General features: G+C 43.1%; 3 protein-coding genes and 1 non-coding gene across 13 annotated transcripts; 2 read left to right on the plus strand and 2 right to left on the minus strand.

Annotated features, from left to right (window-relative positions):
* Positions 1-7027: 7027 nt before the first annotated feature.
* Positions 7028-8766, minus strand: RPP21 (ribonuclease P/MRP subunit p21). 3 transcript variants are annotated; one of them, XM_043450121.1, is made up of 5 exons: positions 8594-8766; positions 8423-8523; positions 8245-8327; positions 7314-7439; positions 7028-7154 (listed from the first exon to the last, which is right to left on the minus strand). In XM_043450121.1, exons 1-5 carry the CDS (start codon positions 8648-8650, stop codon positions 7111-7113), a joined length of 411 nt encoding a protein of 136 aa, XP_043306056.1. In that variant the 5' UTR covers positions 8651-8766; the 3' UTR covers positions 7028-7110. The 3 variants fall into 3 exon arrangements, with proteins under 3 accessions (XP_043306056.1, XP_043306055.1, XP_043306054.1); XM_043450120.1 differs by having other exon boundaries at positions 7028-7171; positions 8423-8499; positions 8594-8740; XM_043450119.1 differs by having other exon boundaries at positions 7028-7171; positions 8594-8722.
* Positions 8767-9876: 1110 nt separating this feature from the next.
* Positions 9877-21309, minus strand: LOC122429623 (E3 ubiquitin-protein ligase TRIM39). Of its 4 annotated transcripts, XM_043450108.1 has the most exons (8): positions 21088-21212; positions 20633-20715; positions 18608-19067; positions 17387-17482; positions 14540-14770; positions 13334-13356; positions 12650-12765; positions 9877-11874 (listed from the first exon to the last, which is right to left on the minus strand). In XM_043450108.1, the coding sequence occupies exons 3-8, from the start codon at positions 19058-19060 to the stop codon at positions 11327-11329; spliced, it is 1467 nt and encodes a 488-aa protein (XP_043306043.1). In that variant the 5' UTR covers positions 19061-19067; positions 20633-20715; positions 21088-21212; the 3' UTR covers positions 9877-11326. The 4 variants fall into 4 exon arrangements, with proteins under 4 accessions (XP_043306043.1, XP_043306045.1, XP_043306042.1 ...); XM_043450110.1 differs by lacking the exon at positions 20633-20715 and having other exon boundaries at positions 21196-21309; XM_043450107.1 differs by lacking the exon at positions 20633-20715 and having other exon boundaries at positions 21088-21184.
* A 611-nt stretch (positions 21310-21920) lies between these two features.
* Positions 21921-59851, plus strand: LOC122429624 (BOLA class I histocompatibility antigen, alpha chain BL3-7-like). Of its 5 annotated transcripts, XR_006266072.1 has the most exons (9): positions 21921-22062; positions 50946-51242; positions 53205-53480; positions 54304-54579; positions 54696-54791; positions 55191-55241; positions 55601-55639; positions 56274-56425; positions 59197-59329. XR_006266072.1 is itself a non-coding variant. In XM_043450111.1 (8 exons), the coding sequence occupies exons 1-7, from the start codon at positions 21921-21923 to the stop codon at positions 55603-55605; spliced, it is 1143 nt and encodes a 380-aa protein (XP_043306046.1). In that variant the 3' UTR covers positions 55606-55639; positions 59197-59333. The 5 variants fall into 5 exon arrangements, 4 of the variants coding, with proteins under 4 accessions (XP_043306046.1, XP_043306047.1, XP_043306048.1 ...); XM_043450111.1 differs by lacking the exon at positions 56274-56425 and having other exon boundaries at positions 59197-59333; XM_043450113.1 differs by lacking the exons at positions 21921-22062; positions 56274-56425 and adding an exon at positions 46045-46515 and having other exon boundaries at positions 59197-59333.
* LOC122430213 lies at positions 22286-22400 on the plus strand. Its single transcript, XR_006266291.1, has one exon. It is a non-coding gene; the product is annotated as a small nucleolar RNA SNORA8 (small nucleolar RNA).
* Positions 59852-70179: the final 10328 nt, after the last annotated feature.

Consider the following 70179-nt stretch of genomic DNA (forward strand, 5'->3'; position numbering starts at 1 on the left):
TTATAAGAGGAAGGATCAAATGACATTTTGCTTTACAAATATCTCTGTTTGTTGGCAGTGCCTTTGGAGGAGAGTAAGACTGGAAGCAAAGAAATGTGTTAGGAAAATTTGGCAGAAATCTCAGGGACAGATAATGACGGTTTCAGCTAGGGCAGTGGCCACACACTGTGCCTGGCATCTCTGCCAGGGTCAAATGCCTGAGACAAAGCAGCCACAAAAGGTGGCAGGGAAGGCTGAACCAGAGACCAGGGCGGCACTGGGTAGAAGCCTGCCCACTCTGAGTCGGAGGTTTCAAGGGACGTGGATCTCCTGAGTTGAGGCACTGTTAGGTATATTGGGTTTGAGTGCTAAGTATTTGTGGACTTGGAATGAGTGGTGCTAGGTGGAATGAGGGCAGGGATGCAACATCAGTTGAGAATAAGAGCATAATCGGGGGGATGGAGCTGCCACAAGGTGGCGCTAAAGGAGCGGACTCTAGGCGAGGGACGCCGACAATCTGTGACCAGAGCAACTGCAGAGGAACTTCAGGAAAGCCACTTTTCCTTGTTTTTATTTTTCTTTTTTCAATTGTATTAGGTTTCTTGTGAACCATTTTCTAGCATCAGAGCCCATTATCCTCTCTTCTTCCTCCTGGTTCTTTCTACAATTTGACTTTTCCTCTTAAATTGAGGAAAAATCTTCCTATTGAGATATTGCAAATTTCCAATAAGGGACAATTGTTCAGTCGTTAAGTCGTGTCCGATTCTTTGCAACCCCATGGACCGCAGCACGCCAGGATCCTCTGTCCTCCACCATCTCCTGGAGTTAAGGGACAATAAGGGCAGTGAACCCTGTCCCTTGAATCTCCACGTTTCTCACTAACCCACACTTCCCAGACACAAGAAGCTCAAAGGATAAAGTGGAATTTCTTCTTTTACACCTACATCTCTGGGAAGCAAAGGGCACACCCAAGTTTGGGGAACACATCTGAGCTGGGAGAACTAAGAAACCTGCAAGACACGGGATCCCAAATCCGTGCATGTGGCGGGGATGGTACAGGGGTCTATGAAGTATGACAATAGGGAGAGACCTGTGGAAGCTCTCAAGTGGGAGTCAGCCAGACCCCAAGCGAAAGTGAAGTGAAATGGAAAGTAAGAATCTCAGCAGCCGGGCAAAAGCCAGACCCTGACATGGTCTGGGAGTGTTTGCGGCTTCCCAACTGTGCAGCTCAGACGCATTGCTGCATCACTTATTCCTTAAATCAATGGTTATTTTACATCCTCTACCTACCAGCCACAATGCTGGACTGGGCAGGTACAGAACTCCAGGAACTCTTGCAGAGACATGGCTCTGGTGACACAGATTTGGCACCACAGCCAGCTGCAAGCAGACCCATGTGCCTCGGGGCTCTGTTGCGACTTGCCCAGGGGGAGTCACTCCCAGTTTCCACTCCCAGTCCCTAGCCCTGGCCTGCTTTGGCAAGGTTCTGCCAAGTGGAAGCCCCAACAATGCCAGAAGAAGAAAGACAAGTTCAGGCCGCCGCCCAAGACAGAAACCTGTAAATGCCTAAGTCATAGCTCCTGGTGATTTTTCGTGCAAGAATATTAAGAGATCAGGATTCCTGCAGTCAGTATGGAATCGATGTTGGCTATATGCTTATCAGAACTCAAAACAGTTCAGGCAAAAACAGTTTCTGGCAAAACCACATCTCTGGAATGGATGTTATCAGCTCCTCCTGCACACTGGAGGAAATTGGACACTGTGGTTTAGATAACCTTGGAGAGCTTGCAAGTTTCAGAAGCTTGGTTGCACAACACCCAAGATGTTAACAGCAATTCATATTCAATCATGATGACAGAAAATTCTTGTATTCAGGGAATGCTTCCTAATTCTTGTATAATACCACAGAAAGGGCAGAACCCAAATGTAGCAGCTGAGACAGAAATTCAAGGATCAATGACATGCTTACTAAACTAGATGCAATGAGATAAGTGCTGGAACGCATCTGGAAAACAGCAGTGATGCAAGAAATGACAAACAAAACTCAAGGCAGAATTTTGAGATCTTGGGTGCTTCTTACATGAGCAACTGGGTTTTTAAAAATATTTTATTTATTTACTTGGCTGTGTCAGGTCTTAGTTACAGCGGCATGCCAACTCTCAGTTGCAGCATGTGGCATTTAGTACCCTCACCAGGGAAATCCAGGCCCCCTGCATTGCGAGCGTGGTGTCTTAGCCACTGGGCGACCAGGGAAGTCCCAGCAATTATTTTCAGAGGCCAGAACACGGATTGATTGTGAGGAACTGAAATCGTGCAACTCAGCCTGGGACCTGAAACCATGATCTTTTGACGAAGATCACACACCTGGCCTGAGGATGTAATGAAGCTCAGGTTCTTGATGTCTCATCGCAGAAAGAATTCAGCAATTGACCAAGTGGTAGTGAAGAAGTGGATTTATTTAGAGAAAAACACACTCCCCTGAGTGTGGGCCATCTTGGAAGGCAAGAGGCCTTGAGAGAAACAAGTGGAAATGAAACAGGAGGGAAGAGGGCAGGGCACAACCTTTTAAAAAATGACACAGCAATAGGACATGACAAAAACTGGTTAGAACCAACTAGGTCCAAGATGGCAGACAAGTTAACCTCCAGTAGACCTTAAGCCTCAGTATACAGTCACTGTAACATACTAGCATGCTAAATGACATACCCATCAGCGTTATGACAGATCCTGCAAGCCGTGTAGTTGTGGCGCACAGGCCTAGTTGCCCTGTGGCATGATCAGCAGGGACCAACCCGTGTCCCTTGCATTGGCAGGCAGATTCTTAACCACTGGACCATCAGGGAAGTCCTCCCCTGTCCTTGAAGTGTGAGTTCTGCCTACCGTTCCCACAGTGGGAGCTGTTCTGAGGACACAGCTTTGAGAGAGCGAAGTGTGGTTGAGATCATCTGGACTAAAGGCATGACTGAAGCCTGTCAAGGCCTCTATATAATAAAGATTCTTGTGGGTGAGTAGGGAGACCTACTCATCTTGCTGCTGTCCAGAATAAGCTTCATTTGTTATAAGTTCCCTTGCTTATTTTAAACCTGTCACCTACCAATCTGGAGAGGTGTACCTCTTTCTTTCATCTCTCCCTGCCCTCTGTGAATGGGGGCTGCTTTCAGAGTTTACCTAGGAAGCCCCAGAGGTTTTGAACCAAGAACTAGAACCTTTACCTCCCTCAAGTCTTTTTTCTTCTTTTCTTTTGGCCGCAGCTGGTGGCATGTGGGATCTTCATTCCCCAACCAGAGATTGAACTCTGGCCCCCTGCAGTGGAAGCATGGAGTCTTAACCACTGGACCACTTGGGAAGTCCCAAATCTTTTTTTCAAATGGCACTCTTAGTTGGGATTCCTTCAAAGCAAACCCAATGACGAAGACCTGGGTGCAGGTAGTTTACCTGGAAGATGATCCCAGGAACTATGGTGAGGGAATGGGGAGTAAAACAAGGAGAGAGAGAGGAGAGTATACAGAGGGCACGTCTAAATAATAGTGCCACCAGGGCCCCACTCTGCTGGAGGCCCTGAGACCATGTGGAGCACTTACCCACCGATACTCATCCCTCACTGTTTGGAGTTGCTCCCAGGAATATTACTCCCTGGCAGTTTGGGCCTACCCTGCATGGCTTGTTTCCAGATAATAGTCTCAGGCAGAGACAGAAACTGCTGCCTTAGGTGGGAAGGATCTGCCGGAGGTAACCTTGTCTGAGGTTGTCTGAGCGGGTGTGGAAGAGGCACCCTGAGTCTGCTGGACACCTTCTCAGTGCTGCCTGCCTCGGCTGCTCTAATTGAACCTGGAGCCTGTATTCCACAGTTTCTTTGCTTTCCTGGCCTTTTCTGTTGCACATATCCTTTTAGAATACATAATTTATTGTCATACGTTGCTTTTTTTTTCTTGTCTTACTTCCGACTCTTGTTCATTGATGTATATCCTAATTCCTAACCAAATGGCCTGGCATAGAGTAGGCCTTCACAAAGTAGTTATTAAATAAATGCATGAAATCCTTTTTGATGCCTCGTGGGAAAACTGGATAACTTCATTTGTTGGTCTTCAGTGTTGGAAGCTTTGGGAAAAGAACAGTCAAGCTGCCTCATGTACAAATGTGTACTGTGGGGACAATAACTCAGATTCACTGATGTCCAGGACCTGTCTTTTCTAAAATACTTTATTACTTGTTATTACAACTATAGTATAATTTTGATTACTAATTAAACTCTACTGCAGTCCCCTTAATACTCAGTTTTCAAGGTATCACCACATATCTCATTTGATTGTTAGAGCAACTTTGTCACATAAAGCTAAAATTATTTACTATTCCCTTTGTTGAGAATCTAAGTAATTTCTGACTTCCTTTCTGAATTCAGAACAGTCTCTCAACTCCTCTCTGTCCCCTGACAATAACTATACTCTTTTTTTTTTAAACCAGTTTTAAAAAGTGCTAAGCATATCTAAGGTTCAGGAATAATTAAGTCTCAGTTTCTATGGCTTTTGGAAGACCTTGTTTACTTATTTATTTTTTGCCTGTGCTGCATAGCATATGGGGATCTTAGTTTCTGACTAGGGATCAAACCCATGCCCCCTGCAGTGGAAGCGCTGAGGCCTAACCACTGGATTGCCAAGGAATTTTCAGACCTTGTTTGCTTGAATCAATTGTGATGACATAAGTTTCTTCTCCTCTAATTTTATCTAACGAGTCCTAAAAGAGCACAGATTTTGGACTACTAAATTGCTTAGAAACATTAAAGAAAGCTGACTACTGCACACTAGGGCTTTGATTTCCTCTTTGTTACAGGAAATCCATTTTTGCACATATTGACTATTGTGTCATAATTAGTAAACATGAAAAAGAACAGAGTTTTGGGAAGAGGAAGAGGCTATGATCTCTAGTGAGAGGAACCCCACTGCTATCTCACTGTGGACATGTTCAGTCATGTGTCCTCATAAATCATGCTTGAAACCACTTGGCCAAGAGTCAGACTGAGTGTGCGAGAAATAACCAGCTCAGAAATGACAAGGAGGGAGCCAAGGAAGGTGAGCCGAGGCCACAAAGGGTCCAGGCCTGTACAGAGTGTATCTTCAGGCTACACATTTGTGTTGGCTGCTACAGTTGACCAGGTGGGCACTATCTTCAGAAACAAATGTTAAAGAATAACTTAGAAACATTTAGTTACTTGCACGGAGATTAGTATTTTCCAAGCAAATAATGTATTCCACATGTGAGGGAATCAGTGCAGAGAATGAGTTAGGCACAAAGGCAAAATGAAGATGTGGTAGATTGCTACACTGGTGGTCCTTAGGGAATCAGTGAACCTCCCAGTATTCACACCCCAGCATAGCCCCTTCCACACTGAACCTGAACTTGGCCATGTGATTTATTCTCATCTAGGGCACATCAGCAAGCGTGATGAGAACAGAGGCTTGACAAGCACTCATACCTTGGAGCTTGTCTTCTTGGATTACTCTCTGTGGAAGCCAGAGCCATGTAACAAGTCCAACCACCCAGAGACAGCCATGCTGTGAGGATGTCAAAGCCAGCTACATAGCAAGGCCACACGGAGAAACAATGAGGTATCATATATGCAAATAAAGCTTCTTGAGTCTTCCAGACCAGGTACCAGCCACCAGCTAAATGCAGCTGAGTGATTTCAGCTGATGCCATACAGAATGGAATAACCACCCAGCCAAGCCCTCAGTCATTCTAGCCTACAGAATCAGGGGAAATAACATACTGTTTTAAGCTACAACATCATGCAGTGATTTTTATGCAGCAATGAATAACTGCAACCAAGACTTATAAGAAAAAGGAAAGAAAGAAAACTGCATTCTGGGAATAGTGAATTTTATTTGTCTAGTTTTGGAGTAAGCTGAGTAGCTGGCACCCAGCAAAGAAGTCAGTCTGATATTCTGTCCTCAAGTAAACTGTCCAGGAATATCAAATAAAACAATTTTTGTTGTTTACTGATTCTCAAGAAAACCTTGAAGGTTTACCTACAGAACTTATTGTATAATATCTGCCAGTGTCCTTCTGTTAATACTTTTGACTTTAATTAGTTCAGGTTGAACAGTGTCTCTTGGTAGAATTCTATAGAAGAAACAGAGATTGGGAAAAGACCCAACACAAAGCGGCCTGCAGAATCTGAACCCTCCCTCCGCCAACCCCACCCTAACTTCTTTTCTTCTGTTAAAAACAACATCAATGACATATATACACTCCCATGTGTAAAATAGCTAGCTAGCAGGAAGCTGCTATATAGCACAGGACGCTCACCTCGGTACTCTATGATAACCTACAGGGATGGGATAAGGGGGTGGGAGGGAGGTTCCAGAAGGAGGGGATATATGTATACACACGGCTGATTCATTTTGTTGTACAGCAGAAACAAACACAACACTGTAAAGTAATTATACTCCAATAATAAAATTTAAAAAAGAATAAAATAAAAACAGCATCAGGGACTTCCCTGGTAGCCAGTGGTTAACAATATGACTAGCAATGCAGAGGATGCAGGTTCTATCCCTGGTCGGGGAACTAAGATCCCACATGCCACGAAGAAACCATGCCTGCGTGCCACTACCGAGCCTTGCATGCCACAACTAGAGAGTTCAAGTGCTGCTACTAAGACCCAACACAGCCAAATAAATAAATATTAAACAAAATAAAAACAGCATCAGTGGCATCAGCAGTTTGTCTGTCCAGCCCTTTAGTCAACAGTCAGAGCTACCTACAAATGGACTATCTTAAGGCTCAGGGCCTTGCAAACATTCTTGGAGCCTGAGTTCCAACCACGGTACTGCACCAAGGAGGCAAGGGTGGAGGGGCACTTGGGAGGCAGGGTCCTGGAAATGAGAGCTACTTCCCAGGGCCAAGTGGTTAACTGGGATCTCCCTGAATGGTGGGACTAAGGATGACAACAACAAAAGACAAAAAGGACAAAGAAGAGGTTAACTGGTGACAGAGAAATGCAGACAGAAACAGAGGAAAGAGCTGAAACACTCACAGAACAGAATTACACAAAGTTAAGTAGAATTAAAATTTATTTGGAAGACAGGGTGAGTCCATCACTGGTGACTGGAGCTCTGAGGCTGCACTTTCTCCTCAGGAAGCTGGGCTGGAATGGGGTGGGCTGTGTTTGGCAAGGGCTGTGGTGGTTTGGGATCTAAGTAGATGAGCAGAATCAGTTTTTGAAGACTGGCACTTTTCACACCAACCCAAAACTCACCCATTTGTCCTCTGCAGCTCTCCATTACCCATTGTCTCTACTCCCTGGGTTAACCCCCATTTTCTCAACCACCTCTCACCTGCCTGGTTCCCCAGCTGGGCCTCGGGTCGGTCTCCCCAGAGCACATGCCTCGGGTCGTTGAGGAACCGTTGGCTGCGCTGGCATGTCAGGCAGGTCTGTACAGTCCAGCGCTGACCCTTGCAGCCTGGAATGCATGTGGGAGAAAGAGAGTGCCCAGGTTTAGGAGAAGAAAAGGTCTCCTGAACCCAGTGTTGCCTCCATTGTTTTCTAGTAGGGATTCTCCTCCCTCCCCACCTTGACCGCAAATTTGACGGTGTCAGGTCCCTGAACAAAGTCTATCATTTTCTTGGCACCCTTTTAAGACAAAGTCCAAACTCCTTAACAAGCCTCTTCAAGGTCTGCCCTGTTTCCCTCTCCCACCTCAGGTCTTGCCCTTGCCCACCTCAAAGCCCGCCTCCTGAACTCTCAGTTACTTGACAGCACCGCAGGCTTTCTTTCCTGAGGCCTCACAAGTGGCAAGGATTTCCATCTCCTCCTCCCCTGCCCTTATAATGAACTTCCCCACCACTGGTTTAAATAACTTAGTATTCTACTCCCCTAACTGGAGCATTTTTCTAGGCTATTCTAATCGTTCCTGTCTTAGTCCACCCCAGGAGACCATATTTCAAAAGAGAATGTTGATTCGAGAGCAATCCTTGACACATCTCAGAAAAATAATTCTTGAATGAACCAATGAAGATGGGAATCATCCTCCATGATGTCAAATAACATCTATTATCGTGGCCGGGCGAGGCTGCCTCTCAGGGGAACATCATTTTTCTACTGCCCAGATCTGTCTGTCCAAGTGGAGTTAACAACTCAGAGAAAGCCGACGACTCCAAATCCCACACCTGGCACGCGTCTGCCTCGAGAAAGAGATCACTACCTGTCCCCTCCCCAGCCCACAGGTGTTCCTCATACATCCCATCTTAGCAAGAGGGAGCACTCACGTCTCTGGCGCTGGGTGCAGGTCAGACCCGGGATGAGGAGGGAAGAGCAGCCACGGCAGAGAGTCCGCTTCACCGAGGGGTCCCTGGGGGCGGAGGCAGGTGGTGGTCTGGACGTCCGCTCTCCCCCTCCAGTCCTTCCCCCGTCCCGCCCGCTGCCGGGCTCCATAACCCCTCTTACCGCCGTAATACGAGCCGCTTCGCTATGGTCCTCTCCGTGTGGCAGTAAAACCTCGCTAGCGCCTGGTTCTCCGGGTCCTGCGCGAGGACGCAGTGGGCGGCCTGGGGGAGTGAGCCATCACTGGGGGCCCTCCGCATTGGGCTCCCCGCCGTGCGTGAGCCGCGGACTCACCTGGTACAAGAAGTTGAGCCTCTGGAAGGCCTCGCGGTCCTTTACCGGCCCCGCCATCCACGCCGAGCGAGCTCTCCACACGCTACCGTCCACAGGCCCCGCCCCCAGGATAGCCACGCCCCCGGCGTCCGCGTAAGACCTCCTGGGAATTGTAGTTCCGGGAGCCGTGTGCGCTCCTTTCTTTCTGGCCTTCCTTTCTCTGGCGCCACCCTGTGGCCTCACAGACCAACTATTTGCAAATCCACCCTGCCCCTGCAATCAGAGCCCGGCGGCCTCCTCCTACTCTTTCTCAAGCCAATAATATTAGGCAGAAAGTGGAGAAGTTAGTTGAGCAGAAGAGTCTTAAACCCTTAAACATCGTCAGGGCAGAAGACTCTTCTCTGTAGACAGATAGGTTGGGAGATGGTTAGGTGCAGTTTATACCCGGCTAGACTTTCTGCCCTATGCTCCTGAAGACAAAGGCAGATGCCAGTAAGACCTACAGATAGAAGCAGCAGGTCTCCCTTTTTTACACAAAAGCACTGGTGCCAGTGGGAGTGACGCTGGAAAGGATCATGAGGGTAGTGGAGGGAGGGAAGCGGGCTCCTGGCTCTTAGAAAGCACAGCTTCCTCCCAATCTTTTCCACTTACCAGATGCAGTGCTGGCCACAGTAGGTGATCCTCACTAACCCCTCGTCTTAGGAACTGAGCACAGAAATCTTTCAATAGCGTCCCCTCCCCCAGAAGAAACATCCCCTGTAGTACTTCACATCCCTCCCTTCGACCTCCTGCTTCTGCTTCATAATTAATACCACTCCTTCCTGAGGTTAGAAGTAGAGGGACAGAATATACATAAACCGAGACAGGAGAGGGCAGCAATATCAGGAGAGGATGAGAATTCTCTCCTCTCTCAACCACCGCCCCCTACACCCTGCCCCAATCAGGACTCCAGTTTGAAAGAAATGGCTGAAATTTCCTCTCAGATTACTTTCACAAGGGCCTCCAGACTCAAATGAGGAGTATGTTTAAAAGGCAGATATACCCAGGCCCACTCCAGACCTCAATCAATCACTGAGGGCAGGCACCAGGAATATGCTTTTTTTTTTTTTTTGGCCATACTACAAGGCTTGTGGGATCTGAAGTTCCCCCACCAGGGATCAAACCCAGGCCCCCAACAGTGAAAGTGTGGAGTCCTTACACTGGACTGCCAGGGAATTCCAAGGAACATGCATTTTTTTTAACACTGAAGTTTCTAATACATCAACAGAGGTTACTGTCAAATTACCACAGGACACAAAGATCACTTCAGTGGATCCTTTGTTCCATATTATGTTTTACCAACCAAAGCATCTTGCCACAAAGAACCACAGTCAAGGCACAAAGGTAAGAGGAGAGTCTGGACAAAGTCCTGTTGAGGTGGTAGGAGGAGCTGAAATGCCCTCAATAAACTGCAGTTTCTTGTCCCAGTCTTCTGTGAACCCCTGATTAGTCAGTAGCAGATAATCCAGTCATTTTAGTTTGGTTTGGCATGCATTGCGTTACCTTTTCTGACAACATATGTACCCTATAGGTTGTTTATTTTGGCCTAACATTAAAATGACTTACATTCTCTGATAGGAGAAGTGGCAAAACGTGAAGGATGGCAACAAACAAACAAAAAATCGGCTCTTATGAACCCTAGTTCCAGGCCGGATGCACACAGGCCAAAGGAAGTTGCCTGTTTGGCTCTTCCCTAAACATACTACCCTCTTCTACCCTGTCCCCAGGGTAAGGAAGACACCAGTTTCTTTCTCCCTGTCTGGCTTGGATACCTTAGCCAGGTAACAAGGCTGACAACTTGGGAGCAGCTACTTGGAGGCATTCTTTAAGGCCAGGGCTTTGGATAGGAATGCTTTTCTCTTTCCTCTAATACCTGACTCTCTCCTTTCCAAGTTCCCTTGGGGAAGCAATGAGAGGGTAGACGTGTCTTGCATGATCTCTTGGATCTTGCCCCTTCAGATGAGCAAGGTAACAGCTCTTGGAGACAAACAACTACAAGAAGGCAGGCGATAAGCCACACCTGCTGAAGATGGAGGCAGGGACCTGGGTTCTTTCTTCCTACTCCCTCCTCCTCACATTCCTACCTCTGGCCAATCCTACTTATAACGGAACCAAAGAAACCCTTCTCTCTTTCATTAGTCTTTAGGAATCGGTTCCTTTAGCCCTCTTTCCTGACCTTCGTTCTCAACTTCTTGATGCCCAATCTCTGCCCTGAAAATAACTCCTCAACTTCTAGACCCATGAGAACAACTGTCATTCACCTTTATTTCAATTAGAGGTACAAAGACCCCTGTGATCTTGCTAAAAAAAACAAGTCTATTCTGGGTCAAAGAAACCCCTGAAAGGCTGTAGAGGGGTTTCTGTTTCCTCCTCTGGTTTGAGCAAGTCAGACCCTTCCACAGACTTGTTGTTTCTCGAAAAGTCTCTCCTTCCTTCCCAACCGGTCCTTGTGCAATAGAAAACCTGATGGACTTCAGGGGAGACCACCCCCTGAGAAGCAGCTCTCCACCCTGTCAGGAGGGAGCCACTGCAGTGCTCTCGACCTAGTCCAGTCCAACCTACTCCTCCACTGAAACCATTCGGGAAACCAAGGTGTTCTCCCACATGGTTCAGAACCAGAACCAGGCAGACACGAAGACATTCCAGCAGGTCACAGGAAGTAGGCCCGTGGCTCTTGACCCTGCCTCACCCTGATGATTCCCATGCCCCTTCCTGTCACTCCCAATCTGTTGGGGGCCTGATGGTGAGTGGTGCAGCATTCTTCCGACCAGCCCGGATGCCTGGATAGAAGAGGGGCCAAAGTTTCTCGGTAAAAGTATCAGTGAAGGTGTAGATATGAGAGCGGTCTGTGACGTTGTAAAAAGACAGTGTGCCGGCCTCATAGTCTAGGAATATGCCCACCCGCTTGGGTTTCACCTTGATGTGCAAAGGGGTAAAAGGCGTGGTAGTGGCTGCATACTTGTCCCCGTTCCACAGCCGCACCCGCCAGTAGCCAGTCTCAGGCAGCGGGGTCAGTTCACCCTTCCGGCTCACGGAGTCCCGGCACACGCCCACCGCCCAGTGGGTCTTGTCGCCCACCTCCACCTCCCAGTAGTGTCGGCCTGAGGTGAAACCCTCAGTAGCCAGGACGCAAGGGTAGAAGGTGAAACGCCGTGGAGTATCAGGGAGATCCCGGAGTCTTGTCTCCACGAACTTGACGCTCTTACGATCTTCCGACAGGACTAGGTTAGGATGAGCCGTTTCAGGGTCCAGGGTCACATCCGCTGGCGGGAGAAGCCACAGTGGGGAGCTAGATGAGGATGGGAATAGCTAAAAGCCCCTGCCTCGCTCTTCCAGCCTGCCTTTACAGAGCCTGCCCCCTGAAAGCCCCCAGAACCCCGTGGTTTGGTTAACCTTCTCAATCCTCAGTGTCACCTAAGGGAGCCGAGAGGAGGGGAAGGAAGGGGACAGGAGAGGAGGGGAGGGGAGGAACAACAGCTTCTCATCCTGGCCCTAAAATAAACAGGTAATGATCTCTTGACTCTGCAAGGGCTGCTGGTTGAGGCTCCTGCCTGGTCCTCCCTGTATTCCTCTGATATCATGATGCATCTCACTGGGTGGAGAAGCACAAGGCACAGACCAAGGGCCAGAAACCATGAAAAATGTTAAGAAGGATACCGAGGAAGAGAGCATTACAGTCTGGCGATAGGGTGACCACGTGTCTGTTCTCCTGTAACAGTCTGGCTTATGCCTGCTTTCTGAGTAAGTATTAATGAGACTCCCTTTCATTCTCCAGAGGAGACCAGTTTTTGGCAAATTATTTAACCTCTCTGGGTCCCTATTGAGAAAAGTGTGGGACTAAGAGCAGATGACACCTGAGGCTTCTCACTTTGAGTTCTGTGACTCAGAGTGAGATTAGAAGCCAGGTAAAGGAGTGCATGTGGATACGGGCATGAAAAGTGACAGCAGGGATAACTGAAGTCCGGATAAAGTAGGACCTAAAGACTTCCTTCTCTTCTGTTGGTTCCCTTTGCTAGTTTCCTTTTGGGAACAACTCACCAATTAGCTGTTTAAGGATTTTCCTTAGAGCAAAGTACTGTCGGGGGAAATTGCTGAAGTTCTTTTCCAGCTCTATGGATACTGAAGTCACCTCCATGGTCTTCACCTTCTCACATCTAGGAGGGATGGGGAGATAGGGGAAGAAAGGGCAGGGTCAGGGGAAGCTCCAGCTTAGTCACTATTCAGATGTTGTCATCTTTAGGGAGAAACTAAAATTATTCATCCTCGTACTTTCTCCTCTCTCAAGACAAGTACTCACTGCTTTCTTTTACCTATCTATGGAAAGAGAGATGGTCCCCTGGACAAATCCTTAAGAATGAGTTTTAGAACTTTCTGGAAGTACTTTTATATTTCATGCAAAGAGAGACCACCCCTACCCCCCAACCCATTCCTCCTTCCATCTTGTTTGGACATGATTCCACCCACAGCCCCAGGCAGAATCTGGTTCTATTACATTATCTTGGTATCTACCCTACCAAGGAAGTCCTGATGCTCAAAGGGTAAAGGGGACTAGTACTCCCAATCATTTGCTCTGTAATTGGCTTCATGGGTGCAAAAACCCTTCTCCCTTTTTCTACCCAAACACTGCATGACTTTCCCATTCTTACTCCCCCAACTCCCTATTGCAGCCCTGCTCTTTAAGCCAAGACCTAACTCACTCAAAGAGATACAAGAATCACTTACTTTTCCAGGGTACTTTTGACATCCTAGAGGAAGGAGAAAAGAAAGCAATATTGGTCCTGGTAGTCAAGGGCCCTACAGGCAAACGGTTCCCCTCCTCCCCAAAGTTCTAGAACTATTAAACAGGCACAGGGAAAACTAAGGGTCACAGTGCAAAGGGGACGAACTCCAGAGGGATCTGAGTACATCTTTCCCAACCTAACCCCCACCTTCAGCTCTCCGTCATCATGAAACTTGGTAATTGATGTCACTTCCAAATAGTTTCCTGTGTGTTTGTCTTCGTTCCTCAAGAACACTGGGAGCTCAATGCCAGGGATAGGATTGTGTCTGCTCTTTGCTCTGTCCCCCAAGTACCAACCACACACCTGCCTCCTCGAGAATCAGTAGAGATAGTTCTAGACTGCTGGCATAGGAATGGATCACTCTCTCCCATTGTGGTTTGGTATCCCTTGTCTAGCACTGGTTAGTAAATATTAATAAGTGCATGCCAATCCTAATTTGTGAATACTTGGGGTCCAGAAGACAAAGAAGACAAATCTCTGCTCCCCCAAGGATTTCCCAGTTTAATGTGGAAGGCAGAACACACATACATGAAAGGACATGAGAATAAATACCAAGCAATATATAACATGCAGATAAATATACAACGAAGCCTCACTGATTCAAATGCTGGTAATGTGATCTCTAAGATAAAAAATATGTTTCCTGGAGTCTTGCTAACACCATTCATTTGCTTAAGAAAACAGACTATTTCAAACATTTTAGAGGCACTATTTACATATCAAAAGCAGCATGTTACTATACATTATTTCAAGTGTCATCACACTATATTTCTGTTCTTTTTGAGCACTAGGTAAACCAAGTTCCAGGACTTAAAAGTAACGGTCACTGCATTTTACACAATTTTTAATGCATAGATTTTTCACTAATTTAGACTAGACTGCCCTCCTCTCCAAAAAGTGAGTTTTTTCTTTGGTACAAATTAAGCATGTAATTGTTGACAAGACATAGGAACACAGAGTGATCAAAAGGGGATGTGAGAAATCAGAGTAGCCTTTCTGTAGAGAAAGATCCTTTCAGCATGTCTGGAAGAAAGAACCGGATTTAGAGAGGCAGCGTGGAGGAGGGAGCACTGCAGGCTGACAAAATGACCTGGGCAAAGCTAGACTGTGCTTGGCCTGAGTGGCTATGCAGGGGCAAAGGTCGAACCTTAAGCATCTCGAAGCCCGACTGTAAGCACTTGCCCTCCACCTCAGCAGCCAAGTGGGCGAGGTCCCGGCGCTTGTCTCCAAGGTGAGCAGCATTTTCTCGGAGGCGCTGTAGAATGTCCTGTTCCTCCTCCTCCAGCCGTGAAAGTAACACCTGTTGCTCTTCATCCAGCCGCCGGTGAAGCTCTTCAAATTCCTTTAGGATCTGCTGTCGGCGACTCTCCACTAGTCTCTGAGAACAGAGGGTGGGTGTTATGTTTAACAGGGTCAGTGGGGCATAGGATACCATTCCTCACCCACCATGTGTATGAATTCACAGACTTCAAGTGTCATTGGAAAGAGTTTAAAAGGACACTCATGTTTCTCTCCACTGATATTTCCTTCTGTAAAGAATGGCTCCATCCCCATTAGCACCCCTACTGATGACTTGGGATGAAGACCACCGAGATAAAAAAATAAACCAATGCTGAAAAAAATTATTTTATTTACTAAATTAACTTCTAAAAAAGCTATACTTTTATGTTTTAGTAAAAAAATTCAAGACATAAGAACTCAATAATATGCCAAGTACTATTACAGAGATACCGCTATAATACCACTGTAATAATATGACAAGTACTAATAGCAGAGATACCTCTGCTATTTCCTACTCTAAGTTCTAGCTAACACAAATTGTCAAGAAAAGGAAAGCACAAATACGGGAAAGTTAGAGATTGTCATCATTTGTACACTGTAAGACATCTACTTGATAAAAACCAGAGATGGGAAAACTGGAAAAGTATCAGAATCAGTAAGATTTTAGTGATGGACTGTTATAAAATATAAATTTAGATTTCAGGGCTGAGCCTGCTAAATAGTTTCAAGTCACTTCAGAGGTTGACAGTTTACACCTCAGGAATGGGTTATAGACGTGAAAAAATAAAAGGGGCATTGGGTCTAGAGGTGGGGATAAGGGAGAGGGAGGAAACAGAATTCAAAAGGTCACTGAAGGAAAGTTGGTGATTGGTGACAGTTTCTGAGACCACTGAAATGATAATTTGCATTAAAAAAAAAACCCACACCACAGTTCTATTCAAGCATTTAGCAGGTTTTTAAACTTTCTATTTCCTTCTCCATCCTTTACCTTTAAGAATGTGATCAACAGGAAAAGGAAAGCTAATGATTAGGAATAAGCTTCATTTTCACTGATTTTAAGTGTTACAGGACAATAACTTTTTTAAGTTTACCTTTGCAATCAAAATTAGCTCAACTTTTTAAAAATTCAAACGCTTGTTTTTAAAATGTATAAAGGACCAAGGTAATAATACTTGCTTTCCATTGAAATGTTGTCATTGTTAAAAAACAAACAAACACACACTAGTGTTTCCACTAATTTCAAACCTGTATTTAGTTCTTGGTAATCCCTAAATCTCATTTATTTCTTCTGGAAGGCTTTAATGACATTGAGTTTCTCTGCCACATTCTTGGGAATCTGCAACTGTGCTTTTTGTGCCTGTTGTTCTATTTTCTCTACTTGACAGTAAGCTCAAGGGGGGCAAGGACCATGTTTTTGGTCATCAATGGTCCAGTGTCAAAGACAGGGTGTGGCTTATACTGGAAGCTTAATAAATATTTATTGATTCCTGCAGAATTAGTATCTCTGGTTTTGCCACATACTGGCTTGGATATGATCTTGGACTAGACACTGATCCAAGTTCTGTTTCCTTCTGTGTAAACTGGGGATAACAAGACTTACCTTATAAGGTATCTAAGTTCACTCTTGCCTAATATGCTTTGCTAGACTCCCTTCTCCTTTTCTTGTACCTTCCCTATGTTCCACTGGGGCCAAGTCTAGCCTGACCTCTTAGAACTTAAAACTGGGCAGAACCAAGCATAGACCTAATATAATACTTTTAAGTTTGGAATGTCATGAACACCTAATGAATTAATGCCCAGCAATCAATAAATACTAGTTATTATTACTGTTACAATTAATACATCTTTCACTGTCCAGTAGAAGAAATAAGGTAGATACCAAAATACCAGGCTACAAATATGATAATACTATAGAAAAGATGTGAAATGGTATGAAAATTAAGAAAGCGAATTTCTGAAGAGTCAGGAAAGGCTACATAGTAAATGGTTTCATTTTAGGATGGACAGGATCCTATAGGTAAAAGATGGGAAGGGGAAGAACATTCTAGGAACCCATACTACCTAGCATACTCGAGCTTATGTGAATTAAGAGAATGTGGTCCTAATGTGGCTGGGGGCTCTGGGAGCTCTTGGGCAGCTTCTTCATCCTTCCTGCCCAGTGTACCTTCCACATTCTCCAGCAGAGAGCCTCCTTCCTGCTCTACTAAGAAAAGGAGACCAACGGCCATGAACTCCCTCAACTTGCCAAATCCTTCACCCCTTACATCCTTCTCCTCAACTCTTAATCCATGACAAGTAACTTAAGCACAATGTTTAATGACAATCAAGCTTAATAAAATATCATTGTTTTTGAGAGAAGAGCATTTTTAATACACCAAAAATGGTGGATTAAATAATATGTCATTAATGTTTAGTTAAATAATGTTCAGTTAAATAATGTGTGGCTAATGTTCAGGGATTCCCTGGTGGCTAAGATGGTAAAGAATCTGCCTGTAATGCAGGAGACTTGGGTTCGATCCCTGGGTTGGAAGATCCCCTGGAGAAGGGAATGGCAACCCACTCCAGTATTTCTGCCTGGAAAATTCTAAGGACAGAAGGAACCTGGTGGGCTACAGTCCACAGGGTCACAAACAGTCGGACACAACTTAGTGACTAACAACAATGCTCAGTTAATTGCCTGCAGGGCAGGCCAAACGGGACTGCCTGCCTTTACCTTGAGTTCGCCAGGCTTCTTCTCCTCAGAGGACTTACAGCGGCTGATCTCCTGAAGCTTCTGCTCCAGCGGCTCTAGGCACTTCTGCAGTTTTTCCTGAGAGGTGCGAAGTAGAACAACATTTGTGGTTGGCTGGTACAGCCTATGTTCAGAGTCTAACCCATTTGTTTTAAACTATTTGCTTTCTATTCATCTGACCACCTCTTGATCCAACTCCCTTCCTTGCTCATCTTAAGTGTCAACTTCCTACAGGTCCTTCCTCCTGCCACCAGCCTGTCTCCATGCCTTCCTTGATTGCAAAACTTTCATTGAATCTCACTGTGTCCAGCTGTCACCAACTCTCTGTCCTTCCCTAGACCTATTCATTTTCTAACTGAAGGAACTACCTGTACTGACAGTGACCTTATGTACCCTGATATCCTTCTGGTTTTTTTTTGCCACATGGCATGCAGGGTCTTAGTTCCCTGACCAAGGATTGAATCCCTGCAGCACTGGAAGCATGGAGTCTTAACAACTGGACAAATTAAAAAATTTGTTTTCCTATACAACTCTAACCACTTGCAAATAAAATCTTGATTATTCTATGAACTACCATAAAGTCTTGTTTGTAAGACTTCATTAACATAATTAGGTAAAGTACTTGATAAAGTGCTAAGACAGTAAAATCTCTAGTTCTTATAACTCAAATATTTACCCGGTGTCTCAGCAGTAAATTAAACCAGATGCCATGTTACCCATTATCTGGCGAAGATGCAAAAAGGCTGGTTCAGCTTAGCCTGGTTGGGATCATTCTAAAATGATGTTACCTGTTCCCAATACCAGTGGGTAAATAAGCGGTGTGCTGAGCAGGGGGACAGAATGAAGGAACCAGACCATTTTTTAGTTCTTTTTGAGTCTGAGATTCTCTGTGTGGTTTCATTCATTTATGAAAAATAGGATACATTTTAAGACCACACATACTCAAATGTGTTACAAAAGTCAAGAGAGAAATTTGGGGGTACTTCTTACTGCTCTTCATGCCTGAGGACAACCAATCAGATGGGACTATACGCACTGCACCGCCCCCCCCCCACCCCCCAGTATGCAGTTCTGAGGGGACTACAGAGTGAGGACCAGAGACTGTCTTGCCCTCGAGAACTCATGATCCTCTACCAGGGAGTCTCCCACCCTCTGGGCTCCTCCCTCTTGCCCTGCACTGACATCAAGTATCTGGTTCCCCACCTTGTACTCCTGTGTGGCATCATCCAGTGGCACGACGGTGTGGGCCCGGTGGGTGTGGGAAATTGCACATATCAAACACACAGCCTCCTGGTCCTCATAGCAGAAGAGGCTGAGGGCCTCATGGTGCTGGGGGCAGAGGCTCTCATCTCGGATCTTCCGCTTGACGGCCTGCAGCTGCTTAGCAATTTCCACCATACTGCCCAGCTGTCGATTAGGCCGGAGACTGCGATAGCGGGACGTCTTTCGACATACAGGACAAGGGAAGTCCCTCTCTAGGTCCTCCCACCAGCGAGTGATGCAAGCTTTGCAGAAGTTGTGCCCACACTCAATGATGACAGGCTCCTTCAGGTATTCTAGGCACACAGAGCAACTTGCCTCCACCTGTAGGTTCTCCAGAGCTGCAGCTGTGGAGGCTGCAGAGGCCCCGGCCTCTAACAGACTTGTCTCTGCCATTATTTAACTTGAGGTTAAGAAGAGAGAAGAGAAAAAAAAAAAGTTAGTTGGGGGGGGGTTAATTTTTTTGCATCCCTGGCCTGACATTTACCCCCACGTTAAATCCTAACTCCAGATTTAGCACTGTCATGGTATTTTTACATCTTCTGTTCCACTAGTCAATCTCTTTGGTTTCTCCATTTTCAAAAATTGTGACTCCCAGCTATCAGCAAACTGACACACAACCCTGCCTAGTCTTTCACCACTGCCTTCTCTTGTTAGAAGCAGAGGCTTCTTTCAAGTCTAGCCCAGAGTATTCATCCTGATCCAGGTTCATTCCACTGCATCTTAACAGTGTCAGAAACATGTATTCTTAATTTGACATCTTTTTCTAATAGATGAAAAAAAGAGTATGGGAAAGTGAAAAGTGCCTTAAGAGTCAAAGCATTAAGATTGCTTAAATCAAGTATATTTTAAAGTTTAATGCTACAGAAGAGTTCTACTACAAGAGCCCACTGAAGTCTAAGCTTGATTCTCTGCCACTGTTCCCTCAGTCTTTCAAACGGTAAATATTGGAATGAGTTAGGCAAGGGTAACAACCTCTTCTTTTCAGAAGAGTGTGACATTATGCTTCCCTTTACCAGGCCTAGAAGAAGTGTGCACTCATCATGGAATGAAATGATTCATACAACAACTGTTTCCTATTTGTGTGCATTTGGATGTTTGGAGCTGCTGTATTACGGCAGCTATACCAAAGAGTTTATTACTGAGCCCAGGGCAATAATTTCTTGAAAAGAAGAGTTGACAAATTTATTCTAAGTATTCAGTGCTGATTGGAGTCTTTTGAAATAGTTATTGATAACTAATTCCTTGGATATACTGTACTTCCAACTAATAGATTCTGGGGTGGTCGGGAATTAAGAGAGAAAAGTAAAGTGGCAATCAAAAACTCTAATGAAGCCTCAAAAGAATTGGAAATGCGCCTGAGAGATGTATAAAGCAGAAGGCTGGTCTCTGTTCCATCCTTAAAACATAACCACTATTATCCATGAAATATTTCATTTCTCTACCGCTTAACCTCTCTTTCTAAGGAACCCAAAAGAATAAAATTTAGTAGGTCTATCTATGTTTAGAGAGAAGTGGCCATGTAGTGAGTTGGGTTAACAATGATTATTTCTGTATATACTGATGGCAAAGGTGAAAAGTGTTTAATTTGGAGTAGGAACTGAAAACATATTTGGACCTGAATTTCTCCCTCAAACCACGAGAGAATTAGATGATTTTTCTCTACCTACAGGAATCCAACTTCGACCAGTAACCCTTGCCTTTTCCTAATCTTCTAGATATTAGGTGGTCGCCTCGCCCGAGAGGAGTTGAACTGTATGCTGAGTTAGGGACCAGGATGGATCTAGACTGGCGAAAAAGTAGCATTAGAAAGAGATGGGGAAAAGGTTAGGGAAGTATGGGGACAGGGCTTGGAGCTACAGCATTAGTGATGCCTTGAGTCATTTCCCCCCCATTCCTCGTGTCTCAGTAGAAGGGCAAACTTCAAAGAGGTCCTCATTGTGTTTCTACCACTGTTGGGGGTCCCACCTTGCGACCCTTTCCTGAGCGTGGTCCACAACTCGGTCCCACCCCCGTCTCCATCTTCTCCCGCCTGATCTGGTGCAGGGGGGCTGGAGAAGGGGGAGAGGAAACGTCGTTGTTGGCAGGGAGGGAGGGATGCGTGTCCAGGTGAGAAGGTGTGACGTGAAGATGGGATGCCCGCCGCTATGACGCAGCCGAGACCCGCGGTGACGGCGTCAGAGTTTCACCCGGGGAGGCGAGCGGCAGCGGGACGGGGTAACGGCGGGGTAGCCAAGCAACGCCGGACGCGCTGACGTCGCCGGGGCGGCAAAACGTCCGCCCGGGCCTGAAACGGGCGGAGGCAGCTGTGGTTACGTGCGGGGGGCCGGTGACGCAGTCGCGGGGCGCTAGGACACGGCGTGCGGAGCCGGTGGGCGGGGGCAGGCCCCAGGGCCCCGGCGCGGCGGCGGGACAGCACCTACCTTCCCGGCTTCGGGTCCGGGAGTGCGGGGCGCGGAGCCGCCGGAGCGCTGCCTCCCTCCTTCCTCCTCCCCCCGCCCCCGCCCCGCAGCGCGACACACAATACTCGCCGGAAGCGGAAGCCGCGCCGAGAGGCTCGTGTCAGTGGAAGCCGGGGTGTCGGCGGGCAGCCGCTGGAGGGCCTAGCGGCGCCTGCGGAACAAGAAGGCGGGGGGCTGGAGGTGAGAACCAGCTGGAGGAGTCAGGGGCGAGAAGAGACCCGGAGGGGCAGGTGGCTGGAATGCGGTCGTCCAGGTGACCCGAGGAATCCGCTGGAGAAAGAGGGCCGCGCATGCGTATGGCGGAGCGCTGAAGCCCATTGCCCTCAGGGCGCCTATGGGCGCCGGGGCAAGCGGTACTGTCCCGCCCAGGGTCGGTGCCCGGACTCTGGCCTGGCTCGGTTGGTCCCAGGTGGCGCTGGGAGCCGTCGAGGGCGTAGCAGGGGCGGGTTGCGGACTTTGAGCTACACTTCTGTCTCCTGCCAGTCTCGGGAGAAGGTGGCTCGCCGCGTCGGCGGCCAATAATGTGGCGGTCCTGCTGGTCTCAGCTGGCACGTCACTTCCGATTAGTTGAGTTTTAGGCTTTTAACATTCAAGGATTAGCTCAGTCCTGCTTTGGGCTTCGGATGTTCCTTACCTTGTCCCTCCTAGGCGGGATTTATGGAAATTATCTGCTGTCTCCGCTGGAGTGGGAGCCTCAAAAGAGCTGGTACTGCGACTCTGCTGCTCGCCTTTGCATCCTCGGCTCCTCGCTCGGGGCCCGACCGCAGTGAGCGCGCCTTGAACTCGGGTTCTGAATGCGAGAGAATCCCGTCTTTTTCCAGTTTGGGAGCTGTGACTTGAGTTTCTCCGCAGGAGTATATAGTGCTTGTATGGAGACTCCTGATTCCTGCGTTATAACCTCCTTACTTTCCTCTCCTGTTGCTGGAAGCTTCGCAGGTCTGTGACTTTGGAGGACGAGGGTGAGATGATGAGGCTAGAAGAGTCTGCAGATGGAGGTGTGATGAGGTTGGGGGGAGGTGCGGAGTTGATGGAGCTGGGGAGGGTGGGTGCTGGGTAAAGGAGTGATGCGGCTGAGTAGGAGTTGGTGCTCTAAGCGCACACACGGCTGGTAGAAAAGGCGGCCCACCTCCACTCTTCCCCCAACATTTGGCATACAGAATGCTGACTGAAAGAAATAAGCAGTTCAAAAGACAGTGCGATATAAATTCAGTATCTGGCATCGTTGGTTTTTTTGCTTTGTGCATGTCAGACCTGGTATTTCTACTGATACAGTATCCTTTTAGTTTCTTATACTGTTCAGTTTGACATAATCTTCAATAGTAACTAATACTTTTTTTTTCTATGGTTGTCATGAAGAACTAGACATCCCATCTTCTGACCCTAAACAGGATCCTATAGTGAACTGCTTGAGGAAATTGGATCTTAAAGATTACAGGTGGCAAACTTTGAAGTGCACTCCTCTGAAGATCAGAGAGGCCCAACTAAAACAGCTGTGGCATCACAGCTGTGGATTGAGCAGAACTTTTTGTAGGGCTGCCTTGAAGATGACAACTTTGGAGGAACTATGGTGACTGGCAGTGGAAAGAATCAGGACGTGTGAAAATCCTTAAAAATTTATTGACTTAAATAACTTTGCTTATGTTATGAATAAAAAGAAACCTTTGTGCAGAAAAAAAAAAAAAAGCAAATTTTGGTGTCCCCTTCGAGGGAAAATGGCCATGTGGCCCAGCTTGTTACTGTGTAAGTTGTGATGCTGTATACAAACACTGTGCAGTGTTTAACCTCAGAGCATCCTGGGAGCCAGGAACCATTTACTTGCAGAAAATATCTAATATGGAAGATATAAAGATTTAGAGTCAGACATGCTGAGTACAGTTGATCTGCTTTTTCTTCACTGTTCTTTGCTTTTTGTTCACTTTTCTTTTTTCAGTAGCCAGTGGTTTGAAGATTAAATTCGATAAAATTACATTAACTTCCCTCCACCCCATTGTTATTTGATTATTTGGAATTTTAGGAGCAGTACGTTTTTTATTTTACCGAATGCCTCAATTCGAAGGTAGTGAGAGCCATTAACTAGGTGGTCAGCCTCTTTAGCCTTGCTTTATGGGGAGAGTGGTGAGGTTTGGTTCTGGTTTATAATTTGTAACTTTTAAGGTGTTGGCTAGCACTTTACTCTGGCTTTCTGTTTGTAAAAACAGATGTGGTACTAAGGAAATTATCAGGAGAAAGAACATTGCCTAGGAGTATGAAGAATGTGTTGGGCTCGAGTAATAGATTTTTTTAAGGGGACTTCATGCCCAATATGGAAGAAAAGTGGGGAAGAATATGTAAAACTATAAAATTATAGTTTACAAGTTTATTATACTATAAAAATACAGTTCAGAAGGCCATGTCGTATGTCATAGGCCAGGGGTAGATATTTTCGGCTTTATTGCCCATACTGTCTTTGTGTATGAAAATTGCATCAGATTATACTAAACGGTGAGCATTACTGAAGTTTGAATGTCATATAAATTCTTCACTTGTTTTGAAATTTTATTCTCTTTTTTATTTTACCCCCAATCATTTAAAAATGTAAACACATGAAAGGTTGTTGCTGAACCACGCAAAGACGCTGGGATTCTTGGCCTCTGGAGGAGAAGAATTCAATCCAGGGCCAGAGACGAGGCTTGATCGCTCAGAGCTTTTGTGTGATAAAGTTTTATTGAAGTATAAAGGAGATAGAGAAAGCTGACATAGAGATCAGAAGGGGGCAGAAAGAGTACCCGCTTGCCAGTGTTAGCAATGGAGTTATATAGTGTTAAGTGTTAGTCGCTCAGTCGTGCCCGACTCTTTGCGACCTCATGAACTGCAGCCCACCAGGCTCCTCTGTCCATGAGATTTTCCAGGCAAGGATACTGGAGTGGGTTGCCATATTCTTCTCCAGGGGATCTTCCCAATATACTCTCCAATGAATCCAAAGAATGTCTGGAGGTTGTAAAGACCTCACCAAACCTACTCCCATAATATACATTTTAAGATAACAGGATTAGCCGGAAGGTTTAATCCAGAGACTGTCCTCAGGCAGGATACATTATTGTTATATAATCCTAAGGAATGTAGAGGGAAAAAAGTTTGTCCTTTCTTCCTGCTTGAGAATTCCGGACCCCTCTCTCCTTGGGGACCCCTAGACTTCTTATCAACTTGCCTAGGAAGTGACTCTCACACATTTCTTAGCTTGTGGGCTGTACAAACAGATGACAGACCATAGTTTGCTGACCCCTTACACAGAACAATAAAGAAGTACTCAGTATTTTTCGAGAGAATAATTGAGAAAGAGGGTGATCACAATGCTATGATCTCTTATTTTCATCTGTCTATATGATAACACAGAAAATAATAAAGGAAATTTGAGATCTTAGCACAAATGTGTATTTGTTATGACCTGTGAAACTTGATCATGTGAGAATTATGAATATACTAATAAGATACAAGTACATTCTTTAAGCAAGAAAAGGTATTCCTTGTCTAAAAAAGGGATTGAGGTTCAGGAGAGGTGGAGTAACACCGAGTTGTGGTGTTGATTTAGACCAAAGGATTTCCAGCACAGGAATATGTGAAAATAAGTAATAGTAATGTGAAGAATAATTCAAAAACTTTAAAGATACACTTTAATATTGTTTTTATAACAGGAAATGATATATCTGATGTATCTTTTATGTAGAAGATCTTGTGTAACCACTGAGTCACATAGAGGAAAAGGGGGTATTAGCCTTGCAGGAAGTAAACTGATCGAGGCCGGATATACGATATGGTAGGTTGAGGAGGGAAAGGGTTCAGCTGTCCAGACTTCTGAAATTCTTACTCAGAAAAAGGCAAAGCATCTAATTTCCCCCCACTCTTTTTCCGTTTTTTTTTTTTTTAGTTATGAAAAATTTAAATTACAGTCTTTTTATACTTTACATTGGCTTTTATTTTTCCAGTTCAGTAACATTGGAGTTACCTTGTTCTTTTTCAAGTCTACGTTATTACTTCATTGTGTGGACATATGATTTGTTCAGCCATTTGTTTAAATAAGACATTTAGAGCCTTTCCGGGTGTTTATTTTTTGGCCATGTGGCTTGCGGGATCTTAGTTCCCCAACCAGAAATCAAACCCGGGCCTTGGCGCTGAAGGCGCTAAGTCTTAACCTCTGGACCAGCAGGGAATATCCTTCAAGTCTTATTAAAGGCTATAGTGGATGTGCTTGTAATATATCTATTTCCCTCAGTTTTATTCTGGTAATACTTGACGTATAAACACTGTTAGTTTAGGTTGTACAACATAATTATTTGACATATTTGTACGTGTATCTTTATATTGTCACAACATCTGTATTAGTAGGACAAACGCCTGAAAACTGAGCTTCTTTGCGAAAAAGCATGGAAATTTAAAATCCTAATCGTCTTTTCAGTTTCCTTGCCATAAGGTACCTATTTATGCCCACACCTGCATATTATGAGATGACCTCTTTGCTTACAGTGAAGCCAGTGTTGTTTTTATATTTTAAATTTTTTGCTAATATTTTTCATTAAAAGTTTTTAATGATTGCATAACGGATCTTGTTCTGTAGGTAATGTACATTTTCCAGCCTTTTCTCAGCAGATGGGCATTTACTTAATTTCCTTTATAAAAACTTTTTAATTTTGCTGCTGCATAAACAGTGTTAAAGATTCTCTGAATGTTTGTCCTTATGTGCTAGTAGATTTATTACTGTGAAAAAGGTTGGGTTGAAGGATATAATTTACATCAGCCCTCTGTATCTGTGGGCTCCTCATCTGTGGATATGGAGAGCTGCCATTCTTTAGAAAGGACTTGAGCATCAGTGGATTTTGGTATCCATGGGGAACAGCTGCAGTACTAATTTTTATGAATATTTCCGTAATGACTTTTAAGAAGGCTATTATTATTTACATTTACCTTGACAGCAGTGTTGAGCTTTCCTCTTTTCCCACATCCCCGGAAGAGATGGTTATTATCTATGTTTTTATTTCTTTCTGGCTAGAAAAGAGATGTTTGGTTATTTGAATCACATTTTTTTCTTCCTTAGTAATTTTGAGTATCTTTTTGTTGTTGTTTGTTTGTTACTGGGATTTGTTTTCTGTGCATTTCCAGTCTTTGCCTGTTTTTCCTGTTGCATTGTCTGTCTTTTGCTTGTCAATTTATACATACATACCACACATGACATACTGTCCTTATTAAGAAATCCAGTCTGACCCCAGATTCTAATTTACTTTCCTATGTTTTCCTACAATGTTTTTTATTTTTTACATTTAGATCTTTATTTTTAAAGATATAATGTAGCTTGAAATTTTCCATGAATAAAAAGTTGTAGAAATTAAATAAATTTTTAAAAATATATGATGTAAAAGGAAGATCTTTATTTTTCTCTAGAGCAGTGCTGTCCAATAGAAATGGAATGCAAGATACTTATGTAATTTTAAGTTTTCAGTCAAGCCGCATTTAAAAAAAGTAAAAACAGGTGAAATTAATAGTATATTTTATTTCACCAACTTAACCCATTATATAAAAATATTATTTTACATATAATTTATTTTAAACAATTGTTAAACTAAGTCTTTGAAATCCAGTGTGTATTTTACACTTACATCAAATCTCAGTTCAGACTAGGCATGTTTTAGTTGATCAGTGGCCACGTGTGGCTAGTGGCTTTTGTAGAATAGCATGTGTTATATGGATTGGATGAATGGCTCGTTGTGCTAGCTTCATTTGTTAAATAATCATCCTGTTCTTGTTGAATTAAATTTCACACTTGTCATACCTGAAATTGTTTCATAGTGAGATCTGTTTCTGGATTTTTAATTCTGTATTCTAATCTATTTATCTCTTACACCAACACCACAGATTTTTTTTTTTTCTTTTTTTATTATTATTATTTTTTTTCCAGTGGGTTTTGTCATACATTGATATGAATCAGCCATGGATTTACATGTATTCCCAATCCCGATCCCCCCTCCCACCACAGATTTTATTTCATTGAATTTTCTTAGATGTTCTTGGACATGTATTCCATATATAAATTCTAAATCAGTTTTTGCTTTTTTTTTTTACTGTTCTCTCTCCTCAAAGGAGTTTAAAAAACCTATTGTGTTTCTAAACAGAAAAGGGTTAAATGTATAATTTAATTGGGGTGTAGTTGGCATTTTTTATATTGTCTTCCCAGGCAGGAATGTGGTTTGCCTTCCATTCATTCAGGTCTCATTTTATTTCTTCAATGAGATCCTCATTTTTAAAAAACAGGTTCTTTTTATCTTTTTTTTTGACTGTTATGCATGGAGATTCCCCCCCAATTTCTGATAAGCAAACCACGTGCTTCATTGCTTCGATAAAGAAGAAAAAGTTGATATTTGACTATTTCTTATATCTAGACCCCTATCATAATCTCTTACTAGTAGTAAATTTTTAACTATAGAGTTTAAGTATTACTGGCACTCCATGTTTTCATGTGTTTCCCCAGCTCATTCTTATGCATTTGGCCAGAGAAGCTCGTTTGAGAGCTGTGAATCAGTATGCTAAAGATTCTCAAAATTTGTTTCTGGCTTGTCTCTCTGTCCTGAAACTAAGACATCTGGAGCTCAACATGTACAACCTGAGGTTTTTCCCTCTCTCTCTTTCACGACTAATGTGTTACTGAGTTCCAGAAATTCTTAACTGCTGTCCTTCTCTCCCCCTCTGGAGTATCAAAGAATTTGTAGATATTTTAAAAACTACTGCAGAAATTAAAAGATCTCACTATAGAGCCTTCAGAAATAAATTCCCTTGCCTATTACTTCACCTGTGAAGTTGCTGTTTTGGTTTGAATTGCTGAGTCATTCTGCTGCTCTTACCAATACCCCTTTCCATGTGCTAAGACAGTTACTAGCACTGATATCTATCCTTTTCTGTCCGAGAAGATGGAAAGTATCCTAAATCCTAGAGCATGTAGGAGGAAAATGTGTATTCTGGGGGGTATATATTGGTTTCCTAGGGTTTCTATAACAAGGTTTCATGAACTGGTGGCTTAGAAGAATAAAATTTATTCTCTCACACGTCTGGAGGAAAACTGAAATCAAAGTGTTGGTCAGGTTGATTGCTTCTGGAGGCTCTGAGGGAGAATCTGATCCATGCCTCTCTTCTAGCTTCTTTGCTGGCAATCCTTTGTGTTCCCTGGCAGTCTCTCTCTCCACTGTCACAAGGGGTTCTTTGTATGTGTGTGTCTGTGTGCAAAACTCCCTCTTCTAATAAGAATGTCAGTCTCTGGATTAACACCCGTGTTAGTCCAGTATGACCTTATTTTAACTTCATTACACCTACAGAGATCCTGTTTCCAAAAAAGATTACATTCTGAGGTTCCTAGTGGACATGAATTGGGAGGGGGCACTATTCAACCCAGTATAGTATAATAGAAATATTAAAATTCACAGGTGTCGGGACTTCCCTGGTGGTCCACTGGCTCACTGGCTAAGACTCTGCACTCCCACTGCAGGGGGTCTGGTTCTGTCCTCGGTCAGGGAACTAGATCCCATTTGCTACGACTAAGAGTTCACATGCCATGACTAGAGCATCCCATGCTGCAGTGAAGACCTGGCACAGCCAAATACAGAAATAAATCTTTTTAAAAAATTCACTGGTGTCTCTAGACACTTCACCAGAGAGAAGTTTCCATGACACTACAATTTCCAGAGGTTCTTGGTGTAGACATTGAGTTGGTCAGTGGACTAGTCAGATTGTAGGATAGCACCTTGGCTGCTGCTCATTCATATGTACATATTTGGTTATGGGAAGCTAAGAGAATTGGTACTAAGAAGAGGAGGTTGAAAATAGACATAAAGATGACTTTTCTAACCACTTTTATGTATGTTCTCATTGTCAGCTGAGCCTGGGAAATTTGCCACTTTTGATCATCTGGCTCTGTGTCATCGTACCACCTTGCTCGATTACTTGGTGCCAAGGGGTCATACCAGAGGTCATCTCTGGCATCCTTCCGTCTCTAGGCAAAGCCTCTCTTCAAATCTTGAGTGACACTTAAGTAGGGGAATCATGGGATTGTCAAGCGCTCCTCCGCTCCCCTTACTTGATATAGACAGAAGAGGCACTTTTATCTTCTAGGAAAGAGTGCAGAATTTGGCTTTCTTGGTTCTCAAGCTGGCTGTATTTTAGGGAGGGAACCAAAATGAGATGAGTCTGCTCCTAGTACAGTGAGTATATAGAAGGTATTATATAAATGCATGTTGAATTAAGGAATTTTTTCCTCAAGGGGTAGCTCTTGGCGTAGTACATAGCTAATGTTTACCTGTACAGTGCTTTGACTCCTTTGACTTCCAAAAGAGCAGTATGTGGAGGGTTTTATGACTCCAGTTCTCCTCACTGCCAAATGACCATCCATCAGAACTAAGTTATTTGCAGTTCTCTAAATCTAGTGCCCTACTTCGCAACTAGATGTTTATTTCTTCCTGGATTCCTCCTAATCTTGCTCCCACTTCCAAGTTATTAACATTTTTCTCTGCAATACTTCTGTACTTTTACAGTGTTCTTGAATTATTGATGTTTTTATATCTGTCCTCCACTAGACTGGGAGCTACTTGAGAGCAGAAATTGTCTTTGTTTTCCTGTCACCTCAGTATCTTGACACATGGGAAGCCTTAGTTCAAAGAAGGAAATCAAGGTTTGAAAGAGCAATTTGCCTAAGGTCACACAGCTGGTGTATGGCAGCACCAGAAGGAGAATCTAGATCCTAAATCACTCAATAGCTATAAAGAAAAAAGCACTGCACAGGTGTCAGGAGACCCAAGGACTAACCTTGAATTGGCAGCTCCTGTGTTATCCTGCCTGGGTGTGATTCTTTACCTTTATGGTATTTTGATTCTTGTTTGTAATGCTCTTTTTAGGACCATCAACCAAAGGTACTTTTTGTATGTGTTTCTTGCAAGGAAATTGAAAAAGTCTCAACTCCCTATAGATTCCTTTTAAGCTAAGCAGCTGAAGAGAGTTGTTCAGGTGCTTTATAGGGCCCTTTTGGATCTTATGTTCCAAGTCTTTGTACCTTACCCAAACGCTCTCCATAGGTGACTCCACTACCCTTTATTCTTTTTCTCATCTGCATGTTGAGATGTGAGATTTCCTCAGGAGCAACTGCCTTCTGCTCTCCAAGGTCCTGAAAAGATACCCCTGGGCTTCCTGAAAATTCCTGTTTCCCGGAATGCAGATTTGAGTTCTGATTGGTTCTTTTTTTTTTTTTCTTTCAAGTCTTTTTTGAGTTTGTTACAATATTGCTTCTGCTTTATGTTTTGTTTTGTTGTTTTTTTGGCTGCAAGGCATGTGGGATCTTGGCTCCCTAACCAGGGATCGAACCTGCACCCTCTGTGTTGGAAGGCAATGAACCACCAGGGAAATCCCCTGATTGGTTCTCGAAGAAGAAAGGAAAAGAAGATGGCAGATGATCTGCTTATTAGAAAACACAGGAGAATGAAAGGCACTACTCAGGTGATAGAGTCAGATCTGTTATTTTGTGTTTCTCCATCTCTCCCTCTTCTTTGGCTGCCTCATTGAGTCCACCTCTGCTTCTCTTGTTGCTGAGGTCTCAGATTTTATTCTAGAGGTGCTGGCATGACTGAACTCAGATGTAGGATTAAGGAGATTAGGACTGGAGGATTAGGTAGGGTCCAGAAGCTGATGGGTTTATTTATCAGAGAGACTTCAGAAACTATCTCTCACACTCAGACCTTGGTCTGGGATTAACATAGTGTTGTCATTGATCATACCCTGAGGATTCACCTTAGTGAATCCCTGAGAAACTAGAATGTCTTCCCTCCCATCCTAATAATTCTACTGCTTAGGAAATGACCCCAAAGTAATAGTCCTAAAGTCCTCTCCCTGTTCCCACAGAGTACCACAGAAAGATTCAGGTGAAGAGCCTGACTCTTAGGATGTGAAACTACTGGGATGAAATTTTTTTTTCTTTTCTTTTTTTTTCTTTTAAAGAGTATTTTCTTTGCTATTGATATTTAGTGCTTCACTATTTTGTTAATTATGTTGTTGTTCCTCTCCTGTATCCCTCTCATTTAATTAATTGCCAGTTTCTGACATTTTTAAACATTTTAGCTGTCTCCTTCCATTTCCGCTTTGTCCTGTTTCAGGTCTTTCCTAGATGGTGGCCGCTGACTCCCTACCTTTATCTGAGCATTTGTTCTGACTCCGTTGCCCCACTCCCAGTGTTTCCTCTGTACTGTGTCTTTGGTGATGTTTCTGACTCAAAACTCTGTCATCTGACTACTCAGTCATCTTTAATGATGACTTTTATCCTTCACCTATTGGGTAAAATCTAAATCTCTCTGAAATGGCTTACAAGGCTCTTGATGATCTTGTCCAGTGGATGGTCCTACGTTTATAGATGGGGGATTTGTGAGGAAGAACAGACCATTTGCAGAGAAATAGACAACTGCATCTTTGTGCACTTAGGTTTTTGGGGATTCCATATGTGATCCTGTTAAAATGTAAGGAGACAAAGTCTTTTTACAGTCTTCTTTTTGGCTGATGAAAGAAGCAAAGGGATCCTTCTTTTTTGTCAAACTGAGTACTTTCTAGGGAAGCCAAGATCTTTGCAAACTGCTCATGGAAATTACTCTTTCTCTTTGTAATAACAGAGGTAGGCCACGGGCCACTGAGGACACTCATTAAGCATGTACTCCCAAAATACCAAAAAGAGAGTCTTATCAGAAACAAACTTTTATTAAAAGACTATGTTAGGCACTGTGCTCGGTCATGTGGATACCAGTGAACAAGACAGACATACTCCCTTCAGGAATCTGCGATCATAGCTTGGAAAACAGACAGCTAGTTCTAAAGTATTTCTCTGGAGATATAACCAGTTCCAAACTATCTATTGTCTTGATCATAACTCCTTTAGAGTTACTGTCTTCATAGTCTTTTTTCTTAAGATTATTAGTCCCTCTTGTGCTTCCTCCTTTTTGCTTTCAAATCAGCATTTAACAAAGCCTTTATTGACTCTGCTGACCTGTGTAGCAACAATCTTCCCTTTGCTGCAATGAAAGAAATGGTATATGTTTAAGTTTCCTCAATCTCACCTCTCTTTGACTTCTGCAGTCTCTCTTCTTCTCACCACTTAACTCACACTGTCTTCCAGTGGTCCTCAGAGGCCTTTCCCTGGTCTTCTCTGTGGCTCCTGACCCCACTCCTCCTCTCCCTCCTTAGTCTCAGAGCACTGTTAGATACAGTCCAGTTTGCTCAGTTTCTCCCGTTCTCCCCACCACCTCTCCCCCTACCCTACTTGCTTCTCCTGTGAACCTCTGACAGAATCTTCATATCTATTCAGGGATTTGTTGCTGTTTTCAGCTTTATGTCTGGTGATGTTTTCTTCACACCCAGAATCCTCTAGAAGATTCTGGAGAGTAATGTGAAATCTTCCTGATGTTTCTGTGTCATGCACGTAGAGAAATTTCAGTTCTCTAGTACCTGAGAATTTTAGAAATGAAGTACTATAGTATGCATTCACAAATAATTTTTACCAACATAATCCAGGAGTGAAAGCTATTGTTGCATTCAAAATTGTATTTAGAATACAGTAGTTAATTTTTCTGTAACTTTGTAAAAGTAACAGAGCAAGCCATCCCAAGGTTCATACCTAGTTTAGACAAAACAATCAAAGGATTTACCTATCTTTTAAGACCTAGCATCTTTCCCCTTCTGTAGTACTTTTCAAAAAATGGGCAGCATATCTAAATAAACATTTCTTCAAAGAAGACATACAGATGGCCAGAAAAGCACATGAAAAGATGTTCAACATCACTGTTTATCAGAGAATGCAAATCAAAACTATGGAGAAGTGTTCCCTCATACCATTCTGACAAATGGCCATCATCAAAAAGTCTATAAACACAGAAAACAACATAGTGTTGTAAAGCAGTTATCCTCCAATTAAAAATAAATTTTTAAAAAAGTAGGGACATGAAAAAAGAGAAGATGCCAATAAAGGGTATTTTAATTGGTAAAATAAAAAAGTGAATACATACCCAAGAAAATATAAAATATTTAGTTGTTTAAAAAAAAAAAAAGGCTGCAAACAATAAATGCTGGAAAAGATGTGGCGAAAAGGGACCCCTTCTACACTGCTGGTGGGGATGTTAATTGGTACAACCACTATGGAGAACAGTATGGAGGTTCCTTAGAAAACTAAAATAGAAGTACCATATGATCCAGCAATCCCACTCCTGGCCATATTTCCACGGAAGCTCATAATTAGAAAAGATACATGCACCTCAGTGTTCATTGCAGCACTATTTACAGTAGCCAAGACATGGAAGCAAACTAAGTGTCCATTGACAGGAATAGATAAAGATGATGTGGTACATGTATATATAATGAAACATTACTCAGATATAAAAAAGAACAAAATAATGCCATTTGCAGCAACATGGATGGACCTAGAGATTATCATACTGAGTGAAAAAGTCAGAGATGATTTCAGTCATATGTGGAGCCTAATTTTAAAAAATTATACAAATGCACTTTTTTACAAAACGAAAATCACAGATATTGAAAACAAGCTTATGGTTACCAAATGGGAAATGTTGGAGGTGGGAGGATAAATCAGGAGCTTGGGATTTTGGTGGCTCAGACAATAAAAGAATCTGCCTGCAGTCAGGGAGACCTAGGTTTGATTTCTGGGTCAGGAAGATCCCCTGGAGAAGGGAATGGCTACTCACTCTAGTATTCTTGCCAGAAGAATTCCATGGACAGAGGCTACAGTCTGTGGGGTCACAAAGAGTTGGATACAACTGAGCAACTAACACTTTCACTTTGAATCACTTTGCTGTTTTACATCTGAGACTAATAAAATATTGTAAATCAACTATACTCCAGTAAAATTAAAAAGTTGGACTGAGACTCTTATGGCACCTTTTCAATGTTTTGTTGATTTTATGATAAAATTTATTTCAAGAGTTTTAGAGCAGATACTTTGTTGTGTGAATCTAATTCATAGTGCTCTTTAAATTCTTTGTGATCATTGCTAATTATTTTGAGTTCTGAGCACTGACAATGTGTTGAGTACTTTCAGCTTTCACACAGCTTTAGAACCAGTATTTACATTGCTAACAATTATAAGCTACAGGTGAGTTTTGTCAAAATCATTTTTTTAAGTATTAGAAAAGCCGATTACTATTTACTTTGAACTGAATCTTACACAGAATTAAAGGCGTTACTACTTGTCATAGTTTTTGTACAGTATCACATGTTTCAGACTGATGCATGTCATTGTTTCCTTGTTCCCTCTCAGATCCACGAGATTAATGTTTATAAAATTTAAAAGCAGTGTTAAAAGTGTATCCAAGAACTTCCCTGGGGGCTCCCAACGCAGGGGGCCTGAGTTTGATGCCTGGTTGGAACTAAGATGCAGTGCAGCCAAATAAACAAAAATAATTCAAATAAATATAAAAAATTGTATCTAGACTTCCTCACTTCATTCTGTTTATTCCTCATATTTTAAGGTCTTGGCATTTATAGATATGAAAACACTGCACAGTTATTGCTGCAAGAATAGCAGTACGGTAACAATAAGAACAAAGGAGAAGCCCAACAGATACATTGTTTAGAAATGTTAGCAGTATGAGGATTTAACAAAGTGATGATTTTCATAAATGTAGAATGAAGAATGTACAACCCTAGCCACAGAGCTTGTGACTGAACTGGCAGGTGGTACCACGAACGTGTCTCCTGCAATGACAGCAATTCCTCTATTGATAGACCCTGTGTTAGCCTAGACCTTGCTAATGAGTATATGTTAGGATTGATATCACTTATTTTACTGTTTATCAGTTGCTATTTTGTTTTCTTTAGCAACCAATATGGCTTACTAATGTATATTAACTGAAAACCAGTATGGAACAGAATACTGTAGAGGGCTATGAACATTAGTTAATATGCTACTATGACTTTTAAGGGCATCCCTAGTGGCCCATTGGAGAAGGAAATGGCATCCCACTCCAGTATTCTTGCCTGGAGAATCCCATTGACGGAGGAGCCTGGTAGGCTACAGTCCATGGGATCGCAAAGAGTCGGACACGACTGAGTGACTTCACTTTCACTTTCTAGTGGCCCATGGTAAAGAATCCACCTGCCAATACAGGAGGTGTGGGTTCGATCCCTGGGTTGGGAAAGATCTCCTGAAGAAGGAAATGGCAACCCACTCCAGTCTTTCTGCCTGGGAACTCTTGTGGACAGAGGAGCCTGGCGGGCTATAGTCAATGGGGTTGCAAAAGAGCTGGACACGACTAAACAACTAAACAACAGCATGACTTTTAAATATTGAGCTGCTTAGGTTTGGAAGTCAGATGGGGCATATTTAAAAATTGCAGTAATAAGAGGCCTCAAGAGTTAGGATACCTGCTTTTAATGCATGGCTCTTGTGGAGTGAGGGGAAGGTATGGTCTTTTTGTTTTTTCTGATTCTTTTCAGCTGAATAAACAAAAGTAGATAGACTGAGTTTGAATAAAAACGAAAAAGTGTCTTCACTTTATTTCTAAAGTCAGATGAGGTGGCCTGCGTATTGGTGGTTGTGTAATAATTTCCAGCTTTGTTGTTTGTTGTTGTTCAGTCACTTGGTTGTGTCCAACTCTTTACAACTCGATGGACTGCAACACGCTAGGCTTCCCTGTCCCTCACCAATTCCTGGAGCTTGCTCAAACTCATGTGCATTGAGTCAGTGATGCCATCCAACCCTCTCATCCTCGTCGTCCTCTTCTCCTCTGGCCTTTAATCTTTCCCAGCATCAGCGTCTTTGCAAATGAGTCAGTTCTTTGCATCAGGTGGCCAAAGTATTGAAACTTCAGCTTCAACATCAGTTCTTCCAATGAATATTCAGGACTGATTTCCTTTAGGATTGACTGATTTGATCTCCTTGCAGTCCAAGGGACCCTCAAGAGTCTTCTTCAACATCACAGTTCAAATACATCAATTCTTTGGTGCTCAGATTTCTTTATGGTACAACTAGCATATCCATCCGAGAAGGCAATGGCAACCCATTCCAGTACTCTTGCCTGGAAAATCCCATGGATGGAGGAGCCTGGTAGGCTGCAGTCCATGGGGTTGCGAAGAGTCATACACGACTGAGCAACTTCACTTTCACTTTTCACTTTCATGCATTGGAGAAGGAAATGGCAACCCACTCCAGTGTCCTTGCCTGGAGAATCCCAGGGATGGCGGAGCCTGGTGGACTGCCGTCTATGGGGTTGCAGAGTCAGACACAACTGAAGTGACTTAGCAGCAGCAGCAGCACATCCATACATGACTGCTGGAAAAACCATAGCTTTGACTAGACAAACCTTTGTCAGCAAAGTAATGTCTCTGCTTTTTAATATGCTGTCTAGGTTGGTCATACCTTTTCTTCCAAGGAGCAAACGTCTTTTAATTTCATGACTGCAGTCACCATCTGCCATGATCTTGGAGCCCAAGAAAATAAAATCTGTCACTGTTTGCATTGTTTCCCCACCTATTTGCCATGAAGTGATAGGACCAGGTGCCATGATCTTCGTTTTTTGAATGTTGAGTTTCAAGCCAGCTTTTTCACTCTCCTCTTTCCAGCAGATGTTATTAAATGCTTAGTGCAAGACTGGGATTCACTGTCATTCTTGCAAGTTATTTCACACTTAGAAAATAGCATGTTATGAGAGAGGAGGTTCTCTCACACAGGATGTGGTTAGGGAGGGGAGGGCGGAGATCCAAACAGAATTTAGTGTTTAGTTTTTCTTGTCCTGCCTTAAAATATAAATTTTAAGCAATGATCATAACATGATATGTTCATACAATAGAATATTATTCTGTAATAAAAAGTCAAGTACTGATAAGTGTTACAACCTAGGAGTCTTAAATATGCTGAGTAAAAGAAGCCAGACACAGAAGACGACAAATGATTTCATTTCTATGAAATGTCCAGAATAGGCAGATCTATGGAAATAGGAAATAGTGGTTGCCAGAGGATTGGGGGATTTGAGGTGGGGGAAGGTCATGGATAAGGGATTTCTTTGGGAAGTGATGGAAATCTTCAAAAATTGTGGTGCTGGTTGAAACAACTCTGAAAATTAATTAAAATGTGTAGAATTATACACTTTAAATGGGTGAATTATATGGTGTGTAAATTACATCTCAAGAAAGCTGTTAAAAAATTAAAAATTTACCTTTAGGGAGTCTCTTGGTGGCCCAGTGGTTAGACCAGTGCCAGACTTGGGTTTGATCCCCGGTCAGGGAACTAGGATCCTACAAACTGCATAGTGCACCCACCCCTAATTAATACATTTAGAATTTAAATTGAAATTAGTAAAAGGTGAAAATTTTGAATTAAATAAGATGTGGGCAGTGTGGAGATAATCTGTGTTATCTAGATGAGCACAGTTCAATAGAAGTAGAATGCATATGTGTGCAATTTAAAATTTTCTAGTAGCCATATTTATTCATTGGAAAAAAAAGGTGAAAGTAATTTTAGTAAATTTAATCCAGTTAGTCAAATATATTAGTGTACTCAGTTCCTATGTTCCAGTGCCACATATGTCTCATTTTCCTCACCCTGAAACAGAAAAACAGTAACTACTTATGGTTGTTGTGAGAATTAAGTGAGTTAAACATCTATTCCATGTTTATTTTGTGGCAGGTACTATACTGAATTTAAGTGGACTTCCCTGGTGGTCCAGTGGTTAAGACTCTGCCTTCCAATGTAGAGGGTGCAGGTTTGATCTCTGATTAGGGAACTAAGAGCCCACATGCTACGCAGTGTGGCCAAAAATAAAAATACAAAAAGCATATTGAAAACAAAACACACCTGCTCTGCTCCGCCCAAACAAATGACTATGCTTCCACTGCAGGGTCACGGATTTGATCCTTGGTCTGGGAACTAAGATTCTGAATGCTGCATGGTGTGGACAATAGAAAAATAAAGCTGGAGATTTTATCTACACTTAGTAGAAAAAGAAATATTAAGAAAGAATGCATGATTTAGTTTGTGTGTTAATAGTGAGTGTAGGGAACCATGAAGACTGATGTGTATATTGTTAAATACATGTGTGTGTACTTAAGGGGGTATATACATAGGACTGTAGCTATCAGTTCCCACTAGAATGCGTGTGTGTGTGTGTGTGTGCGTGCGTGCACGCACATGTGTGTGTGCTGGTGGTGTGGAAGAAAGTTGATAAAGAATGTCAGAACCATGCTCCTAGACATCTTGTGCTTAGACTAGGGTTTCAGAATTGGCTGGTGAGCAAAGGGTGAGCAGAATCTGTCCTTCAAGCTATAGACAGAAGCCATGAAAATAGCCAGAAAGCAGTGTTCAGGGGTTAAACTACTCAGGAGGCAAAAGAAGGGACTTGGCTGAGAGAAGAAAATCAGATGTGATTGCAGAGTGGGTCCCTTTAAGGTCACCACCTGTTCACTGGGACTCAACAGAAAACCACAGTACCATATGCTGTAGGTTAAGAAATAGGTTTCAATTCAGGGTCAGCAAGTAAAAAGACGAGTCCCATTCCTCCTCTTTCCAAAACAAGCAAAATGGGCACCCTTCTGGGCATGCAGGGTGGGAGCATGGGATAGTGGAGGGATCCTGCCACATTACTGCTCTCATTGTAAGGCAAGCAGCGCAAGAGCCACCTTACCAGGACTTTCCTGATAGTCCATTGGCTAAGACTCCAGGCTCCTGATGCAGAGGGTCCAGGTTCAATCCCTGGTGAGGGAACTAGATATCACATGCTGCAACCAAGACTCAGTGCAGCCAAATAAATACCTTTAAAAAAAGGAGGGGGAAGCCACCTTAGCAGTGAGGAGACACAAACTGCCTAGGCACCAAGCATCCTGGGTTAGTGTCAGCTGTTGACAGGATGTGGTGATCAGACTCCTGCAGTGTACTCTAATGATCCTCCTCCACTGGTATTCACGTACTTGTGAAATCCCCTCCCCTTGAGTGTGGGCTGGATCTAGTGACTTACTTCTAACCAAAAGAATATGGCGAAGGGAAAAGACTTCACTTGCTTGAGTAGATTATAAAAGTCTGTGACTTTCATCTTGCTGAGAAACTCCTTTACTGTCTTTGATGAAGCAAACTGCCATGTTGGAGAGACCTATGTGGTAAAGAACTGAGAGGTCTCCCTTATCCAACAGCCGGTGAGGGTCTGAGGCCCTCAGTGCAACAACCCTGAAGGAACCGCTGCTCCTGCTAAAAAAATGTAAGTTTGAAAATAGATCCTTTCCTAGTTGAGTCCAGATGAGCCCGACTCTTGCCAACATCTTTATTGCAGTCATGTAGACACCCTAAAGTAGATGACCCAGCTTATGCTGTGCTTGGGTTGCTGACCCACAGAAACTCTGAGATGCTGTGAATTGTTTCAATCCTCTTGTTTTAGGGTAATTTGTTATGTAGTGGGAGATAATACAGGAGAAGAAAGGCAACCCACTCCATGGCAACCCACTCCAGTGTTCATTGCCTAGAGAATCCCATGAACAGAGGAGCCTGGTGGGCTGCCGTCTATGGGGTTGCACAGAGTCGGACACAACTGAATCGACTTAGCAGCAGCAGCAGGAGATAATACATTGCAGGTGTTTGGAAATGTTAACTGCCCAATAACTGGAGACCTGGGGGCCCATGGCAAATTACAGTCTCCTCTGCCAAGTGTTAAAAACACCACTGATCCCCCTTAGAAGGTGACTTCTTTTTTAAAATATTTATTTTTATTTATTTATTTGTACTGTTTCTTCATTGTAGCATGTGGAATCTTGTTAATAGTTGGCATGTGGGATCCAGTTCCCTGACCAGGGATTGAACCCTGGCCCCCTGCATTGGGAATGTGGAGTCTTTGCTACTGAACCAGCAGGGAAGTCCCAGAAGGTAACGTCTTGCAGCTCCACTCACTGGCAGAAGAAGGAACCCCAGTTCTAATTAGCTCGTTATTCAGGCTACCCACTAGTGCTCAGTGTTATTTTCAGACAGTTCTGCTTCCTGTAATACGAAGATAGTATTAACTCATTATAGTGAGTTAATGAAGTTAGGACAGTGGGTTATAAAACCCCTTATGAAGGGGTGTGTTTTCCTAGACTCTTGAAACCTCACTATGAAGACAGAGTTGTTAAAGCCACCAAATAAAATTAGAGAAAAAAGTTTCAAAGAAAATGTTAGTATCTTAATTTAGAATTTTGTGACTTTTCAAAGGGGTGGAAACAGGAAGCTGTAGGTGAGCTGTCCTGGGAGTGAAGGCTGATTTCTTTTTCTTTTTTTTTTTTTTTAAATTTATTTATTTATTTATTTTTTCAGTGGGTTTTGTCATACATTGACATGAATCAGCAATAGATTTACACGTATTCCCCATCCCAATCCCCCCTCCCACCTCCCTCTCCACCCGATTCCTCTGGGTCTTCCCAGTGTACCAGGCCCGAGCACTTGTCTCATGCATCCCACCTGGGCTGGTGATCTGTTTCACCGTAGATAATATACATGCTGTTCTTTCAAAACATCTCACCCTCACCTTCTCCCACAGAGTTCAAAAGTCTGTTCTGTACTTCTGTGTCTCTTTTTCTGTTTTGCATATAGGGTTGTCGTTACCATCTTTCTAAATTCCATATATATGTGTTAGTATGCTGTAATGTTCTTTATCTTTCTGGCTTACTTCACTCTGTATAATGGTTTCTAACCAAATAAATGTCAAGAAGGAAAAACACAAAAGAGAGAAAATTAGTAAGTTAGGAGACAAAGCAGTCAAAAGCAACAAGTGCGTCTCTTTGTATCTTGGTTTAACACCTCAGTTGTTAAGGAAAAAATAATAATATAACTAGAAACGTGTGAACATGCCCTAGATGTTTGATGATGGTAAGAATTATTATGATTTTTAGAAATGATATTATAATTATGAAATTTATGAAGTTATTTTTAATGATATAGTAAAAATATTACAGATGAAATTATATATTTATAATTTTGTTTAAAATATTCTGCATGTACTGGGGGGAACTAGGTGGGAGTATAAATGATGCAAGGCTGATTCCAACTGTATGACATGGGAAAGGCAAAACTACAGAGACAAGAAGACCTAGTGGTAGCTGGTGGGGTGGGTAGGACGGTAAACAGGCAGAACACAGAGGATTTTAAGGCAATGAAAGTACTCTGTATGCTATAATAGTAATGAATCTACGTCATCATGTGCGTGCGTCCTCAGTCGCTCAGTCATGTCTGACTCTTTCCAACCCCATGGACTGTAACCTGCCAGGTTCCTCTGTCCATGGAATTATCCAGGCAAGAATACTGGGGTGGGTTGCCATTTCCTACTCCAGGAGATCTTCCAGACCCAGGGATCGAACCCCTGTCTCCTGTGTTTCTTGTATTGGCAGGCGGATTCTTTACCAATGTGCCACCTGGGAAGCCATATGCGTCCTTATACATTTGTTCAAAACATAGTATGTACAACATCAAGACTGAATACTAAGGAAAACTGGACTTTGTAACTATGATGTGTCAATGTGGGTTCATCCTTGGTAAAAAATGTACCATTCTGGTGAGTGGTGTTGATAATTGGAGGATAAGTGTGGAAAATCTCTGTACCTTCCACTCAATCTTGTTGAAAATCTAAAACTTTTCTAAGACAATAAACTCTTTAAATATATATATATAAAGCAAAAAACAAAACCTGTTCAGTAGGACTTAATAGAATTGAGCTGGCAGAAGAAAGAATTTGAGGATAGTTCAATAGAGTTTATGCAGTATGAAGAACTGGAAGAAATAAGGATAAAAAATGTATGAACAGAGTCTTAGATACTGTCAGACACCATCAGTGTACCAACATATGCATAATAGGAGTCTCAGAAAAGGAGGAAAGGAAAAAAAAAGGAGCAGAAAAAAAATGTTAAATAAAGGCATAAAACTTCCCAAATTTGATGAGAAATACTAATCTGTACACCCAAGAGACATACCATACTCCATGTAAGATAAACACAAGGAGATCCACACGAACACACATTATGGTCAAAAGATTATGAACAAAAGACAGAAAAATTTGAAAGCAATAAGGGAAAACATTACACATACAGATATCTACACTCAATAAGAATAACAGCTAACTTCTCATCAGAAAAAACAGAGAACAGAAAGCATTGATATATTCAAAGTGAAAAGCTAAAAACACAGAAACCCCCAAATAACCTGATAACCAAGAATCCCATATGTAGCAAAACTATAATTTGAAACTGAAGAAAAGACATTCACAGATAAAGACTCTGAGAGAATTTATTGGTATTAATAGCAGATCTGTGGGGAGGGAGGTGGGAGGGGGGTTCAGGATGGGAGGGACACATGTATCAGTTCAGTTCAGTCGCTCAGTCGTGTCCAACTCTGCAACCCCATGAATCACAGCATACCAGGCCTCCCTGTCCATCACAAACTCCCAGAGTTTACTCGAGTCGATGATGCCATCCAGCCATCTCATCCTCTGTCGTCCCCTTCTCCTCCTGCCCCCAATCCCTCCCAGCATCAAGGGTCTTTTCCAGTGAGTCAATTCTTTGCATGAGGTGGCCAAAGTATTGGAGTTTCAGCTTCAGCATCAGTCCTTCCAATGAACACCCAGGACTTATCTCCATCAGGATGGACTGGTCCAAGGGACTCTCAAGAGTCTTCTACAACACCATAGTTCAAAAGCATCAATTTTTCAGCACTCAGCTTTCTTCACAGTCCAACTCTCACATCCATACATGACCACTGGAAAAACCATAGCCTTGACCAGACGGACATTTGTTGGCAAAGTAATGTCTCTGCTTTTTAATATGCTGCCTAGGTTGGTCATAACTTTCCTTCCAAGGAGTAAGCATTTTTTAATTTCACGGCTGCAGTCACCATCGGCAGTGATTTTGAAGCCCCCCAAAATAAAGTCTGACACTGTTTCCACTGTCTCCCCATCTATTTCCCATGAGGTGATGGGACCAGATGCCATGATTTTAGTTTTCTGAATGTTAAGCATGTATACCTGTGGCCAGTTCATGTTGATGTATGGCAAAAACCATCACAATATTGTAGTTATCCTCCAATTAAATTAATTCAAAAAATAGAGCTGTCTTAACAAGAAATATTAAAGTCAGGTTCTTTAGACTGAGAAGAAATGACACCAGTTTATCTAATCCACATGAAAAAAAGCACCAGGAAAGGTAAGATGAAGGTAATTATGAAAAATAGTATAAATGTATTTTTATCTTATCTGACAAATTACATAAAATAATGAATTTATTGTGTTGAGCTTATGACACCTACAGATACATATTCATGTGAATAATTGGACAAAGGATGAGGGAGGGAATGGAACTCTTGGAGTAAGGAAATGACAAAAATGATAATTTGAATCCACAAGAAGAAAGAGGACTGGAAATGCTAAATACAAAGTTTAAAATGAAAGGCTCAAATGTTTTTTCTCTTCTCAACTTCTTTAAAAGAAAATTGTATAAATCAGTATTTATGACACTATATTGTCAGCTTTATCATATATACATAGATGTAATATATATGATAACACAAAGGAGAGGAGACAAAGCTATATCAGCAAGTTTTCTGTGCTTACTGGAATTAGTATTCATCCAAAGTGTATCATGATATGTTAAGGTGGAGATTGTAATTCCTAAAGAAATCACTATAATTCAAAATTACACTGAGATTGAGCAAAATAATTTATATGGGTCATAGCCAATACTTAATAAAAGGCAGTAAGGGAAGGAATAGAGAAAAAGATGTGAAACACATTAAAGAAATGAAAAATGGTTAACAGATCCACTCATAATAAATGTGAATGGATTAAACATATGTAGTTTTCTATGCTGCATAATAAGTGATTACAAACCTAGCACCCCAAATCAACACACCTTTATTATCTCACAATTTCTGTGGGTCAGGACTTCAAGCATACCTTAACTGGATTCTCTGCAAGGCTTTTTTTTTTTTTTTTTTTCAATTAAGATGTCAGTTGTGTTCTTATCTGGAGGATTGACTGTAAGATCCACTTCCACACTCACTAAGGACATCAGTAGAATTCAGTTCCCTGTGGTTATATCATAAGACTGAGGGACTTGACTGGTTGTTGACTGGAGGCTGCCTCAGCTCCTAGTGGCCACCCCTCAGTTCCTTATCACGTGGGACTCTCAACATAGCTACTTCCTCAAAGACAGCACAGCAGAGCATCTTAAAGTCTACTAGCAAAACAGACTCTGGCCATCCTATCACTTTTGACATATTCTCTTTAAAAAAAAAAATTTTTTTTCTTTTTAATTTGGCTGCCTGTGGTCTTTGTTATGGCATGTGGGATCCAGCTCTCTGACCAGGAGTCCAATGACCCCCTGCACTGGGAGCTCTGAGTCTTAGCCACTGGACCATGGGGGGAAGTCCCTGCTATGTTCTCTTGGTTAGAAACAATTCAAAGGCCCCAGAGACAGTCTCAAGGTGGGGGATAATAGAAGGTCATAAATATTAGAAGAAGATCATTGGGGGTCATCTTAGAGTCTGTCTGCCACAGAGGGAACTTTCTTAACCTGATAAAAGAGTATTTATGAAAAACCTATAACTAATATCATGTTGTTCACTCACTCAATTGTGTCCAGCTCTGCGACCCCAGGGACTGAAGCAGGACAGACTTCTAACATTTTATTTATTTTTATTTTTTGGCTGTGCTTTCACTGCTGGGTTTGATCCATGATTGGGGAACTAAGATCCTGCAAGCCTTGCTGTGCTGCCGAAAGAAAAGCATGTTGGAGAAAGCCTACATTTCTGTGAACAGACTTGGTAGAAACCAGGGCTTTGAGAACTCTGCCAGTGAGAGTTCAGAAGAAAATGAGGAATATCTTATTGGAAACTAGAAAAGGGGGAAATCTTTGTTAAGTATTGATAGTAGTGGAAAGCTCAGCTAAATTATCCCCTGCAGTTATGGGGGAAGCAGAATTTTAAGAAATGAACCTGGTTATGTAGCTAAGGAGATTTCTGAGCAAAGTGTTGGTGCTCACAAAGTTCCTGTTTAAAAAGTTCCTATTTATGTTACAATAACATGTCAGAAGAAGGAGATAAAGAGGAACCAGGGTTGGCTTATAAAAATTCTCAGACTTTCCAGATGACAAAAAGCCAGGAGGAGATGGAAAGGCGATGTCCTTTAGTTTTTTCATCTTTCTCTCGGCTCCATGTCCTTGTCCCAGGCTGTACCATCCTGCCTCAACCTCACTGTGGGCATTTGAATCTTCTCCCCTTAAACTGCCAAACCATGGAAAGGAGCTTACTCTGAGGCAGCTCTGACTCAATGGTTGTCTCATTTCCTCCAGAGCAGGGGAAGGGACCGCCCCTCCCAAATTCCTCATAGTAGTTTCTGGCTTGAACAATAATCCTGCTGGATTTATTTTAATTGGACATTTTATTTTCCCTCCGGTGTTTCAGATAAAATTAACCTATAACATATTCATTAAAGGTGGAGGACATGATGATTTGACATATGTTTGTACTGATAAAGGACTGCCAGTGTGACTGACGGGACATTTTAAATGAGTGGCAGTTCATACCATAAAACTTGGAGGGGGAAAAATCACCCCAGTGAGAACCTTATTTTTGTGTCTTTATTGCCGATTTCCTCCCTAAATAGGTTTTTTTTTTTTTTTTTTTTTCTTGCCCTGCGGTCCTCATCAGGGAAAACGCCTAGTCCACTGGACCGCCAGGGAATTCCTTAATGCTCCATGTTTTTTTGACATGGCTACCAATTCAGTTTTAATTCTTCATCACGTTCCCCCACTTAACATATATATGGCTACATTTTTCCAAGCTGCTAGTCACTTTTAACTTCTCCGTAGTTTTCCAAATACAGATTAACCTTATTTGCATTTGGATGAGGAAGAAACCAAAGCGTAGTTTTCCAAATACAGATTAACCTTATTTGCATTTGGATGAGGAAGAAACCAAAGCTCCGAAGCGGAGAGGCCCGCCTAGGATCTGAAGTCCAAGCGAGTGGGTCCCGTCTAGACCTGGGCTACTGGCTGACTTGCTGTGGCATCGGCTATGCGGGATGCCATATGCTGGGGCTTTCGTTTTCTCCAAATGTTCTTGCCCAGATGGTGTTTTCCTGACGAGCTCATCGCTGAGTGGTGCTCTGTGGTAGTTTCCACCCCCACCCCGACTCTTTCCTGCGCTTTCGCGGTTCCAGTTTCTGTAAGGCGCCGCCCCAACTGCGGTCCTGAGCTAGCGTGAAGCCGGTGGTCTCTGACCTGTGTGCCGCATTCCAGCCATGCCCAGAAGTCTTGGGCCAATCGGAACAGCTAAGGCGATGCCCTGGGCCCCTGTCCTCTTGCATTTCTTCTTGGCATTCCTGCCAGAGACACAAACCCGTGAGTTGGGAGCGAGGGGTGGCGGGCTGGGACAGTGGGAGAAGAAGCCGAAATCGGCCGAGAGTGGGATTTTTCAGAGCATTGGAAGCTCAGTGGTGACTCCAAAATCTTGGTGCAGGCCGTCACTGGCTTATTATTTGTGCGGGGTCTGTCAATAAGGGCAGCTAGTGTAAACAAGAGAAGGAAATGGCAACCCACTCCAGTTTTCTTGCCTGGAGAATCCCAGGGACGGAGGAGCCTGGTGGGCTGCCGTTTTGGGGGTCACACAGAGTCGGACACGACTGAAGCGACTTAGCAGCAGCAGCACCAGTGTAAACAGGAAAGAGGTTGGCAGATCTCTGAACCAGATCAGAAGTCATAATTCTGTACTCTTGCTCAGAATAGATGTTCCTGGTTTCCCACTCCAGTTTTCTTGCCTGGAGAATCCCCTAGGATTTTGATGGGCTACAGTCTATGTGGGGTCGCAAAGAGTCGGACACGAGTGAGCGACTGAACTGAATTGGACAGTCTATGCAGTCGTTCAGGATGGAGCGGCTAACACTTTAACTTTCGTTTTTAAAGCCTTTCGAAGGGCAAAGCCAGAAGCAAAAATTTGGGATGGATGGTATCCAAGGTTTTAGATCATCTTTCTTGACAATTTCAAGTGTGTTTATTTATTTACAAAGTATGTATATGTTCCATTATACCAATACATTAAGTAGAGTATGCAAATTTACAGAAACAAATCCAAAAAGATGAGACAAAATATTTTAAATAACTTAAAAAAAATTGATCACAAGCTTGATTAATGACAGAGCTGAAAGAAGATAACGTGGCACACACACTCATCTTTTATTCATATGGAAAAAGGGCTTCACTGAAGTATTTGTTTAAGTATGGCTCATCCAGGAAAACCCCATAGGGACAAGATGCAAAACTCTCACCACCCACTAAGCTACAATTTTTGTAGTTTCCTATATGCAGATTGTTTGCAAAACCATTGTTCCCAGACATAGGTCTCCTAGCACAGTTTCTCAGCAGCTATTGTTGCACTCCAGACTCTAGAAGTGTACCAAGAAAACCAGAAGGAAAGCCAGACTCATAACTTAATTACTGGGTAAAATGTTTCCAGACCAACAAGTAAAACCTCATGGAAAATGAAACAAATTCTTGACATATCTGAATTTACGTGAATTGACATATCTGAAACATATCTGGCAGGGTGAATTTTTTTGTCTTACCTATTTATGAGCAAGAGAGAAGGCGAAATGGGTTCTAAATAAAGCTTTGCTACTAAGCTGCAGTTTTCTCACCTCTAACATGGAATTTAAGCAGCTACTTCATATAGTCATTAAAAGAATTAGATAACAGCAGACCACAGAGGAAATGTTCCAACACAATGATAATTTTTAGGAAACAATTTCTGTGCAGGCTTAAGTGATATGGTGAGTGCTTTAATAGGAGTATGGTGTAAACATTTCCATATTTATACATTTCCTATTTGCCTAAATGGAAAGTCACCCAGCCTATGGCTGCTTGGCTGAGCCTTAGAAAGAATAAAGGGGAGTTTGCATTCAGTGTCTTTTGCTCTTGTTTTTGTTGTTTTCCCACTCCACAATCATTCACTGGAGTTCAGTGTCTCTGAACATCTAACCACAGCCTTGCTCCCTGCATAGCCCCTGTTAGGTGCAGGGTCACAGTAGGGATCATCAGAGAGCAGATAGGGACTGCTGGCTTGCATGTCCACTGGTGCCGGGGGTCCAGCCCCAGCAGGATCCAGGGGAACCCTCAGGATGAACGGCGTCGGCGAATGAGAGAGAGAGTGAGACAAAGTTCGGGGCTAAGTCTGAAGTTTATTTTTGCATGGCCCCTTTATACCCTTAACAACATCTTTGGGGGAAGTGCATGTTGCCTACACACAGGTCATCTCAAAACATTACAGCAACTTGACCTTCAACAGAAACAGGATGTCACCCACAGACTTTTTCGTTCACAAGAGTCTTTCTTATCATTTGGCCTTCAGGCCTGCTAACATTTTATGGCTTGCACCTGGTGTGACTTAAGCACCTTCAGTAGCCAACCCTGTTTTTCTTATAATTAATCTATTTTCTTTTTAATAAGCGTCATCTCTATGGGAACTAGATAGGATTACATTTTTACAGAACAGAAATGCAAAGGACTGCAGAAACAGCAGATATGGCACAAAACAGGCTCTTAGTCTAAAAGTTAACCACCTGCAAGAAGTCGCCAGCTAATCTCTAAAGTATTTTCTGTTAGGCACATTTGTGGCTATCATATTTGTGGAGCTTTTCTCACCCCATGAAGGGCCTATGCTTAATAGTTTCTTTTGTTAGCGTACTGTGCTTAGGATGTTTAGAACAATCAAGAGCATTTTGTGCAATGAGATCACACATTTATCAAACAAGCCAGAATGCCAGCAAAATGTTTGAATGGAAGCATTTCCTTCATCTCTGGCCCCTTCATAGGGCAGCTGCATCCAGGAGATTTATTAATTAGGGTTTTAAGTTGGTCCTCATTCAGTGAAAGAGGAGCAGGAGAGCTCTCAGCAGGCAACACAAGAATCTGCAACAGGGCAACAAGAACAACAGTAGAAAAGGGGGGAGGATACAGGGTGGAGTAGAGGCCGAGGCCAACCTGGAGGGTCCCTTATCCTAGACGGCCTTGCCTGTCAGGTTCTTTCCTCGTGACCTCGTCATGGATGGGGTCCCGGACGGCCTTGCCTGCCCGGTATTTTCTTCATGACCTCGTCACGGGCGGGACCCCCCATAATGGCTCCCGGCACACTGGGTCCTCAGGAATGACCTCTGAACTGCCTAGGTGCTTCTCAATGGAGTCGAGATCTGAGTGGGGTCAGAGTCAGTTCACAGTGAGAGGGACTTTGTTCATCAGAGAAGGAGCCCATGCCAAGGGGTAGAAGTGCAAAGATTCTTCTGAAAAAAGAACAATGCTGTTAAAAACAGAAATGCTATGAATAAATAATTTACAGAAGAATGAATTTAACTGGCAGATAAACATGGAATTATGTTCAATACAACTTCATAAATTAAAATGTATGTATTTTAACTGCCATTTATAGCAGTGTGACTAGACCTAGAAAATATTATATTTAGTGAAATGTCAGACAAAAATACTATTTGAGATTACTTATATATGGAATTTTGGAGAAGGCAATGGCACCCCACTCCAGTACTCTTGCCTGGAAAATCCCATGGATGGCGGAGCCTGGTAGGCTACAGTCCATGGGTCACTAAGAGTCGGACACAACTGAGCGACTTCACTTTCACTTTTCACTTTCATGCACTGGAGAAGGAAATGGCAACCCACTCCAGTGTTCTTGCCTGGAGAATCCCAGGGAAGGGGGAGCCTGGTGGGCTGCTGTCTATGGGGTCATACAGAGTTGGACACGACTGAAGTGACTTAGCAGCAGCAGCAGCATATATGGAATTTAATACAAATGAATGTACCTACAAAACAGAAACAGACTCACAGATGTAGAAATCAAATTTGAGATTACCAAGAGGAGAGAACAGAGGAGGGACAAATTGGGGATATGGGTTTACTAGATACAAACTAAGTAAAGAGTAGATAAGCAACAAGGATTTGTTGTATAGCACAGGGAATTATACACACTATCTTTAATCTGTTATGGAATATGTCTTTCAGAATACTGAATCACTATGTTGTACACCTGAAATCAACACGATGTTGTAAAGCAACTGTACTTTTTAAAAATTTGCACTTCGTTCTCATCCCCCCGCCACCCTGGGGCCATGGAAAAATTGTCTTCCATGAAACTGGTTCCAAAAAGGTTCGGACTACTGCCCTAGCTGGTAATGTGGGTAGGCCTTATCTGATCAGTTGAAGGCCTTAAGGGGAAGACAGGTCTCCTGTCTACTTTCAGACTGAATTCTACTTTCAGACTGCCTTTGGACATAAACTGCAATATACTGTCTTACTTAGGTATCTAGCATGCAGCTCTGCCCTGCAGATTTGGACTTGCCAGCCCTGTAAAATTACATGAGCTAATTCCTTAAAGTAAATCAATCTTACTCTGTATATATGTAAATATATTATTGTTGCTGCTGCTGCTAAGTTGCTTCAGTCATGTCCGACTCTGCGACCCCATAGATGGCAGCACTATACAAATATTTATATGTATATATTGTTGTTGTTACATACACATAAATATTTGTATAGTGCATACATATATATTTATATGTGTATACATATGTGTGTACATTAATTTATTAAAATTCTCCCAGTGCGTACTCTGTGTGCAGTTTAAATTCACTTCTGCAGAGGGTTGTAATTGTCTTTTCATTGTTTTATGTTGTGCCATGTCTCCTATGAGACACACGCTCATTCCCTAGATCCTCATGCAGTAAATTCTGGAGCTCGCTCTGACCCACTGTCGCTTGTTCTCACCTCAGGATCACACTCTCTGCAGTATTTCTACTCAGTTGTGTCTGAACCGGGTCCAGGAGTCCCTTCATTTATGGCTTTTGGCTTCGTGGACAACCAGCCCTTCATTCGCTATGACAGTGAAGAGATGAAGGCAAAGTCTTGTGTTCACTGGTTGAGAGAGGAGCCAAGTTACTTTGATGATGAGACCAAGATCTTCACAAGTCGGATGAAGATTTTCCACTTAAGTCTGAGGAATGTGCAGCGATATTACAACCAAACCAAGGAGGATGGTCTGAACAGAGCGCTGGCACAAAAGCAAACAAGTAGGTGCCTCAGAGAAAGCAGAGGGAAGTGGTGCTTGTCACTTCATACCAATCCCCAGCGGTGAAAGGCTGTCGACAAGTGTTCCCATAGGGTCAGGCTGGGGCAGAAGAACTTGTACAAGTTATCACTTGAGAATGAAAGCTGAGCTGGTCTGGTCACAATGGCATAGGGTCTGTGTGACAAGAATTAATAATAGATTAATTAAACAGTTTTATTGGGTCATGGATATATGCTGAACATCTTTTGAGTGCTAGAAATGGGGATCCAGAAAAGTATAAACTGATGTTTGTCTTCAAAGAGCTTATAATTCATATGGGAAGGTACTCACACTTCTGTGAAAAGTTTATTGACCCTTCACTGCATACCCAGAGATGTCAAAGACAGGAACCTCCTTAAAGGCCATAGTTACTGAGATTCATAGATGAGATACCCCAGTGGTCGGAGTTTCATGAATGAGGCAGAACTTTATATAGAACCTGTTGGATGTGTATTACTTAGGTCTATGAAGAACATAAAAGATGTTCCAAGCAGTAGGAAATTAGGGTGGAGCAAGGCGTGGGGTAGGATTTGTTTTTGTGAGCCCAGGGGATGGATTGAAATTTAATCATTTCTAGTTAATGGCTCTTGAGAGTTTAGGTCTGTTGAAACAAGTTTATAAAGGGCCTTGAAGCCCAATCAAGGCATAAGCCAGTGAGAAGTATAATTCAAGCTGAATACTGAGGCTGCTCAGCTTTTACCAGTTGATCCTTCTAGGGACATGAATTCAACAAAGGTTTATCCGATGGTTATTTTACAGGCACTGCTGTAGACCCTGCCTTTCAAGGGCTCACAGTATAAGAAGAGAGTGATGGTACACAATAAAGTTAGAGTATACAAGTGTTAGACTAGGAACTTGAGCTGGGAATCTGTGGAAACCCAGAAGCGCGTGTGTTGAATCCAGGCTGCAGTGATCTCAGATTTATTCATATTTGACTTTGAAATTCATTTGAGAAATTTTTCAGCAGTTTGGGCTTGTTGATGCTATTTGCTTTCTCTAGTGTCTTGTGTTGCTGTCCTTTAGTCACTAAGTTGGATTGCAAGAGTCGGACACAGCTTAGTGACTAAACAGCAAGTGACCTGACTTAGTGATTAAACAACAAGAGTATGAATATTAGTCTGCTTGGCCTACCATGACAAAATACCACAGGCTGCATGATCTAAGCACCAGAAATTTATCTTCTGACTGTTTGAGAGACTGGAAAGTCCAAGGTCAAGGTTCAGCAGGGTTCTCTGTGGTAAGGGCTCACTTCCTGGCTTGCATTCGGCCACATTCTCTCTTTCCTTGGTGTGTGCCCATGGAGTGAGGGAGAGATCTCCTTAACCCCTCTTGTCCCTGTTGGATTAGGGCGCCACTCTCATGACCTCATTTAAACTTAATTACTTCCTAGAATCTCCGAATACAGTTACATCAAGGGTTAGGGGTTCAACATATGAATATTGGAGGGATAAAATTTGGTCCATAGCTGTCAAGGAAAACTACTCTGTACACTGTGCCCTCCTGTGTTAATACTGTGAAGTGTGGTCCTGTTTTCAGGAACTTGAGCTTAGAATCTGAGGCTGTTAGCCTAAAAGAGACCTGTTAGGTCATAATCTAACCCTCCATTTATACAAGATAAATGTAGAATGAATAACTTGCCCAGATGACACAGTTCATGGCAGAGTTCAAATCTGTAACTCCCAATCCATGGCCTTTTCCATACCTCCTGGAAGCAACCATAGACCATTCCTCACAGCAGAACTGACTGTAAGTAAAAGAGATCGTTATTAGGGCAAAACTAGTTTGTCTATGGAATTTGAATGTCCTCTAAGAAGAAGATAAGAGATGGGAAGGTGTGGGGGGGCTGGCGCCATGGGTGGGAGGCCTTGGGGGCAGACTGTGCCTGACTGACACTGCCTGATACCACTGTCCTGGGGCTGGGCAGGTCCCCACACCCTCCAGTTCACCTACGGCTGTGAGCTCCTGGAGGACGGCAGGACCACGTGGCATTGGCAGTATGGCTGTGACGGTGAGGACTACCTGAGCTTGCATATGGACCCTCTGCAGTACACAGCAGCCACGTTCATTGCTCAATACACCAAACAAAAATGGGAGGCCGGTGGGAACTATGTAGAGAGAGACAAGAACTACTTGGAGAAGGAGTGCATCCTGTGGTTGAGGAGATACTTGACGTTTGGAGGGGAGACCTTGAACCGCACTGGTAATGACTTCACACAGCCCACCCACTCAGCCCTTCCCGCATCCCCAGCTTGGGCCATTTTCTCTGCAGAGTGTGGGTGAGGGTGTCTCTTCCAGAACTGACTCAGCACAGGGGTGTGAGATATTTAGTGTGGGATGGCTGGGGCCAGTGTGCTGATGATGACTTCCCTACAAGTCACAGATGTGGAGTGGGGGGACTTCCTATTTTGAGTCTCCTGGGCAGTGCCATCTGATCCACGCATTCTTTATTTTTCATTTTTTAAAAATTTATTTTGCTGAAGTATAGTTGATTCACAATGTTGGATTTTTGGTTTTGATTTTCTTTTGACCACACCTCACAGTATGTGGAATCTTACTTCCCTGACCAGGAATTGAACCCCAAACCCCTGCAGTGGGAGCATGGAGTCTTAACCACTGGACCACCAGGGAAGTCCCCTGAGCCACTCATTCTTATTAGTGCCAGGGAAACTACTCTCAGGAGGACACAGAGCTGCTTCACAGAATCTTGGAGATTTTTCTTCCTTTTGGCACTTTCCTACTAGATACACACCTGTATCTAGCAAACATTGACCAAAGACTTGATAAAAGAGTCAAGCGGCTTTGAAGGGGCTCTTATTCTGGAGGAGAACATTAGACTGAGTTCCCACACCCTTGTCTTGAAGCTGGTTCAGCTTACTGTGGGTCCCTCTACCCTTAGATAGAGGAAGTTCCCTTTCTCCCACTGGTTGGCAGATGAGCCATCAGGAGTTGTGGTGGGTTGGTCTTTGGAGTCGATGCTACTCAGCAAACCCATGCCTGAGCCCTCCCTGCTTTGTGTACCACAGAGCCCCCCAAAACATACATTACTCACCACCGCATCTCTAACCGTGAGGTCACCCTGAGGTGCTGGGCCCTGGGCTTCTACCCTGCGGAGATCTCGCTGACCTGGCAGCGCAATGGGGAGGACCAGACCCAGGACATGGAGCTTGTGGAGACCAGGCCTTCAGGAGACGGAACCTTTCAGAAGTGGGCAGCCCTGGTGGTGCCTTCTGGAGAGGAGCAGAAATACACGTGTCATGTGCAGCACGTGGGGCTTCAGGAGCCCCTCACCCTGAGATGGGGTAAGGAGGGGGATGGGTGGTCAACCTTATTATCAGGTAATCAGGAGCCTTCAGGAGAACTTCAGCAAGGTTAGGATTCATGCCTGAGGTCAGGGCCCCTTTCCTTTCTTCCACAGAACCTCTGAAGATCTCCGTTCTCATCATAGGCATCGCTGTTAGCCTGGTTCTCCTCATGGTCCTTACAGCTGTGATCGGGATGAAGACGCGCTCAGGTAGGGAAGGGAGGGAGTGATCTGAGTTTTCTTGTCTCACTGGAGGTTTCAAGCCCAGGTAGAAGTTTGCTGCCTCGTTACTGGAAAGTAACCTCCACACACGTGTGCTTGGTAAGTCTGGAGCTTTTTGCTTGCACTTATTCTTTGTAAGGCACATGTGAAAATGGAGACCAGTATCAACATGATGAATCTGGTGATGGGGACACTGAAGGTCAGGGAAGGTCACTGTGAGGACAGGCCTCTGGGCAGGTGGTTGGTTCAGGCCCTGCACACCGACTTTATTCATGGTTTTGGTCCCGCCCTGGGTTTTCAGTCACAGTTCTGGAAACTTCCCTGGGGTCTGGGACTAGGTGGTTTCTTTAGGGGCTCATGACCTGTCTTCTGCCTGACTTCTCACAGGATATTATCACTCTCCAAGTTGGAAAAATAGAATCTACTCTCAGACTGCAAGTAAGTACCGAGCACAGGTAGGGTCTGATGGCAAACCCTGAGATCCTTGGAATAGTGCACATGGGAGCTGATGGGGGAGCTCACGCCATGATTCCTTCTTTAACCCCATCTCTGGACTCCCACCAGGTTCTGGATTGTTCTCCCCCAGGCAGCAACAGTGCTCTGGGCTCTGATGCTCTCACTGATCCTAAAAGTGAGACTCTTAAGGGACCCCCAATGGGAGAGAACTTGGGGGCAGAGGGGACACACTGGGTGATGGAGATTCTTTGATGAGACATTTTGAGCATATGGGGGGGCTATTGAGAATGACCACTTATGATGATTGACCTGAATTTGTTCATGATTATTTTCTTTCACAGTCTAAGAGAATGGCTTTGTCTGGAACTGAGTGATACAAGGTTTGTTTATGCCCCCACCCTCCTCCTTTGTGATGAGGTGGGACTGGGCAATCTCCATCCTTGTCTTAACTCCATGTTAACACTGAATTGCAACTTCTTACTCCTTATTGAAAATAGGAATCTGGATATGAATTCATTTTTTCTATTTATTTATTTATTCTTGGCCCTGAGTCTTTGTTGCTGCCACTGGCTTTCTGTAGTTGTGGTGCATGGGCTTCTCATTACAATGGCTTCTGTTCAGTAGTAGTGGCTCACAGACTTAATTGCCCCATGGCATGTGGAATCTTCCCGGGGCAGGGATCGAACCTGTGTCTCCTGCATTGGCAGGCGGATTCTTAAATACTGGACCACCAGGGGAGTCCTGAATTTGTTTTTTCTGATTCTTGTCATGAGGTGGGGCTGGTGGGTTAATTAAAGGCTAGGAAGATTCTTAAATTTTGCGAGAAATGAATGGAAGTGCTGAGAACCTTTTAAAATCTGTGTGTTTGCTATGCTGACTCTGTTGCAGGTGAGGCAGGAGAAGGCTGTGAGGAGCTGAGTGTGGACGGGGCCTGGGGCCAGTCAGAGCATCATGGGCTTTGATATGGTCGCTGCTGTTCTCATCTTCTCAACTCCTTTGTCCTTGTCTCTTCAGTAGAACCTTGTCTCATCAAGACCTGTGATCACAAGGACTGAGCCATCACCTGAACCTTGTCTTGTCTTCTGGACTGCGGCCAGTGAGGACCTTATGTGGCCGGGTCAACCAGGGCTCAGGACTGGGTCTGGTCCTCAGTCCTCGTCTTTTAGGTGTTGATTTCTTTTTTCTTTATTTCTATAGAGAATTACTCCTCTTCTTGTTCTTGCATCTGAATTCTAGTCTTAATTTCCTCTAGGTGTCCCCCATCTCTACAGGAGCAGGAGTAATTTTTGCCTGTTATTGTCCCCACAAGGCTCAGGAGGCCCCTGCTCACTGTAGTGCCTTTGTTCTACAGAAATGACTCATCCAGCTCTTACCCTCCTTCCAAGACTGTTTTCTGTGCTCTTAGCTCTAGAAGTGCTAGTGCTGGCTCAAATCCAGACTCATGGATTTATAAAGCTGAGTCTAATTTAGATTTGCAGTGGTTTGGGAAATAGGACCCATAGGTCAGGGACCATTGCTTTCTTGAGTGGGACATGAATTTGTGTGCTGTGGTGTGCAGGAGGGTTGCTGTCGGAGGAAGGAGCTGGGGGAGGGAGGGAGAGCAGCACTTGTGAGAAAAGCAAGGCAGCGTTGACAGCAGTCAGAGTGAACGTTGTGCTGTAGCTGCCGCAAGACAGCATGTGGCCTTAAGCTACATTAATAAAGACACTGCCTTTAGAATATGGACTTCCCTGGCGACTCAGATGGTAAAGAGTCTGCCCATAATGCAGGAGACCCGGGTTTGATCCCTGGGTCACGAAGATCCCTTGAAGAAGGAAATGGCAACCCACTCCAGTATTCTTGCCTGGAAAATCCCACGGACAGAGGAGCCTGGTGGGCTATATTCCATGAGGTTGCACAGAGTCCAACAGAATACAGAGGTGCTGTCCACTTATCATTCATTCACCTGATCTATGTGTTGTGTCAGATACATCACACATTATTTTTGTATCTAAGAAATTTCAGAAAACCAAAGTCAGGCAAAGTTATTGGCCTGTGGAGCTTGTTCTAGTGAGAAGGGGCAGAGTGTGCATTATCAGCCTAGTAAGTGAGGGGGTGTTTCCCTTAGAGGTTGGTAAGTGATCTGAGGAAGGTGACCCAGAATATGAGTGTGTAGGGACAGGGAAGGTGGCTGTGTTACTAGGGTGGTCAGTGGGCCTCATTGAGAAGCTGACCTTTGAGTAAAGATGTGAAGGACATGAGGGAATGCCCACAAGGATGTCTGGGAGACGTTCTTTCCAGGCAGAGGAGCTTCCATGCAAATGCACAAGGGCAGGAGAGCGTCTGTGTTCAAGGAAGAGGGAAGAGGAGGCAGGTGTGGCTGGTGGAGCGAAGAATTCAGATGAGGTCTCATGTGTGCCCAGATCATGTGGGCTTTGAGAATATTAGATTGACCTTTCTCTGAGGAAGACAGTAGCGCTCCAAAACAGTTTTGGGAGAAGAGGGACCTGGTATGACTTCTTTTTAGAAGCATCAGTCTGGCTGCTGTGCTGAGGACAGAGCTAAGAAGTGAAGGGTGAACAAGGCAGTAGTGGAGACTGTAGACATAGTGCAGTGTCCTGGCTGGAGATGTTGGTGCTTGTCTCACGTGTGGGCAGGGAAAATATTGCAGAGTGACTAGAACTGGATCTATCTAAAGATGGACTTTACAGCATTTCCTAATGGATTAAGTCTGAGTTGTGAGAAAGAGGACACCCAGACTTTCAGACTGTGCAAGTGGCTCAGTGGTAAAGAATCCGCCTGCCAATGCAGGAGACCCAAGAGTCGTGGGTTCGATCCCTGGGTCTGGAAGATTCCCTGGAGAAGGAAATGGCAACACACTCCAGTATTCTTGCCTGGAAAATCCCATGGATAGAGAAGCCTGGTGGGTTATAGTCCATGGGGGTCACAAAAGAGTTGGACATGACTTAGCAACTAAACAACAAAAAAATATGGGTATTCAGTTGAGGAAATGCTGAATTTGGATGCCTATTAGAAATTCAAGTTAGGTTGTCAGTTGGGACACATGTTTGGAATTTAGGAGAGATGTTTTGGGTGGAGAAATAGATTTTGGAAGTGACACCATATAAATGCTATTTATAAGCTGAGGACTGCTGAGAGTGATTAGACGAGGAAGGAACAAGGGCTGAACCTTGGACCTCACAGCACTATACAGTCTGATCGGATCACGCACCTGAGCAGACTGCACGATTTTGACACACGTCTAGACAGCACAGAGACCAGTTAGTCCCCGACTTACCTGTGCATGAGAATTCCCCGGACATCTCATTAAGTTCCAGTGGTCCAAAGTAGAATGTAAGAATCCGAACTTATAACAAGGCTGGTGCTGATGCTGCTCATCTTCAGAGCACACATTTAGTAGCAAGAACGTAGAGCAGGATTCCCACATGGCTGTTCATCAGCCTCACCTGTAGGCTTGTTGAATAAGCAAGTCTTGGGCTCTGTGCTCAGCTTTCTGAGATGGTGGGTCTAGGGAGAGGCTTGAGTATTTTGCAGCAGTACCTATAAGCAGTCTTAGGTCTTAGCCAGGTTGTGGACGACTGCCAAGGGTCAGTGATCAGAGCGCTCAGGTTGGGGAAGCGTCTTAAATCCACAATTAAATGTTTTTTCCTGGGGAGAAAAAAACAAGACATCTCCTGGGACATTTATGTTGTTTGCCCTACCCTGGGATATATAGCCAGGTGGAAAACTGAGGGAAGTGGTTATCAGCTCAGCATAAAGAACATCTCTGAATGCTTATTCTCTGAAACTATTCCCTGCGTTGACTTCTCACTCACATCTTGGTGCAATCAATGCATTCCAAGTTTTTCTAATTTAAACATGTATATGTGTGTGTGTGTGCGTGTGTGTGTGTGTGTGTGTATACATATGCTTACATACTTGGCTCATTTTATTTCAGGGGCTGAGTCAGCACATTCAGGAACAAAATTCGTGATGTCATTCTAAACTGAATTACATACAGGAACCACTGCTCTGTTGCTGGGCACAGTTGCCTTTTCATGACGACACCCCTGATGCTAAGACTCAACTATGTGGCTAGAACTATCACTATTGCTCTTGGCAACTGAATGTCACTACTGCCACTCACCACCTTTGCCAAAAGCCTTGAGCACACCGAGCAAATATGGGTCATTATGTCCTGAGTCACGACTCAGCATGTGTCATGTGACTAAGAGTTCCTCATCTTTCCCAGCTGTATATTTGGGGAACTGAGTTTTCCTCTCTCTCATGGAAGGACATAGTCTGTCTTTCAAGACTCTTTCATGTTGCAGCTGATATCACAGAAATACAAAGGAGTATGAAAGATGACTATGAATGATTATACAGCAAACAAACTGGAGGAACTAGAAGAAGTGGATGAACACAACCTACCAAGACAGAATCATGAAGAAACAGAGTAGCTGAACAGGTCAATAACAGGTAAGAAGACTGAATCAATAATCAAAAACCTCCCAGCGCATGGGAAAGCTCGACAGCTTCATGTAAATCAATGAAATTAGAGCATTCTCTCACGACATATGCAAAAATAAATTTAAAATGGTTTAAAGAACTAAGTGCAATACTTGACACCATACATCTCTTAGAAGAGACTATAAGCAAAACATGCTGCTGCTGCTGCTAAGTCACTTCAGTCGTGACCAACTCTGTGTGACCCCATAGATGGCAACCCACCAGGCTCCCCCGTCCCTGGGATTCTCCAGGCAAGAACACTGGAGTGGGTTGCCATTTCCTTCTCCAGTGCATGAAAGTGAAAAGTGAAAGTGAAGTCGCTCAGTCGTGTCCAACTCTTCGCGACCCCATGGACTGCAGCCTACCAGGCTCCTCTGTCCATGGGATTTTCCAGGCAAGAGTACTGGAGTGGGGTGCCGTTGCCTTCTCCGATAAGCAAAACATACTTGGACATAAATCATAGCAGTATTTTCTTAGATTAGTCTGTTCAGTTCAGTCGCTCAGTCGTGTCTGACTCTTTGCGACTCCATGAACCACAGCATACCGGGCCTCCCTGTCCATCACCAACTCTGGAGTTTACTCAAACTCATGTCCATTGAGTCGGTGATGCCAGGGAGGCCTGGTGTGCTGTGGTTCATGGGGTCGCAAAGAGTCAGACAACTAGTCTTTTCCAATGAGTCAGCTCTTTGAATCAGGTGGCCAAAGGATTGGGAGTTTCAGCTTCAGCATCACTCCTTCCAGTGAACACCCAGGACTGATCTCCTTTAGGATGGACTGGTTGGATCTCCTTGCAGTCCAAGGGACTCTCAAGAGTCTTCTCTAACAGCACAGTTCGAAAGCATCAATTCTTCAGCGCTCAGTTTTCTTTATAGTCCAGCTCTCACATCCATACATGACTACTGGAAAAAACATAGCCTTGACTAGACGGACCTATGTTGGCAAAGTAATGTCTCTGCTTTTTAATATGCTGTCTAGGTTGGTCATAGCTTTCCTTCCAAGGAGTAAGCGTCTTTTAATTTCATGGCTGCAATCACCATCTGCAGTGATTTTGGAGCCCCCAAAAATAAAGTTTGACACTGTTTCACTGTTTCCTCATCTATTTGCCATGAAGTAATAGGACCAGATACCATGATCTTAGTTTTCTGAATGTTGAGCTCTAAGACAACTTTTTCACTCTCCTCTTTTACTTTATCAAGAGGCTCTTCAGTTCTTCTTTGTTTTCTGCCATAAGGGTGGTGTCATCTGCATATCTGAGGTTATTGATATTTCTCCTGGCAATCTTGTTTCCAGCTTCTGCTTCTTCCAGCACAGCGTTTCTCATGATATACTCTGCACATAAGTTAAATAAGCAGGGTGACAATATACAGCCTTGATGTACTCCTTTTCCTATTTGATACCAGTCTATTGTTCCATGTCCAATTCTAGCTGTTGCTTCCTGACCTGCATACAGGTTTCTCAAGAGGCAGGTCAGGTGGTCTGGTATTCCCATCTCTTTCAGAATTTTCCACGGTTTATTGTGATCCACACAGTCAAAGGCTTTGGCATAGTCAATAAAGCAGAAATAGATGTTTTTCTGGAACTCTCTTGCTTTTTCGTGACCCAGCAGATGTTGGCAATTTGATCTCTGGTTCCTCTGCCTTTTCTAAAACCAGCTTGAACATCTGGAAGTTCTCGGTTCACGTATTGCTGAAGCCTGGCTTGGAGAATTTTGCGCATTCCTTTACTAGCGTGTGAGATGAGTGCAATTGTGTGGGACCTAATCAAACTTAAAAGCTTTTGGATAACAAAGGAAACCATCAATGAAATGAAAAAGATAGCCTGCAGAATGGGAGAAAATATCTGCAAAGGATATGATTGACAAGAAGTTAGTATACAAAATATACAAACAACTCATACAACTCAGTATCATGAAACAAATTCCCAACCGAAAAATAGGCAGAAGACATTTCTCCAAAGAAGACATACAGGCTTCCCTGGTTGTCCAGCAGTTAAGAATCCGCCTTGCAACATGGGGGCCGCCTGTTTGATCTCCGGTCCAAGAAGATCCCACATGCCACGGAGCAGCTAAGCTGGTGTGCTGCAACTACTGAGCCCACACATCCTGGAGCCGGTGCTCCACAACAAGAGGAGCCACTGCAATGAGAAGCCCAAGCACCGCAGCTAGAGAGTAGCCCTGATTACACAACAAACAACTCAGCTTAAACTCTGTGAAAGTGAAGTCGCTCAGTCATGTCCGACTCTTTGCAACCCCATGGACCCCCTGTAACCTACCAGGTTCCTCCGTCTACAGGATTTTCCAGGCAAGAATACTGGAGTGTGTTGCCATTTCCTTCTCCAGGAGATCTTCCCGACCCAGGGATTGAACCTCGGTCTCCTGCATTGTAGGCAGACGCCTTACCGTCTGAGCCATCAGGGAAGTCACTCTGTACTCGGGATTATAAACTCTGTACTAGGGATTATATAACAATAATGTATCCTGCTTGAGGATAGTTTCTTCTTCCTGAAAACCTGACTAATCCTGATATCTTAGAATGTATATTATGGGAGTGGGTCTGGTAGGATCTTGCTATTGTTAAGTTCTAATCCTGTTATCCTAAAATGTAAGTTGTAGGAGTGGGTCTGGTAAAATTTTTACAAGCTTGTGACATTCTTTTGATTTATTGTAATAACTAATTTTAAAAGTATATATTCTTTTTAATGGCTGAGTAATATTCCATTGTGCATATGTACCATAGCGTTCTTATCCATTCGTCTGCTGATGGGCATCTAGGTTGCTTCCGTGTCCTGGCTATTATGAACAGTGCTGTGATGAACACTGGGGGACGGAGGTGGGAGGGGGATTCAGAATGGGGAACACATGTAAATCCATGGCTGATTCACGTCAATGTATGGCAAAAACCACTACAATATTGTAATTAGCCCCCAACTAATAAAAATAAATGAAAAAAAAAAGTAAGCCAACAGTTGTTGTTGAGTCAAAAAAAAAAAAAGTATATAATTCCCTTGCTAACCCTAGTGACGGGGGCACTCTCTGTCTGGCTTCTGACATCTGTGTCAGAAGCTTTCTCTGCCCCTTTTCACTGTAATCAAACTTCTGCCACACAAGAGCCCTGAGTGGTCAAGCTTGGTCTCTGGTCCCGAAGTTAAATCTTCGGAGATCACGAGTCTGACATCGTTCACCGTAAGCTATCACAAGCACAAGGTTGAAAAATCTCAAATAATAAAAAGTGTATACAGTGAAAAGTAAAATTTTCTCCCCTATCCATCTACAGTTTTTTCCAGATTTTCTTCCTGGACCCAACCACTGTTGCTGGTTTCTATAGTGTTATAGAGGGAGATGTCCCTTTTTATCAAGTGTCATTTCACTACACGTTCAATCTGTACCTTTGTTTTTCAATTTAAAATATATTCTGAAAATATTCAATTTTTTTTTACAGGCAAATCTGATTTAGTTTAAGATAATAAAAATTATGACATTCTTGATTTTTAAAAATTTACCAAGTATAACAAAAACCATCCTTATTCCATAATAATGGTTTTATTGGGGAACAAAGTCACCCAGGTTAAAAACTATCCATTCTCCAGCCTTTCTTGAATTTAACCATGTCTGTGTGACTAAATTATGATCAATACGATGACCCAGATACTAAGTATTCCGTTCTGCCTTTAAAGGGATTCCCCTCTCCTCCTCTCCTGCTCTCCCTGGTTGCTTGCGGACCATAAACATGGTCTGAGGTAACTTGTGAGTAGTTGCTCAGTCATGTCCGACTCTTTACGACCCCATAGACTGCAGTCCGCTAAGTTCCTCTGTCCATGGGGATTCTCCAGGCAAGAATATTGGAGTGGGTTGCCATGCCCTCCTCCAGGGGATATTCCCAACCCAGGAATCAAACCTAGGTCTACTGCATTGCAGGTGGATTCTTACTGTCTGAGCCACCAGATGACCAAAATCAAATGGAACTGGAGGTTAGGTTGTTTGGCCCAAGAATGACTTGACTGCTGAGCGGTTTCAGTTGATTGTGGCATGAAAGTGAGAGTCTTCGGTACCTTCCTTGTGTGGATAAAACTGTAGTTGGCAGAATTCAAACCTGTGTGGGGAAACCCCAATGGATTTCAAGTCCATCGCCTTAAACACTTGGCCATGACTACCTTCAGGCGCCTTGGGTCATCCCAATAAGGGCACCACCCCAGGAAAAGCAGAGAACGAAGGTAGGTCGTAGGAACCCTGGATGCCTGGATACTTTTGTGGTACAGAACCCCTCTAGCAGTCCTGGAACTGGCTGCCTCACTATCATAGGAGACTCTTCCATCCTGTTTAGATCACTATTATTTGGGTTTCTGCTACACACACTGAATTAATACTTGTTGAGAGAATAGGACTTCCTAGGAGTGTGTGGCTGTGGTGATCTGTTCTGATATGAGCAGAGATCCAGTTGCAGTGTCACCACTGTGGGCTCCTGGATGGGACATTATTCTGAATTAAAGTAAGGGGAGCTGGGTCCCAGGTGCAGCATGGGGAGATTGGAGACTTACCCTTCTAATCTTTCTGGCCCTGGGACTCACCAGGTGCTAGGTTTGGAAGTCTTTGTTGCTACACTTCCTGTTTTCACTACAGATCAGATTCCTTGTTTGTTTTATGATTTGTTTTGGAGGCGGCAAATTGTGCTCAGAGATTGAGATTGTCTTTGCCAATAGGTTATTTAACAGAGGTTCACTGTGAAAATCATAATAATTTCAAAAGCCAATAGCATACAAGATAATGTCTCTTAATAAGCTAATAAAGAAATAACATACTCCAAACAAATGATTAACTACACTGTTGTTCTAGGCAAGGAAATATGACAGAGATAATGTCCAAATATACCATGAGGCGCATCTTTTATAGCAATTTGGTTTCTCGGGAGAGAAGGTTTTGCTAGAGCGTGTGGCTAGGGAACGTTGGCCCCTGCGTTGGCAGGAAGAGGAGGCTGCTCCGAGGGTTATCTCTCCAGGGACATTGCTTGGCTCTTGTCTCTGCCAATAATGAGGGCCTCAGTGGAGCGGTAACAGTTGTCCCTTTCCTTCCTGAGACTGCTGCATGGTTGGATATCACTGCTGACCAAAGGGGTGCCTTGGCCAAAGCAGGAGCACGCATCTCAATACCTTCAGAGAGCTAGATCTACAAAGGAGAGTTTGCCCTGACTGAAACTCTCACATACTCCTCCCTATCTCTTGGTTTTTTATATTCCAGCTGTCCCTTTGTCATAGTTGTTTCTGCACACGTTCTTATCAGTAAGTCCCCAGCAAGCCTCTGAGCAACTGGGCTGCTAAGTTCCTGTCAGTCAACAGCAGAGGACACGATGACATCCTTCACAATTTACTTCATTCTTATATCAAAACAACAGTACTTCGAAGAAAAAAAAATTTTTTTTGCTCTTAGCCATAAACAAGTGGATTAAAATGACTCCACTTAAGGTGGAAGATCTGGACGAGGGGATCTGAAATAATTTCAAACCAATAGACAACAGTCCTTGTTGTTTAGTCACTGCTAGTGGTGTCTCCCTCCTCCTCCTCCAGTCTGACGGCAGGGACCGTGAAGGATGAGATCCAGAGGAGGAACTCCTTAGATGGAGAAGGAATGCAAGGTCACTTGACATTGGTTTTCACTGGGAATTTCTGCTTTCCCAGCCTGGCTTGGACAACTGAATTTGAGACAACTGATCCCGGTTTCCTCATATCCTGTCCCTGGTCATCGCCAAGTAAATATTCCATCACCCACTTCTTGAATTCTATTTGCTACCAGTAAGCCACTATCTACAGCTTATACTCTAAGGGTTAAAATTATACATGGTCATGGATGCCAGAAGATGAAGATTTAGGGGAGGATCTTAGAGTCCGTCTGTTTACCACCCAGTAATTTTGTGATGAAAAGAGTCAAATGTTGTTAGCTAGAAACTAAAGGTAAAGAAATGAAAAGAAGGCCAACTTTGTTAATAGTTAATGTTTTCTCATTTTTCTCATGGATCAAAGAATTCTCAAGAGTCTTTTTATTTAATAGTGACATGGTTTAATAATCAGTATAGGGAGGGGGGATCGGGATGGGGAACACATGTAAATCCATGGCTGATTCATGTCAATGTATGGCAAAAACCACTATAATATTGTAAAGCAATTAGCCTCCAATGAATAAAAATAAATGGAAAATAATAATAATAATAATAATCAGTATGACCTTAAATAGCTTAGGAAGTACTATTATGTACCAAGGGATGCACGTGACCCAGACCTGACCAATCAGGGTATAACCACAGTATACCACATCTGCCCAGCAACAGGGATTGGTCCTTTATGTATGGACATGGTGAGAAAGAGGTTTATCTTTCTGCTTAAGTTGTTTAAGCGGGGCAGTGTGAGGCGGGTTAGAGATGACCTTGGGTACTTTCCCTAAGAATTGAGAGAGAGATCTGACGACAAGTTAGTCCCTGGATCAAGTCATGTCTCAAGTTAGCCCCGTCCTTGCCCTCTCAGGTAAATCAACATGTTTAATCTCTTCTGCTAAAAGTGTAACTTGTGATTGAAAGAGTCCTGCCACAATAATGTGAATACTGATATTATTTTGGATGTGAGGGCAATCTGGTTTCGACATCTGTCACCTCATTTATCACCCGGGTTGATTCAGCTGATCTAGCTGGTTAGGCGGGAGTCCCCTTCCCCCTTCACTGCTCCATGTGCGTCCCTCTCAAAGCTGCATGCATGGTCGAAGAGGATGACCATCCCTGGTAGAAGAGGGCCGGTCTTTGGTCAAGGGTATTACAGGTAGCTGCACTCCCTTGCTAGAACCTCCAAACAAGCAAATATTTTATTTTTAACGGGGGCCCAGTAGAATTTAATGTTCTCTCCATCACTCAGCTCCAATGACTAGAAGTATAACCTCTATACTTACATTACTATGTGAGCCCTTGGATAATAGTTCTGAGTGATGCTCTGTGGGAAGCAAGGGCAAAATCCTACCTGGAATACAAGTCAGCCCAGATTCCATCCATGATATTTCCAGGATGGAAGAGTAACAGTATAATCAATTGCAGGATTTCTCTGCTGGTCCAGTGGTTAAGAGCCCACCTGCCAATGCAGAGGACATGGGTTCCATCTCTGGTCCAGGAAGATCCCACATGCGCAGAGCAGCTAAGCCTATGAGCCAAACTACCGAGCCTGCGCCCCCTAGAGCCCGTGCTCTGAAACAAGAGAAACCCGCACAATGAGAAGCCCGCGCACCACAAACGGAGAGTAACCCCAGCTTGGCGCAACTGGAGAAAAGTCTGCTCAGCAGTGCAATCAAAAACAAATTAATTTTAAAAATCACATTTGGCACATCTGCTGCAATTAAACTAATTCGAGTTAAGTTCTTAGCAGTCCACTGTCATCTACCACAATCCATCCAATTTTTGCTAGAACCAGACTGGCAAATTAACTGCTAATATGTTTGGACCTCGCTTCACCCCACATCCCTTATGTATTCAAGGGAGGTATTAAGCTTTTCATTACCCTTGAGATATAACATTGTTTTAGTTTTCTATCCTGGCTAAGGTTCAAAGGCTATTTCATGGGCTTCCACTTGGCCTATATTATTACCAAGCTTTTATTGCACAGTCAAACAAATGTGAGGTTCCAGCAATTGTTAAACATGGCCATTCCAATGACACATTTAGAAACTGGGGAAATAATCACAGGGGGATGTGTGGACAGAGAATCCACTGAGACATGGGTGGACCTGAGACAGGACACAAACTATTTCCTGGTCCTCATATACCTTTCTTCTAATGGGAGTTCATGATGGTGCTTTGGTTCCCTAAGAATGAATGTCAAATTGAACTCTGTCTAATAAACCTAGCAAAGATCTGGGCATTTCCTTTCTTCAGTGTATTGTGGCCATTGATTCCTTTAGTGAAGGACTTGGGGAATTACTAATGTACCACACCTGCTATAGTGTTACAGAAACTGTGGGGGCCTTTAACTAATGGATTCTGAGTCTGAGATCTGGCTCAGATCTGGAAATTGGTCAAGGAATCATAACTTTCTATTGAGGCTGTTTATCTCAGCCTTCAGCTTATTTGTCATTCTTCTACCGGTTCAAATATTAGGCAACACTCTTATAAGCTGCCCATCCGTCTTGCCCCAAGGAGTACAATGGTCTGTTACCCATTTCCAAAATTCCTCACAGTCAGAATTTCTCTGGCTTCAATTCTGATGTTGATGGCTATTTTGACAATTCTGCTCACTTTGTTTCTTACTTGCTGTCACCTGTCCTCTGGCTTTCTGAGATCTTATTATTCCCACTAATGCTGAGGAAACATTAATGCTAAGTTCTGTGATATTATCTCCTAGAGTCAGCCCCAGCTCACCAAGGATAAACACAATGAGCTTGATACTCCCCTTACCTGTGCATTCCTATTGCCTGATAAACAGTATCCTTTGAGTCTCTCCAAGGAAATAGTCACCTGTGTGTTTTCCAGTCTACAGAGTAGATTCAGACTAGCATGCCCACTTCCCTGAACCTTTTCATCTTTCCTTCTACAATCTGCCATGGCAGTTCTGGCATCTCTACTTCATTTAATTGAGCCATCACTTTCATTAGAACAGTTTTTTTTGAGATATAATTCACATATATTATTCAATCATTTAAACTCAGTGGTTTTTACTATGTTCATAGAGCTAATGCAACAAATACCACATCAATTTTAGAACATTCTCATCGCTCCAAAAGCATTTTTAAAAGCATTTTCATCACCACACATCCATTATTTCTAAGCAGTCATCCCCATTTCCGTCCAACATTCCCTGAGCCCTAGGCAACTACAAATCTACTTTCTGTCTTTATAGATTCACTTATTAAGGACCCGTTGTTGTTCAGTCACTAGGTCGTTGCTGACTCTTCGGGGAAACAGACCAGTTAGATAAATGGAATAATACAATGTCAATCTGGTGACTGACTTCTTTCACAAAGCAAAATACTTTCAAAGTTCATCCCCATTGTAGCATGAATCAGTACTTCATTCCTTTCCATGGTCAAATAATATTGCATTCTGTGGATATATCACCTTTGATTTATTCATTCATTCATGTGTTCCTAGACACTTAGGTTATTTCTGTGTTTTGGTTATTATGAATAATGTTGCTTGGACTGTATGTTCCAAACTTAAGAATACACTTTAATAATTATTACTTCATATAATTTTGGGAAGTTTCTATGTTTATGTCTTCAAGGTGACTGATCTTTTCTTCTGCAATGTCAAATCTACCATTACACATCTAACATAATCTACCAGTCTACCAATACACATCCAGTGTATTTTTATCTCAGGCATTTTCATCTCTAGAATTTTAATTGTGATCTTTTAAACATCTTTCATGTCTCTGGTATAACTTTTTGAACATAAGGAGTACATTTATAGTAATTTTTTTTTAATTGACTGCACTGTGCAACGTATGGGATCTTAGTTCCCTGACGAGGGATCAAACCTGTGCCCCCTGCATTGGAAGGCAGAATCTTAACCTTGGACCACCAGGGAAGTCCTATAATAATCTATAGCAACACTTATTGTCACTGTCTGCTAATTCTAACATCCTGGTCTCTGTAATTCTCAACTCTGTCCCCTTAACTCACTGGGACTGCTGGGCTCTCTTAGGGCTCCTCCCTTCCCACACTGTGTCCTGGAATCTGTCTCCAGGAAGGAAGCTGGACAATTGCAGGCCTTGCCGCTTTCATTTTCTTCTTTGTAGAAGCCACAATGCTTGTGTAGCCTGGTGTCCAGGGTCTGAATACTGTTGGTTTCATATGTTTATCTGAATTTGTCATTGTTTAAGACAAGAGAGTAAATCTGATTCTTAATGCTCCATGATGGCATTTTCAAGCTTGTCATTTTTCTGTTTACACAAAATATCTGGATTGTTTTATTTTCTATGTTTTATAATTAAAAATACTGAAGTTTTATGTACAGTCTATTGTTTCTTGTAGTTCTCAATCATGTTGTCTTTTGCCCACCTGTACTTATACATCTCCTGCTCCCAGCTGTTCCTTTATTTTGCACCATTATTTGTGTAAATTCTTTTGACATATAACAAAAGTTAAATGTCAAATATATTAGCAATAAATGTGAACAAAAATGAAAATGTGGACTGAGAAATGGAATAAAACAAAATAGATCAGTTTGTCAGAGATGAAAGTGAATGAGGAGGATATTGTCAGTATAAGGAAAAATATACTGGTCGTAGTATTGGGGGAAACAAAATCTCTTTTTTTCTCCTCTTCTTACCAAAAATGTTAATTTATGTTTACTGTTAGAATATTATAGGGTTACACAGTAAGGAGTAAAGGGAACATTTAATTTAGTAATTGAATATTAGATTCTCTAGATATGCTTTAAATATAAATGACACCAAAAGACTGAGTGAGTGA

This window comes from Cervus canadensis, chromosome 28, assembly GCF_019320065.1.
Source record: "Cervus canadensis isolate Bull #8, Minnesota chromosome 28, ASM1932006v1, whole genome shotgun sequence".
NCBI lineage: Eukaryota > Metazoa > Chordata > Mammalia > Artiodactyla > Cervidae > Cervus > Cervus canadensis.

Coding starts and splice junctions, on each gene's coding strand:
- LOC122429623 (XM_043450110.1), bottom strand. CDS start 19,060: ATGGCAGAGACAAGTCTGTTAGAGGCCGGGGCCTCTGCAGCCTCCACA. Junction 17,483..18,607: donor ATGCCACACAGGAGTACAAG/GTGGGGAACCAG, acceptor CGCACCTCTCAG/GAAAAACTGCAGAAGTGCCT. Junction 13,357..14,539: donor CGGGCTTCGAGATGCTTAAG/GTTCGACCTTTG, acceptor TCCTTCCTCTAG/GATGTCAAAAGTACCCTGGA.
- RPP21 (XM_043450119.1), bottom strand. CDS start 8,650: ATGGCGGGGCCGGTAAAGGACCGCGAGGCCTTCCAGAGGCTCAACTTC. Junction 8,328..8,422: donor AAGCGGCTCGTATTACGGCG/GTAAGAGGGGTT, acceptor CTCCGCCCCCAG/GGACCCCTCGGTGAAGCGGA. Junction 7,172..7,313: donor CCAGCTGGGGAACCAGGCAG/GTGAGAGGTGGT, acceptor TCATCTACTTAG/ATCCCAAACCACCACAGCCC.
- LOC122429624 (XM_043450111.1), top strand. CDS start 21,921: ATGCGAGAGAATCCCGTCTTTTTCCAGTTTGGGAGCTGTGACTTGAGT. Junction 51,243..53,204: donor GCTGGCACAAAAGCAAACAA/GTAGGTGCCTCA, acceptor GGGGCTGGGCAG/GTCCCCACACCCTCCAGTTC. Junction 54,792..55,190: donor CGGGATGAAGACGCGCTCAG/GTAGGGAAGGGA, acceptor GACTTCTCACAG/GATATTATCACTCTCCAAGT.